Source organism: Bubalus kerabau, chromosome 7, assembly GCF_029407905.1.
Source record: "Bubalus kerabau isolate K-KA32 ecotype Philippines breed swamp buffalo chromosome 7, PCC_UOA_SB_1v2, whole genome shotgun sequence".
Taxonomy (NCBI): domain Eukaryota; kingdom Metazoa; phylum Chordata; class Mammalia; order Artiodactyla; family Bovidae; genus Bubalus; species Bubalus kerabau.
The window spans coordinates 35,108,017-35,176,906 of NC_073630.1; the positions used below are offsets into that span (position 1 = coordinate 35,108,017).

At 39.6% G+C, this 68,890-nt stretch overlaps 1 long non-coding RNA gene across 1 annotated transcript; it reads left to right on the forward strand.

Moving 5' to 3' along the window:
• The first annotated feature begins 18,708 nt into the window (after positions 1-18,708).
• LOC129657181 (uncharacterized) lies at positions 18,709-45,452 on the forward strand. Its single transcript, XR_008716587.1, has 3 exons — positions 18,709-18,837; positions 25,205-25,356; positions 45,393-45,452. It is a non-coding gene; the product is annotated as an uncharacterized LOC129657181 (long non-coding RNA).
• Positions 45,453-68,890: the final 23,438 nt, after the last annotated feature.

Consider the following 68,890-nt stretch of genomic DNA (forward strand, 5'->3'; position numbering starts at 1 on the left):
AAGCAGAAATAGATGTTTTTCTGGAACTCTCTTGCTTTTTCCATGATCCAGCGGATGTTGGCAATTTGATCTCTGGTTCCTCTGCTTTTTCTAAAACCAGCTTGAACATCAGGAAGGTCATGGTTCACACATTGCTGAAGCTTGGCTTGGAGAATTTTGAGCATTACTTTACTAGTGTGTGAGATGAGTGCAATTGTGTGGTAGTTTGAGCATTCTTTGGCATTGCCTTTCTTTAGGATTGGAATGAAAACTGACCTTTTCCAGTGCTGTGGCCACTGCTGAGTTTTCCAAATTTGCTGGCATATTGAGTGCAGCACTTTCATAGCATCATCTTTCAGGACTGGAATAGCTCAACTGGAATTCCATCACCTCCACTAGCTGTGTTCATAGTGATGCTTTCTAAGGCCCACTTGACTTCACATTCCAGGATGTCTGGCTCTAGCTCAGTGATCACACCATTGTGATTATCTGGGTCATGAAGATCTTTTTTGTACAGTTCTTCTGTGTATTCTTGCCACCTCTTCTTAATATCTTCTGCTTCTGTTAGGTCCATACCATTTCTTTCCTTTATCAAGCTCATCTTTGCATGAAATGTTCCTTTGGTATCTGATTTTCTTGAAGAGATCCCTAGTCTTTCCCATTCTGTTGTTTTCCTCTATTTCTTTGCACTGATCGCTGAAGAAGGCTTTCTTATCTCTTCTTGTTATTCTTTGGAACTCTGCATCCAGATGTTTATATCTTTCCTTTTCTCCTTTGCTTTTCACTTCTCTTCTTTTCACAGCTATTTGTAAGGCCTCTCTGGTCAGCCATTTTGCTTTTTTGCATTTCTTTTCTATGGGAATGGTCTTGATCCCTGTCTCCTGTACAATGTCAAAAACCTCATTCCATAGTTCATCAGGCACTCTATCTATCAGATCTAGGCCCTTAAATCTATTTCTCACTTCCACTGTATAATCATAAGGGATTTGATTTAGGTCATACCTGAATGGTCTAGTGGTTTTCCCTACTTTCTTCAATTTCAGTCTGAATTTGGCAATAAGGAGTTCATGGTCTGAGCCACAGTCAGCTCTTGGTCTTGTTTTTGCTGACTGTATAGAGCTTGTCCATCTTTGGCTGCAAAGAATATAATCAATCTGATTTCGGTGTTGACCATCTGGTGATGTCCATGTACTGGATGTGAGAGTTGGACTGTGAAGAAGGCTGAGCGCCGAAGAATTGATGCTTTTGAACTGTGGTGTTGGAGAAGACTCTTGAGAGTCCCTTGGACTTCAAGGAGCTCCAATCAGTCCATTCTGAAAGAGATCAGCCCTGGGATTTCTTTGGAAGGAATGATGCTAAAGCTGAAACTCCAGTACTTTGGCCACCTCATGCGAAGAGTTGACTCATTGGAAAAGACTCTGATGCTGGGAGGGATTGGGGGCAAGAGGAGAAGGGGACGACAGAGGATGAAATGGCCGGATGGCATCACTGACTCAATGGACGTGAGTCTGAGTGAACTCCGGGAGTTGGTGATGGACAGGGAGGCCTGGCGTGCTGTGATTCATGGGGTCTCAAAGAGTCGGACACGACTGAGTGACTGATCTGATCTGATCTGATCTGATTGTTTTTGAAACACTCTGATAATTTCTGTATTTTACTGGTATATTTACACCACTTTTATACTTTTGACATTTGAAATGATTGCTGATATAGTGCCTTAGTATCTGCCATATTTGGTTTGTTTTCTATTTCTTTCTCTTGTTTTTGTTCCTATTTTTGCCTTCCACTGTTTTTTCGCCTTTGTTGTTTTAACGGAGAATTTTGTATGATTCTATTTTTCTTCTTTTTTAGAACATTGGTCATACTTCATATTTTATATTTTTAGTGGTTTCTCTAGAGTTCACAATATACATTTATACCTGATTCAAGTCTACTTTCAAATAATCATATACTGCTGCTGCTGCTGCTGCTAAGTCACTTCAGTCGTGTCCAACTCTGTGCCACCCCATAGACGGCAGCCCACCAGGCTCCCCCGTCCCTGTGATTCTCCAGGCAAGAACACTGGGGTGGGTTGCCATTTCCTTCTCCAATGCAGGAAAATGAAAAATGAAAGTGAAGTCACTCAGTCGTGTCCGACTCTTTGCGACCTCATGGACTTCAGCCTACCAGGCTCTTTCGTCCATGGGATTTTCCAGCCAAGAGTACTGGAGTGGCGTGCCAGTACTATATAGGCAATGTGAGAATATTTTAATAAAATGATCCTAATTCTGCCCTTTTATCTTTTATATCATCTCTCATTCATTTCAAGGAACAAGAAAAATCTCAAATAAAGAATCTAAACTTACACTTATAGAAACCAGGGAAAGAACTAATGAAGCCCAAAGTTAGTAGAAGGAAGTGAATAATAAAGATCAGAGCAGAAATAAATAAAATAGAGATTAAAAAGACAATAGAAAAGGTCATTAAAACTAAGAGCTGTTTTTGAAAAGATAAACTCAATTGACAAACGATTAGGTAAGCTCACAAAGGAAAAAAGAGAAAGTCCTTGATAAATAAAATCAGAAATGAAAGATGAGAAATAACAACAGATACCATTGTTGCCATTTCCTTCTCCAGGGGATCTTCCCAACCCAGGGATCAAACCTGAGTCTCCTGCATTGGAAGCAGACTCTTTACTGTCTGAGTCACCAGGGAAGTTTTTAAACAGATACCACAGAAATACAAAAAATTGTTAGAGAATACAATAAACAACTATTTGTCAACAAATTAGAAAATCCAGAAGAAATGGACAAATTCTTAGAAGCATATAATCCTCCAAGTTTGAATCATGAAGAAAGAAAATCTGAATAGACAGATCACTACAATGATCACTACAGTGGTCACTATAATACAGAGAATGCAATGTAATAAAAAATCTAATAAAAAATGTAATCAAAATCGATGTAATCAAAAAACTCCCTAAAAGTCTAGGACTAGATGGCTTCACAAGTGAAATCTACTAAACATTCAAAGAAGACTTAATTCATATCCCTCTCAAACTATTCCAAAAAATTGAAGAGGAGGAATGTTTTCTATTTCATTTTATGAGGCCAACATCACCCTGGTACCAGAAGCAGATATTTCCAACAAATATAGGTGCAAAAATCATCAGCAAAATATTAGCAAATAGAGTTCAACAGTACAACAAAAGGATCATACACCATGATCAATGGGTTTATGGACAATTAATTTATGACCAACAGTAACGAACATAGGCTGGAGAAACAATAATCTCTTCAAAAAATGGTACACCCATGGCTGATTCATGTGAATGTATGGCAAAAACCACCATGATATTTTAAAGCAATTAGCCTCCAATTAAAAAAAAAAAAAATTGTACTGGGAAAACTGGATGGCCACATGCAAAAATATGAAATTAGACCTCTATCTCACACCATACACAAAAAGTTAACTCAAAATGGATTAAACCTTGAATGCAAGACTTGAAACCATAAAACTCCTAGAAGGAAACGTAGGCAGTATGCTCTTTGACATGGTTTAGCAATATCTTTCTAGATTTGATTCCTTAGGCAAGGGAAACAAAAGCAAAAGAAAAGATATGAGATTACATCAAAGCTTCTGTGCAGTAAAGGAAACAGAGAGACACCCTACTGAATGGGAGAATATAGTTACAAATGATATAACTGCGAAGGGGTTAATATCAAAGTATTATTGAAAACGCATACAACTCAACAATAAAAAGCAAACAACCTGATTTTAAAATGGGCAGAGGGGCTGACTAGACGTTTTCCAAAGAAGAAATACAGATGGCCAACAGACACATCGCTACAGAAGTAGAAATTTGTCATACACATAAAACTTATATAATGTTATAAGTCAATCTTCTCTCAATAATACAACTTTTATAAAAGAAAAAGAAAAATCATTAATTGGATATATTTTTAATGGGTACTTCAAAGGCATCTTTGCTAAATCCAATCTATAGATCACCTCAGAGTTGCTTTTTATTGGCTGCCTTTTAGCCTAACTATGGTAACATTTTCCTATTTCTTTACATGTCTTGTAATATTTTACTGCATAGTGGAAATTTTGAATAACATGCTGTCAAGTCTTTAGACTTTATATTCTTTTGAAGAATGTTTAGCTTTGTATTGGTATCAATTATTAATTGATCATCTCTATCTGTTTACACTTGACTTTTCATCCTCTTCAGGCTAATCTGAAAAAATCCTTTGTGCTGTCTAATCCCCATTTGGCATAGAGTCTTAGCAAGTGGTGGCAGTCTCATCTTTCTTCTATGGAGACAAATGTCGAGCTTGGAGCATCCAAATAAGTTGAGATTTGAAGTGACTCCCAAAGAGAAGGAAACTTGGAAAATGAAGTCCTAAATCTCTTTTCAACCTCTTCTTACACACAACTCTGAACCCTTGGAGTTGTATGTAAGGCAGAGTAAAACTGCCATAAGCCCAGCAGGAGACAGCAGCCCAGAGCCTAAAGATCTGGACCAACATTTTTGCACCCACTCAATGATAAGAGAAACACTGGAGTTCAAATCCTGTGGAGAAAAGCATCTCAGCCTTGCCCTGAATGGCCCAGAGAGGCCTGAAATAGAGCAGCCTAAACAAACCTAAAGAAATACTTAGAAAGATTATAGTGATTTGCTTGCTCCCTATATTCCAAAAGAAAGATTAACCTTCTTAGGATGAAGATAATATCTTCTTATGTTTTTTAATCCAAAATGCTCAACATCTAATAAAATGATGAGTCATGCTAAAATTCAGGACAAAATTATCAAAAACCCAGAGGAAAATAGTGAGCTGTTGAAACAGATGCAACAGCTATTATATTTTCAAACAGAATTTTTTAAAAATATCATTAATATTAATATATATTAGAAATAGGGATTGGGAATTTCAATAGGTTCCTGGAACCCATGAGTAGAAGTTATAAGAACTAAAATTAAGGGCACAATAGTTAGGTTTATACCATATGACCCAGAAATCCCACTCCTAGGCATATATCCTGAGGAAACCAAAATTGAAAAAGACACCTGTGCCCCAATGCTCACTGCAGCACTATTTACAATAGCTAGAACATGGGGAAAACCTAGCTGTCCGTTGATAGATGAAAGAATTAAGAAGCTATGATACATATATTCAATGGATACGACTCAGTCATAAAAGGAACACATTTGAGTCCATTCTAATGAGATGGACAAATCTAGAGCCTATTATACAGAGTGAAGTAAGTCAGAAAGAGAAATATAGATATTGTATACTGATGCATATATATGGAATCTAGAAAGATGCTACTGATGAATTAATTTTCAGGGAAGCAATGGAGAAACACACATAGAGAACACTGGACACTGGAGGAGTGGAGAAGGGAGAAGGTGAGATTATGGTGAGAGTAACATGACAATTTATAGTACCATATGTAAAAGAGATAGGCAGTGGGAATTTGCTATAACTCAAACAGGGGCTCTGTGACAGCCCAAAAGGGTGGGATGGGGAAGGAGATGGGAGGGAGGTCCAAGAGGGATGGGACATGGGTATACCCATGATTGATTCTTGTTGATGTATGACAGAAAACCATGAAATTCTGTAAAGCAATCATCCTTCAACTAAAAAAATAAAGTGGTAAAAAAAAAAAAAAAAGGTTTAGTAGCAGATTCAGTTCAGTTCAGTCACGTCCGACTTCCTGCGACCCCATGAATCGCAGCACGCCAGGCCTCCCTGTTCATCACCATCTCCCGGAGTTCACTCAAACTCACGTCCATCGAGTCGGTGATGCCATCCAGCCATCTCATCCTCTGTCGTCCCCTTCTCCTCCTGCCTCCAATCCCTCCCAGCATCAGAGTCTTTTCCAATGAGTCAACTCTTCACATGAGGTGGCCAAAGTACTGGAGTTTCAGCTTTAGTATCAGTCCTTCCAAAGAAATCCCAGGGCTGATCTCCTTCAGAATGGACTGGTTGGATCTCCTTGCAGTCCAAGGGACTCTCAAGAGTCTTCTCCAACACCACAGTTCAAAAGCATCAATTCTTTGGTGCTCAGCTTTCTTCACAGTCCAACTCTCACATCCATACATGACTACTGGAAAAACCATAGCCTTGACTAGATGGACCTTTGTTGGCAAAGTAATGTCTCTGCTTTTGAATATGCTATCTAGGCTGGTCATAACTTTTCTTCCAAGGAGTAACTATCTTTTAATTTCATGGCTGCAGTCACCTTCTGTGGTGATTTTGGTAGATTAGACTCTTCCAAATAGAGGATTCATGAACTGGAAGACAGGTCAGTAGAAACTATCCATATTAAAATATGCAGAGAAAAAAAAAAAAAGAAAATTACTGAAAAGCATAAAAAAAAATGTGTGAATCATGGTGAAAAGTTCTAGTCTATGTAATCAGTCTCAAAACAAAAGTAGAGAATGACACAAAAGCCATATTTGAAAATATGCTAGTCAAAATTCATCAGAGATCTAAAACCACTAATTGAAGAAGCTCTACAAATCCCATTGTGCCTATGAACAGATGATGTGATAGATATGGGTGAGTGTACAGAAGGGTCCTACAAATATAGTCAAGGGTCTCTAACCTGTCTAGGTTAATGGAACTTTGTAAAGAAGATAAGAATATATAGCCAAAATAAAAATTATTGAAACAATATAATTGAATCAAGCAGAACTTATTGAGTACCAATGCTGTATATATCATTACTGGTTTAAAAAATCTATTTGAGGTTATGATATACACAGCAAACACAATACTGCAGTTTGAAATTAAATTTAAGCTTGCATTATGACTTAATAACTATGCATTGATTTACCAGGAATGAAGACAATGATAGAGATGGTAATAGATATGAATGGACTTAAAAGGATGAACTAGAGTTGCAGTTTATGAAAATAATATGTGTGGTATTGATATATGAGTCACAATAAAGCAAATCTTTAACTTTCCCTGGTTACTCAGATGGTAAATAATCTGCCTGCAATGCAGGAGACCCAGGTTCGATTCCTTGGTCAGGAAGACTCCCTGGAGAAGGGAATGGCTACCCACTCCAGTATTCTTGACTAGAAAACCCCATGGACAGAGAAGCCTGGTGGGCTACAGTCCATGAATAAATTTAAACTAAAAGAAATACCTTTTATCCCATAATAAAAACAAGAATTTTTGGTAGCTATCATACAGTTGATGAGTAAAAAATGTTCTAGGGACAGCAGTAACTCTGGATAAAGAATAATTTGGAAAAGATTTATGATAGAGAGAATATACTCCATCAATATGATAATTGACTGGGTTCAGAGGAAAAAGATGACCACTGAGAAATTACCATACTCTGACCACCCAAGGAATTTTAAGAAAACTAATATATACCATTGAAATATTTTTAATTCTGTACTATTTTGTACTTCGTTGCCCTTTTGCCACAAACCATTACACAAGATTATGTTAGTGATGCTTTGGTAATTAAAGTAGAAATTAAACACAGACACCTTTGGGAGTGAAGTGATATGGAAAGAGTTTAAAAGTTATAAGAAACAATAGGGCAAGTGCAGTTGAGAACTGAGATCTGAGAGCAGGGATTTGAAATAATTATTACTGAATAAAAATGCCATGACCTGTACCCACAAATCTTCAGGAATTTAGGCAACTTCTAAATTTCCCATAAGAAATGGGATGGGGCTATGAAAACATAGTCAGCCAAAAGGATAGATGCTTTTACAAGGCTGTAGAATGAACATTTAGATTATATTTATAATTCTAACATTTAGTAGGTTTGTCAGGGTATAATTTTAAGAGGAAAGAACCATTGTCTTCTAGCATATTATATGATTTTGAAATTTCTGGGCTCTTAAAATGTTAAACTACAATGAAATTGTCTCTTCCTATGGTTTCCCTGGCCTGGTAAAGGAAGTTAGGCAGGGTTTGATTCTGAGTGGATTTTGTGACTCGGGTCATCATTTCTGCAAAATTTAGTACGTTTTTAGAAGTTACAGAAAAGTTTATAAAGGACCACATTTCCTAATCTTTCATGAATTATAATCTATAAAATGCCTTTTATTTTCATCTGAATTCTGAGTTTCTAAAGAGTACTGTTATTATTTAAAAGATGAATCATCTAAACTGAGAAATTGTTGACTTTAAATTTCTTGGAATGCAAGAGTTTGTTTATCGCCAACCTCAGTATCTGGAGCAGAGTCTTCTATGTGTTGAATTTATCATCTAATTAGTATAACAATGATACAAAAGAGAGACAGTGAGGCTGTGTGGAGCCTAAAGTTTACTTAATTTAGGAGACCATCTTTATGGAAAGTAATTAAAAATTGCAGGTACAAAATTAAGGAGAGGGATCTGAGAGTCCCTAAGCTGGAGCTTCACTAACTTAACAAGAAGGTGGGAAAAATAAAATGGAAAGTGTTAGTTTCTCAGTCATGTCCGACTCTTTGCCATCCCATAGTCTGTAGACCACCAGGCTCCTCTGTCTATGGAATTCTCCAGGCAAGAATATTGGAGTCGGTATCCCTTCCCTTCTCCAGGGAATCTTCCTGACCCAGAGGTCGAACCCATGTCTTTTGCATTGCAGGTGGACTGCCTCTGATATAGATACTGATTTTCTCCTTTAATGTGATACATATCTTCCTCTTCAATTTTGCTTTACTATTGCTTGTAAGTTGAGCCTTATGCGTCATAATGCATTTTAGTTTTTAAATGCTGTATTTCTGGGACAGAAGAACAAAAATAAAGAATAATTCTCACACTAAAAGTCATACAAGAGAAACAAGTTTTCAATAAAATGGATTGATTATATTTTCAGAGAAGTAATATCTCTAATCAAAAAACTGAGGTCCTATATTTAAACTTAAGGTCATCTTTAAAATAGATGCCAAATACTATTCTACACTGGATGTCTGTATTTTTAACACATTTCCTCCCTTAAGACCATATGATGGCAATATATCCCCAAAAGACTTAGTTTTGTCTCTAGGTCCCTGTATCCTGGGCGGGGGGCGGGGTGGGGGTGGGGAGCTTTTCAGGTAGCTCAGAGGTAAAGAATCTACCTGCCAATGTAGGAGACATAAGAGAATGGATTGGATCCCTGGGTTAGAAAGATCCCCTGGAGGAGAGCATGGCAACCCATTCCAGTATTCTTGCCTGGAAAATTCCATGGACAGAGGAGCTAGGTGGGCTACAGCCCATGGGGTGACAACAAGTCAGACATGACTGAACATGCCTATCTGGGCTAATTCTAAAAGAAGGGCTAATTTCCTTTCTCTCAGATACCAAGCTTACCTGTCAAATAATGTGTCAGCAAGTTTTCCCAAGGAGATTTCATTTCTTTTTCACTTTATTATCGTTTATCTATAAAAGATCAAATTTTTACTGTGCAGTGCTGGAGCGACTTTGAAGAGATACCCCACATCCAAGGGCAAAGAAGCCCCGGCAAGATGGTAGGCACTGGAGCAGCAGCTGCGAGGGGCTGGAGTGATTTTGAGGAGATACTCCACATCCAAGTGCAAAGGAGAATCCCCAGAAAGATGGTAGGAGGGGCGAAATCACATTTAGAATCAAATGCCATACCCTCCAGAGACACTCAGGGGGCTCAAGCATACCTTGTGTGCACTAGGACCCAGAGACTGAGACAGAACTGTGTTTGAGTGTCTCCTGCAGAGGCACAGGTCAGCACTGGACTGCTGCAGGGACAGAGGCTCTGGGTGCAGTAGACCTGGATGTGGCATAAGCCCTTTTGGAGGAGGTCACCATTAACCTCACCATAGAGCCGCCAGAACTTACACAGGACTGGAAACACAAACAAAACCTTGTGTGTACCAGGACCCAGGAGAAAGGAGCAGTGACCCCACAAGAGACTGACCCAGATTTGCCCAGGAGTGTCCAGCTGAGGTGTGGGTCGGCAGTGGCTGATTGATTGGTTGGCAGTACTGATTGTAGCAGTACATGCATGGGACCTTTTGAAGGAGGTCACCAAATCACTGCAGATGGTGTTTGCAGCCATGAAATTAAAAGATGCTTACTCCTTGGAAGGAAAGTTATGACCAACCTAGATAGCATATTGAAAAGCAGAGACATTACTTTGCCAACAAAAGTCCATCTAGTCAAGGCCATGGTTTTTCCAGTGGTCATGTATGGATGTGAGAGTTGGATTGTGAAGAAAGCTGAGCACCAAAGAATTGATGCTTTTGAACTGTGGTGTTGGAGAAGACTCTTGAGAGTCCCTTGGACTGCAAGCAGATCCAACCAGTCCATTCTAAAGGATATCAGTCCTGGGTTTTCATTGGAAGGACTCATGCTAAAGCTAAAACTCCAGTACTTGGGCCACCTCATGTGAAGAGTTGACTCATTGGAAAAGACTGTGATTCTGGGAGGGATTGGGGGCAGGAGGAGAAGGGGACAACAGAGGATGAGATGGCTGGATGGCATCACTGACTCTATGGACATGAGTTTGAGTGAACTCCGGGAGTTGGTGATGGACAGGGAGGCCTGGTGTGCTGTGATTCATGGGGTCCCAAAGAGTCAGACAGGACTGACCGACTGAACTGAACTGAACTGAACCATTATCTTCATTACCTCCACCATAGTTTGGCCTCAGGTCAAATAACAGGGAGGGAACAGAGCTCTGCCCATCAACAGAAAATTGGATTAAAGATTTACTGAGCTTGGTCCTGCCCATCAGAACAAGACCCAGTTTCCCCTTTAGTCAGTCTCTCCCATCAGGAAGCTTTCATAAGTTTCATATCCTTCAGAGGGTAGACAGACTTAAAACCACAATCACAGAAAACTAACCAATCTGATCACATGGACTACACCCTTGTTTAACAATGACTATAAGCTATGCTGTATAGGGCCACCCAAGATGGATGGGTCACGGTGGAGAGTTCTGACAAAACGTGGTCCACTGGAGAAGGTAATGGCAAACCACTTCAGTATTATTGCCTTTAGAACCCCATGAACAGTATGAAAAGGCAAAAAGGTAGGACACTGAAAGAAGAACTCCGCAGGTTGGTCAGTGTCCAGTATGCTACTGGAGATCAGTGGAAAAATAACTCCGGAAAGAATGAGAAGACAGCCAAAGCAAACACAACACCCAGTTGTGGATTTGACTGGTGATGGAAGTAAAGTATGATCCTGCAAAGGGCAATATTGCATAGGAACCTGGAATGTCAGGTCCATGAATCAAGGCAACTTGGAAGTGGTCAAACAGGAGATGACAAGAGTGAACGTCGACATTTTAGGAATAAGAGAACTAAAATGGACTGAAATGGTTGAATTTAACACAGATGACCATTGTATCTACTAATGGTCAGGAATCCCTCAGAAGAAATGGAGTAGCCATCAAAGTCAACAAAAGAGTCCGAAATGCAGTACTTGGATGCAATCTCAAAAATAACAGAATGATCTCTGTTCGTTTCCAAGGCAAACCATTCAGTATCACAGTAATCCAAGTCTATGCCCCAACCAGTAACGCTGAAGAAGCTGAAGTTGAACGGTTCTATGAAGACCTACAAGACCTTCTAGAACTAACACCCAAAAAAGATGTCCTTTTCATTATAGGGGACTGGAATCCAAAAGTAGGAAATCAAAAAACACCTGGAGTAACAGGCAAATTTGGTCTTGGAGTACAAAAGGAAGCAGGGCAAAGGCTAATAGAGTTTGGCAAAGAGAACACACTGTTTCCACGGTTTCCTCATCTATTTGCCATGAAGTGATGGGACCAGATACCATGTTCTTGGTTTTCTGATGAGTTTTAAGCCAACTTTTTCACTCTCCTCTTTCAAGAGGCTCTTTAGTTCTTCTACGCTTTCCGCCATAAGTGTGGTGTCATCGGCATATCTGAGGTTATTGATATTTCTCCTGGCAATCTTTATGGTATCATCTCAAATAGTAGAATATATCATTTCTGAAAACCAGAGATGAAAGTGATAATGGTCCTGTCACATTATTCACAATTTTTACTTATTATTCCAGCATATAGGCTCTGTAGGTCTAGTGATCTTGATTTTGAAAGGGGAATGCCTCCACCAAGAAATATAGCATGAGTCATTTTCATATCCTCATGCCAGTAGAGCAGTGGGTGAAAAAGGGGGATCACTATTCTGGTGAGGGTGATTAGGCTTGATCATCACGAGGCACTAAGACAGAGCCAGGGAGAAATGTATTTGGACTTCAGATTGTTGGGGGAGTGTGTAATTTCCTCGGTTCTGTCTCGCCACAGCAAAAATTTGAAGTGACGGACAAATCTGTGCCACAGCTCTGTCCCATTAGGAAAAACAAAGTATAGTACACCCTTAAGGAGCGAGGGCTGCTGCTGCTAAGTCACTTCAGTCGTGTCCGACTCTGTGCGACCCCATAGACAGCAGCCCACCAGGCTCCCCCATCCCTGGGATTCTCCAGGCAAGAACACTGGAGTGAGTTGCTATTGCCTTCTCCAGGAAATGGGAGCGAGGGCAGGCCGACCCAAAAAAGAGAAGAGAAACTTCACTCCTTCTAGGCTTCCTGCTTTTTATACACTTGTCTCTTGCACCCAGGCCTGCCCTATATAAACTGGACTACTAGGAGGGCTGTTTGTTTTACCTGAGATTCTCACTCAGGTCCTTGGACCTTCGTTTGTTCTATTTACATGGGCTTTCCCCCTCTTTGTCTTCTAGCTACCACCATTTTGGACTCCTTTTTCCTATTCTAACTACTTAACAAGATGATCCACTTGCATGATTTTCAAAATTCCCATGTTCAGTTGTAACTATAATTGGGTATGTACAGCAACCACATCCTCCTAAGGCCAGGTAATCAGGAACTCAGAACCCTTGGGTTGAATGTCAGTTGAAGCCACCATCTGAGTCACTGTAGGGGAGGAAAAATAATTTTCCCCTGACCCTTCTAGGTTCTTGACTGAAACTTGCCCCTGTCCACAGTAACAAAAGACAGATTAATGGGAGGAATATAAAAACAATTTTAATTATGCACATCTCTATAGGAGCCCCACAAAGATATGAGACTCAAAGGCACCCAGATGATTGAGACCTGTATATCATCCTGAGCTAAGAAAAGGACTTCTATAGGGGACTGGAATGGAAAAGTAGGAAGTCAAGAAACACCTGGAGTAACAGGCAAATTTGGCCTTGGAATATGGAATGAAGCAGGGCAAATACTAATAGAGTTTTGCCAAGAGAACACACTGGTCATAACAAACGCCCTCTTCCAACAACACAAGAGAAGACTCTACAGATGGACATCACCAGATGGTCAACACCAAAATCAGATTGGTTATATTTTTGCAGCCAAAGATGGAGAAGCTCTATACAGTCAGCAAAACAAGACTGAGAGCTGACTGTGGCTCAGATCACGAATTCTTTATTGTCAAATTCAGACTTAAACTGAAGAAAGTAGGGAAAACCACTAGACCATTCAGGTATGACCTAAATCAAATCCCTTATGATGATACAGTGGAAGTGAGAAATAGATTTAAGGGCCTAGATCTGATAGATAGAGTGCCTGATGAGCTATGGACGGAGGTTCGTGACATTTTACAGGAGACAGGGATCAAGACCATCCCCATGGAAAAGAAATGCAAAAAAACAAAATGGCTGACTGGGGAGGCCTTACAAATAGCTGTGAAAAGAAGAGAAGCAAAAAACAAAGGAGAAAAGGAAAGATACAAGCATCTGAATGCAGAGTTCCAAAGAATAGCAAGAAGAGATAAGAAAGTCTTCCTCAGCGATCACTGCAAAGAAATAGGGGAAAACCACAGAATGGGAAAGACTAGAGATCTCTTCAAGAAAATTAGAGATACCAAGGGAATATTTCAGGCAAAGATGGGCTTGATAAAGGACAGAAATGGTATGGACCTAACAGAAGCAGAAGATATTAAGAAGAGGTGGCAAGAATACACAGGAGAACTGTACGAAAAAGATCTTCATGACCAAGATAATCACAATGGTGTGATCACTGACCTAGAGCCAGACATCCTGGAATGTGAAGTCAAGTGGGCCTTAGAAAGCATCACTACGAACAAAGCTAGTGGAGGTGATGAAATTCCAGTTAAGCTATTCCAAATACTGAAAGATGATGCTGTGAAAGTGCTGCACTCAATATGCCAGCAAATTTGGAAAACTTAGCAGTGGCCACAGGACTGGAAAAGGTCAGTTTTTATTCCAATCCCAAAGAAAGGCAATGCCAAAGAATGCTCAAACTACCGCACAATTGCACTCATCTCACACGCTAGTAAAGTAATGCTCAAAATTCTCCAAGCCAGGCTTCAGCAATATGTGAACTGTGAACTTCCAGATGTTCAAGCTGGTTTTAGAAAAGGCAGAGGAATCAGAGACCAAATTGCCAACATCTGCTGGATCATGGAAAAAGCAAGAGAGTTCCAGAAAAACATCTATTTCTGCTTTATTGACTATGCCAAAGCCTTTGACTGTGTGGATCACAAGAAACTGCAAAATTCTGAAAGAGATGGGAATACTAGGCCACCTGACCTGCCTCTTGAGAAACCAATATGCAGGTCAAGAAGCAACCATTAGAACTGGACATGGAACAACAGACTGCTTCCAAATAGGAAAGGGAGTACATTGAGGTTGTATATTGTCACCCTGTTTATTTAACTTCTATGCAGAGTACATCATGAGAAACGCTGGGCTGGAAGAAGCACGAGCTGGAATCAAGATTGCCAGAAGAAATATCAATAACCTCAGATATGCAGATGACACCACCCTTATGGCAGAAAGTGAAGAGGAACTAAAAAGCCTCTTGATGAAAGTGAAAGAGGAGAGTGAAAAAGTTGGCTTAAAGCTCAACATTCAGAAAACGAAGATCATGGCATCTGGTCCCATCACTTCATGGCAAATAGATGTGGAAACAGTGTCAGACTTTATTTTTTGGGGCTCCAAAATCTCTGCAGATGGTGATTGCAGCCATGAAATTAAAAGATGCTTACTCCTTGGAAGGAAAGTTATGCCCAACCTATATAGCATATTCAAAAGCAGAGACATTACTTTGCCAACAAAGGTCTGTCTAGTCAAGGCTATGGTTTTTCCAGTGATCATGTATGGATGTGAGAGTTGGACTGTGAAGAAATCTTAATGCCAAAGAATTGATGCTTTTGAACTGTGATGTTGGAGAAGACTCTTGAGAGTCCTTTGGACCACAAGAAGATCCAACCAGTCCAATCTAAAGGCATCAGTCCTAGTGTTCTTTGGAAGGAATGATGCTAAAGCTGAAACTCCAATACTTTGGCCCCCTCATGGGAAGAGCTGACTCATTGGAAAAGACTCTGATGCTGGGAGGGATTGGGGGCAGGAGGAGAAGGGCACAACAGAGGATGAGACGGCTGGATAGCATCACCGACTCGATGGACATGAGTTTGAGTGAACTCCGGGAGTTGGTGATGAACAGGGAGGCCTGGCATGCTGCAATTCATGGGGTCGCAAAGAGTTGCACGTGACTGAGTGACTGAACTGAACTGAACTTCGAGCTTCAAAGGGGAGAAGGCAGTTCATGGGAAAGTGAGAAAGGAAATGCTCCACTCTGACTCTGGCTGGGCTGCATAAGCAGAGATGGTCCTGCCTAGCAGGTAAATCTCATTTAAGGTAGATACTCTGGTAATAGCTCTCTCCCAGCTTTTCTATTGTAAATTTCCTTTTAAAAGTAGATTTCCATTACAAAAAGATAACTTCTGCTCTGTTTCAGAGCTTCTGTATTTCTAGTTTCTTTAAAAAAAAAAAATTAATCCTTTCAAGAGAATCCTTGCTGGGAGCCGGCATATTGCATATTGAGTGCATATTGCATATTGAGTGCAGCACTTTCCACAGCATCATCTTTCAGGATCTGGAATAGCTCAACTGGAATTCTATCACTGCCGGGAGCCAGCGTGAGGCACTCCGCCCATGACAAAGGTCATGAGGAAGGAGGCTCGGCATACGCAAAGGCGGGATCGAGCCTCAGGAGTCCCCCTGGAAATTCTCGAGCATCTACCCCCAAAACCAGAGTCTGCCTACTTTCTGCTTTGTGCTTTCACCTACACCTCTGACTTTACGGGGGGCTGTCTCCCACTACCTCTCTCTGGAAAAAGAGTTAGCTTACAGCTCCAGTTAATAATTCCTGGGTGTGACAGTGTTTAACCTACAAACGCCTTTGGAAATCCTCTAGCCTGCCTGAATGGGTTTTTCCGGCCACATGTGATTGTTCAGAGCCTCCCAACTGTGAGAGGCAGGAGATGTTCTAAACTGCCTAAACACAGATTCCTTTGAGTAGTTAAAAGATTGATTAGAAAATGTATTGGTGAAGGGTTTTTCACTTGTTGGGCCAATGTTTGCTGCTAAGTCTCCATACTCCTTACCTACTGTGTCTTTGGCAGTGTATTGATTGATATAATGGGTGTATAGAAATGTAAAATGCAGCTTTGTCCAATGCTTTTTGGAAGGCTGGTGCCTGACTTTGGAATAATCACCTTTAGAGAAAAATAAGTTTCTTAAAATGTTAACAGGCCTCCGGGCCAGAAGATGATGTCAATCACCTGAACTTTTGCATATGATAAGTTTGAAAGCCTGGCTTAGATTAGAACCAGGAACTGCTGTCCTTGCATGACTCCACCCCTTCCCCCATTATCCTCTATGCATACCTTAAGGTATAAAAACTACTTTGGAAAATAAAGTGCGGGCCTTGTTCACTGAAACTTGGTCTCCCCATGTCACTCTCTCTCCCAAATTCCAGCTGAGTGTCCATCTGGAGCGCGGATGTCCTCTGCGACCATTTATTTGCCTGGGCTTCTAAGACCCACTCGAGAAGGTGTCTAAGGTGGGGCACCTTCCGCTATTCGAGAGGGCGCCTGCGGCCTCCGTGGTCAGAGCTAACCTGGTGTCACGGGTTATATTGATTTTCCGCGTAAACCAAGCCACTCAGCTTCTTTTCTCCACTGAATTTTCCTACTGAGCTATCCTTATTTCAGCCGCTTTTCTCCACTGAATTTCCTCACTGAGCTATCCTTATTCTATTACTCTTTGTATCCTTAATTAAAGTGTAATTAAGCAGTTATTCCCTGACCCTCGCCTAGCCGTCTCTCCTTCGAATACCCTGGATCAGCCGGGGCTGGTCCCCGGCAAATCCTTATGCCAAAGAAGCATATTTACCCTTTACTAAACTAGCAGATCTTCCAGTCAAAGGGAAGGGACACTCTACAGGAGTGACCATAAAGTATAAAATCATGGAAAATATAAGTGATTTATTGCTAATACAATACATGGTGTGTTGACTGACATCACAGGGTATGCTCCATGAATATTTATTTGTTGTGCTGTGTGCTGTGGGTAGTCGCTCAGTCATGTCGGACTCTTTGCGACCCCATGGACTGCAGCATGCCATGCTCCTGTGTCTATGGGGATTCTACAGGCAAGAATACTGGAGTGGGTTGCCATGCCCTCTTCCAGGGGATTCTCCCAATCCAGAAATTGAACCTAGACCTCCTGTACTGCAGGCAGATTCTTTATCAACTGAGCCACCAGAGAACCCCCAGGCAAAATTTCCATCAACCCCTGCAAGTGTAGCTGTAATGTGTTGCTTTTCTGATTTTCACTCAAAAAACAAAAACAAAAACCAAACTTGTTCTTTTCACATCCCACTGAAGAAGTAAACAAGGTCATTCAGTCTGTTTAAGGAGAGACAGGGAGGGAAAGATTCCAGTTTTCATGGCTGCTATATAGCATGGGCAGGAAAGAAAAGGGTTATCAATATCCCTTGCAGCCTTAGGACCAGTTGCTATCAGTGCTATAGCTTGGCCAACTAATCTTTTTTTGTAAATTTCCCTAGAAACATGCACAGGCAGGATCCCAGAGAAACTGCTCTGATGGAGTATACTTAACACAGGAAACAAGTAGGTCTGGGTGGCACAGGAGATGGCTTGTGGTGGATACTCTTGATACCCCACTTAGGTGCCCATTCTCCAACTGCCTTGATTGTTGGCTATTAATGTTTCTCAGCTGCCACTTTGGAGAAGGCAATGGCAACCCACTCCAGTACAACCCACTCCAGTATGATTGCCTGGAAAATCCCATGGACAGAGAAGCCTGGTGGGCTGCAGTCCATGGGGTCGCTAAGAGTCGGACATGACTGAGCGACTTCACTTTCCCTTTTCACGTTCATGCATTGGAGAAGGAAATGGCAACCCACCTCAGTGTTACTTGCCTGAAGAATCCCAGGGATGGGGGAGCCTGGTGGGCTGCCGTCTATGGGGTCACACAGAGTCAGACACACAGCTACCACTTTCTCTGAAGCTAGGAATGACCACCACTTCCCCGTGTCCTCATGAGGAGGTAGACCTAAGTCAATGACTGTCTGACAACAAAATATAAAAGGTTAGCCCCTTGGACCCAAGTGAAAGTGGTGTCCAACTCTTTGCCACCCTATAGATTATGGAAATTCCATGGAATACCCCAGGCCAGAATACTGGAGTGGGTAGCCTTTCCCTTCTCCAGGGGATATTCCTGACCCAGGAATCAAACCCAGGCCTCCTGCATTACAGGCAGGTATTTTGCCAACTGAGATATCAGGGAAACCTGGTCTCAAAGGAGAACTAATTACCCTTTGAAGGTGAGGATTAAAACCTAATCCTTTCATGCATTGTCATGAAATGCATGCAACAGAGACAACTGTGAGTTTTGGTTCCAAAATTTTCCTGTGGAAATAAACTGATATTAGTCTCTGATGCGATGAAGGATTAGGTTTTAATCCTCATCTTCCCCTGCTTCCCTCACTCCTCCTGAGGCACTGTCTTCTAATGAACTGCTTGAATTTCTCTGACTCTGCTTAATTAGTGAGTCTGGTGCATCACATACATTGAGAGAAAAAGGTATGCTTGTTCTTAGTTCCATCATCATATTTTATTTATGCTCTATGGTTTCTTTTTGTTTTTATATATTTTCACTATATTGTCCATTTGCTTTACTCTGATGTGTGTGCTCTAATAATCTGGAAGACTGGGTTTTTGTTGTGATGGATAATCATTGTGGGTGTTTACACTTAATCCTGCATTTTGTTAAACAGAATCCATAAGCAGTGACAAAATTAGAATATTTCTTCTTTCTCACATCCTTTCAATTTTCTTATTCCATAGTCATCATTTTTCTTTCTTATGGTTAGTCCTGTAGTTAATTAAATCTGTGTTTATAGCCAGCGTTATTCCTATATTTTCTGGCTGACTTCAGTTCTTTCACAAGTAGTTTCTTCATGAAGGGCTTATGGAAATTAGATATCTTGAGTTTTTGCAGATTACAGGTGTTTTATTTTTTTTCTTGTCATTATATTTGAATAAGTGAATATAAAATTGAGTGTTTGTTTTGCAATAAACATTTTTATTCCACTTGTTTTGAATTTATCTCTTTGTCATTGATATTAGACCTTTTCAAAATATAAACATTTAAAGTGCTCATCTTTCCTTATATTTTAAAAAGGTCAGCCATATTTCACAAATTTCAATATATTGTATTGTTATTTCTATTCAGTTTGAAATATTTTATTTTCATTTTAATTTCTTTTCTGCCTCACATTATTTAGAAGTATTTTGCATTGTTTCTAAATATGGGGGAGGAGGTGGGTTCAAGATATATGCTACTGTTTTCCAATGTAATTCCACTATAGTCAGAAAAACCCTGTATGGTTTCCATGATTACTTATTGAAATAAGAATTGGGTCTTTTTTTTATGGCCTACATGGGCCATCTTGGTGAATTTACTATATATGCACTCAAAAAATCAATTTTGTAGTTACCAGGTGTGGTATTTTATAACCATTGGTTAGCTTGCAGTACCTAGCAGAGTGCCCAAAGAAGTAAACACCATCCCTAGAATCTCTTCTCATGTGTGGAAAATGGGAACTGCAGGCACGATTATGTTAAGGACTTTTCAATGGGGAAATAATGTGGATTTCCTATAGGACCCAACGGAATTCCAAGGGCCTTCATAGGAGGGAAGGAGTAAGGTCAAACAGGAAAAAAAGGCAATCTGATGACCAAGTTAGAGAGGAGTCTAAGCTTCTGACTTTGAAGATGCTGGGAGGGACCACAAACTAAGGCTAGAGAAGCCTCGAGAAACCTTAAAGGTTTGTAAGAAAATGGATTCTCTCCTAGAGCCTCTAGAGGAATGCAGCCTTGCCAACACCCTGGTTTTGACCCAGTAAAGCCCATTTTGGACTTTTGATCTCTGAAATGGTAAGATAACAAATTGTTTTAAGCCATTAAATAATTTGGAAAGTTGCTACAGAAGTAATAGGAAACTAACATATAGATCAGGGTGATTCATGATACTGTTCAGATCATCTGTGTTATACTTAGTTTTTGTCTAGTTGTCTTTCCAGTTGCTCAGAGAGGAATCGGGTTCTAGAATTGTCTTCATTCCTTTAATCCTGATTTTTTTGCTTTGTCTAAATTGAAGTCCTCTTTTTAGATGTATACATGTTTGTGGCTGGATTTCCACTACAGCCTAAGTCTAGAGAAGCAGCTCACCTCTCAGTTAAGTTCTTTTATGTATAATTGGATCTCTCCGTTTCAGTGTATGTTTCTGGGATCAGCCAGAGATTTGTAGAGAGTTTATCAACAGAATCTGGGGCTTCTACCCACTGGCTATCTCCTTTCCAGGATTCCCACCTTTATGTCTAACACCAGTGGTTGCTCTGAAAGCTATCCTCTTTTTCACCATATGGACTAGAAACTTCATATTAAGGTAATTCACTTGTGCTGCCTTCTGCCTGCCTGTGCACACATGCTCAGCTGTTCAGTCGTGTCTGACTCTTTGGGACCCCATGGACTCAGCCTGCCAGGCACTTCTGTCCATGGAATTTTCCATGCAAGAATACTGGAGTGGGTTGCTGAGGATTTCCTGAGGATTTGCATAAAAAAAAATTTGTCTATTTTACAAGCATTAACTCCCCTCCAGAATCTATTAATGAAATCTAATCTCAGGAGTGACAGCCCACCACATAACACACTCAAGGGGAGATTGTAGGGGGTGTGTACACCAGGGGGTGGAAATATCACGTAGGGGCATCTCAGATTTCTGCCTGCCACTAATTGCTATACAAAAAGTGAAATCAACCTCTTGAATTTTATTATATGAATACCACTCCATTATCAAGAACAAGTCACAGGCTTCATTTCTCTTTCTCCATGTTATCTAAGATAATGTGACATTTATATGTTCCTATTCTTAGGAGCCAGGCGGGCTACAGTCCGTAGAGTTGCATAGAATCAGACATGACTGAAGCGACTTAGCAAGCATGCACTCTTAGAAGAGAAAAAAAAAAACTGTGCTGTGACTATTATATTCATTTCATAGGTATCTCACATTTTAGGGGCCATGGTATTTTATTCTTGAGTTTTCTACAGTTTTTGCTTCTTTCTCTCCCCTGCCTCAACCCCAGCCACAGACCACTCACTGCCTTTCTGTTTTATTGCCCTTTTCTCTTGTTTTCTTCTCTTGTGAATATTTATAATACTTAGACCTGTAAAGGAAACTTAAGGGTTTAGTGTTCTTCAAAGTTAAATTGAGTTCATTTTGTACAACTGCAAGCATAAATTTGACTCCATCGATTTCCATGGATTTCTAAGTTCTTTGGAAAAAATTTACTGTGATCTCTAGCTGGAGGCATTCTAAAATTATTTACAACTATTTCCATAATTATCCTTAAGCTCTGAGAAAGCTGCCTACAATTTATACTGTTCTTCTTAGGAATGTTTTTCAAAAGACTTAGCACACTGTAGCTTTCATGTAGCTTTGGGGGTGTTTACAATGCCGTATTATTGCTCAGGGATCAGCTTGGTGGTGCCCAAGCGCACAGGACACAAATCCTCTTTAAAACTGTTTGCTTGTCTATTTAGAAGCCTTTAAAGCTATTGTTCCAAACTAATGCCAGAAGATTAAAATACCTGATAAAGTTTTTAAACCTTAGTCAATTTACAATTCCATCACCAGGAAATAAGATTTGAAATAATTTGTGTTTTTTTAACATAAAAATTCTTATACTATACCTACTAAAGCATTTGATAAGGAAGAACAATCCAAATTAGTACAGGAATGGAAGCCCTGAGTTTTACAGCTGTGAACATTGCTTTTGTCAACTGACAAGACTAAAACAATTTAGTAAGGATTCTGATATCCTTTATTCAATGTAAAATCCATGAACTGGGATGTACACTGCCTTACATGCAATGGAGCACCCTTCCTGAAGGGTCTGAAGCAAGAGCAAGTTTTACACTGTTACAAGAGGCAACTTAGGGCACAGATGACTAGAAGGTCAGGGATTTACTTATAAGGCTAATAGATCTTACTGTCTAAGGTCAGGTAAGCTAGCTAAAGCTGAATTGGAGGATTGTGCATGTTAGGTTTTCTTGACAAGTGCTTTCTGTAGTAAGTGGAGACTGACCGGTTTAGATTTCTGACCTGGGCTAACCTCCATTTGGTGGATTCTGATATGTAAATTAAGTTCCTCACTGATACAGGTGACGATTTTTGGATGAGAAAACAGGTTGTGAAACAAAGTAGAGAACTGCAGATTCAGAATTAAGCAGAGGCAAAGTGTTCCCCAATGTCTCAGCAGGTAAATAATCCACCTGCTACCCAGGAGATTCAGGTTCAATCCCTGGGTCGGGAAGATCCCCTGGAGGAGGGCATGGCAACCCACTCCAGTATTCTTGCTGGGAAAATCTCAGGGACAGAGGAGCCTGGTGGGCTACAGACTATGGGGTCACAAAGAGTAGGGCATGACTGAAACGACTGAGCACAGCACAAGGGATCTACTCCCAATTCAACTCCTTTCCTCAAAATATATCTATGGTTATATAGAAATAACTTTTTATAAACTGAATTGCTAAAAACCACAAGGCTTTTAAAAAACTCATCCTGTTGTAAATTAAATAACCACTTTAATTCATAATTAGATTTATTGAAAGTGGAACATAACAATTGCATACTACCTTCGTTTCTTCAGATGTTTCTATTTGGAAAATATGAGCTGCAAAATTAAGTAGACAAATGTACTTTACTTCTGTTTGAGCTGTAACCTTTCTACCCTCTAGGATTTCCCCCCAATATCAGTTCCTTTACATTCTGATGCAGTTAGCCTTTCTTGGAAGCACTGGTTGATTTGTACTCTTTCTGACATGATTTATAAACAACTGATGTTTAATTGCTTTCCAAGAGCATTCAGTTGGGGGTCACTTAAAACTGACCTTTCTAATAGGGTGCTGAGGTGGAGACATGAAGGGGTGATCCTTATTGCTACTCTCCTAAGACATGACTTAAATTCCTACCTAGGTTTTTGCCTTGTTTCTTTCTCACTTTGCCTAGACTAATTTTGAGACATCTGTAAAATGGTGGCCAAATACCCTAAGAAATGCACAAAATGTTTGAATAGTCTCAAAAACATTTAAGCTCTTCAGAGATTTGATTATTTTCTTACCACAATGAGCACTCAGAACATGTGTTGAAAATCATATGTATGTAGTTGAACTATTTCTGTAAAATTAATTTTTGAGGGTGTGGTATCTTGGGTAAAGGGAAGTATATGACCTCAGAGCAACCATTCAAATTTCTACTTGGCTCCTTACCAGTTCTTTGTGTCCTTGGATAAATTATACTGAGTTTGACATTTTTCCTTAAATAAAAAGAGATGATAAATGTAATTACCGAATTTGCTTGTATTAACAAGGAAAGTATGTAAAATATCTAAAATATAGATTATTTTTAAAAAATTATAGGTGATTTTATAAACAGTATTCCATTTTGGACATCATATATTCTAAATTTTTAAAATAATTGTGGATTAATGATTCTATTAAATTGTTTTATTTAATTTTTTATTTTCTTCCATACTTAAATATGACAAACGAATTTCTAATTAATAGTAGTCATGCGTTTGCCCAAAATAGCTGGAGAGTACAGCACTTTGAATATAGTTTTCTGTCTATAACAATAAATCTACTTGTCCAATTTTCAAGTTAAGATCTTTGTCATAATTCTTATTTTCTATTCTTTCCCATCTATAAGTGATATCTTATATCAAGAGTGAAATTTTAAAGACTGAATGTGGTGAGGACAATTACAGATATTTGACAAAGATATAACCAAAGAATCAATAGCCTCTTTTATTAATATAAACACAGATATTCCACAAAAGAATTCCTTTGCTTGGAGGAACAATAATGCATCTGAGAAGTATGAAGAGGGTATTTTTTTCTTAATCCAGAATGTTTTGATGGAGACATTGTATCCATTGGAATAAAAACAGCAGACAGGGATGAAAGTTTGAAGGTCAAAAAGAATTTTAAACTAAAGAATTAGACCTAGGCATCATTACCATTGAGTTTGAAAGATGAATATAAATTTCGTCTCAATAAAAAGAAATTGAATGAACATAAATGTTTTAAATGGGTATGATCCTAAACTTCAAGTGTGTTTATTTTTAAATTATAGTTTGGTTAAACTATAAGGACATATTTTCAAGTCTTCTCTTCCGGCTCTATCAAAATAACAGAGTGGGTGACTTAAACAACAGATTTTTATTTCTCAGTTCTAAAAGCAGGGAAGTCCAAGAATATGATGGCTGCAGATTTGGTTCTTGTTGAGGAACCTCTTCCTGGCATACAGACTACCACTCCTGTATGTGTCCTCATATGGCAAAAGACCTCGTCTAAGGATATTCTTCCTCATGACCTCATATAAAGCTAATTAATTCCCAAAGGCCCCCCCTTCAAATACCATCATGTTGGGAGTTGGGGCTTCAATATGAATTTTGGGAGAACATGAAAATTTCATCCACAGTGTGTATAAAAGCATGGTAGACTCGTTATCTGTGTAACTTGACAGGTACCATATTATGTAGACAAAGTGATATTTGTACACAGTTATACAACAAAAGGCAGAGGAACCAGAGATCAAATTGCCAACATCTGCTGGATCATGGAAAAAGCAAGAGAGTTCCAGAAAAGCATCTATTTCTGCTTTATTGACTATGCCAAAGCCTTTGACTGTGTGGATCACAATCAACTGTGGAAAATTCTGAAAGAGATGGGAACACCAGACCACCTGATCTGCCTCTTGAGAAATTTGTATGCAGGTCAGGAAACAACAGTTAGAACTGGACATGGAACAATAGACTGGTTCCAAATAGGAAAAGGAGTTCGTCAGGCTGTATATTGTCACCCTGTTTATTTAACTTCTATGCAGATTACATCATGAGAAACGCTGGACTGGAAGAAACACAAGCTGGAATCAAGATTGCTGGGAGAAATATCAATAACCTCAGATATGCAGATGACACCACCCTTATGGCAGAAAGTGAAGAGGAATTCAAAAGCCTCTTGATGAAAGTAAAAGAGGTAAGTGAAAAAGTTGGCTTAAAGCTCAACATTCATAAAACTTAGATCATGGCATCTGGTCCCATCACTTCATGGGAAATAGATGGGGAAACAGTGGAAACAGGGTCAGACTTTATTTTTCTGGGCTCCAAAATCACTACAGATGGTGACTGCAGCCATGAAATTCAAAGATGCTTACTCCTTAGAAGGAAAGTTATGACCAACCTAGATAGCATATTCAAAAGCAGAGACATTACTTTGCCAACAAAGGTTCGTCTAGTCAAGGCTGTGGTTTTTCCTGTGGTCATGTATGGATGTGAGAGTTGGACTGTGAAGAAGGCTGAGCACCGAAGAATTGGTGCTTTTGAACCGTGGTGTTGGAGAAGACTCTTGAGAGTCCCTTGGACTGCAAGGAGATCCAACCAGTCCATTCTGAAGGAGATCAGCCCTGGGATTTCTTTGGAAGGAATGATGCTAAAGCTGAAACTCCAGTACTTTGGCCACCTCAAGTGAAGAGTTGACTCATTGGAAAAGACTCTGATGCTGGGAGGGATTGGGGGCAGGAGGAGAAGGGGATGACAGAGGAGGAGATGGCTGGATGGCATCACTGACTCGATGGACGTGAGTCTGAGTGAACTCCGGGAGTTGGTGATGGACAGGGAGGCCTGGCGTGCTGCGATTCATGGGGTCGCAAAGAGTCGGACACGACTGAGCGACTGATCTTATCTGATCTGATCTGATACATGGATGAAGAAGAATCAAAGGTTTGTAGTGTAAGATAAATTTTATCAGGTATGAGATAAATTGTGAATTTTGAGGCAAGAGATAATAACCAAAAATATCTGAAGTTTTAGTTGCAATTCTATAATCCCTGCTGTTAATGGAACTTCTGTAATATTTTTCCTACCAAAAAATTGTTGTTGTGGTTGTTGTTCAGCTGCTAGGTCGTGTCCGACTCCTTGTGACCCCATGGACTGCAACATACCAGGGTCCTCTGTGCTCCATATCTCCTGGAGTTTGCTAAAATTCATAGCTATTGAGTCAGTGATGCTATCTAACCTCTTCCTCCCCCTGCTCCTGCTTCAATATTTCTCAGCATCAGGGTCTTTTCCAATGTATTGGTTCATCACATTAGGCGGCCTAAGTATTGGAGCTTCAGCTTCAGCATCAGTCCTTCCAATGACTATTCAGAGTTTATTTCCTGTAGGATTGACTGGTTTGATATCTTTGCTGTCCAAGGGACTCTTAAGAGTCTTCTCCAGCACCACAGTTTGAAAGCATCAATTCTTCAGTGGTTCAACCTTCTTTATGGTCCAACTCTCACATCTGTACATGACTACTGGGAAAACTGTAGCTTTGACTAGACAGACCTTTGTTGGCAAAGTGATGTTTGTGCTTTTTAATACACTGTCTAGGTTTGTCAAAGCTTTCCGTCCAAGAAGCAAGTGCCTTTTAATTTCATGGCAGCAATACACTGTTTGCAGTGATTTTGGAGTACAAGAAAATAAAACCTGTCACTGTTTATACTTTTTTCCCTTCTATTTGCTATGAAGTATGAGACCAAATGCCTTGATCTTAGTTTTCTGAATGTTAAGTTTTAAGCACTTTCCTCTTTGTTCTCATCAAGAAACTCTGTAGTTCTTCACTTTCTGCCATTAGAGTCATTCCTCTGCCTTTTCTAAACCCAGTTTGTACATCTGGAAGTTCTCAGTTCACATATTTGTATTACGTTGTTGCCTCTGAGCTTACTCCAGGAAGTGCTGTGGACCAGCAGTTCAGCAGGGGCCTATACCCTGGTGGGGGTGAAGGCAACTCTTCAACCACCTCATATCAAGCAGACTTAGTGAGGTCTCAAATGATCATCCCCTGTTTAGTGGCCTGAGGTTAGTGTCCTCAGTGGGGCCTGGCTTAGGGAAGAAGTGGTAAAATACACAACATCCAAGGACATACAGATTACAAATGTGTAACAGTTAGGACTAACCCCGATTCATTCATTTCTTTTACTGGTTTCAGAATACTTGAGTATTTTTTTCATTTACATTTTCTAATCAGGGTAAGGAGAGAATTAGGATAAATATACAAATATGAAAAACTATGGCTTTAAAAATTGGTTTCTCTGTTTCTGAATAATTTTACTCAAAAAGAGAATTTCTTCTAATGTGACACACATAGTTCCTTAAAAAAAAATAGTGGGATACCTGTCAAACCGCAAACCTTTCTTTCTTGGTTGGAATGTAGTGTAGAGTGCTATGCCCTTTTTTATCTCCACCAAGGAAAAATATATTTAAATGAGTACTTTTTTCTCTTAACTTTGAACTTAATGAAATGTGTCTTTAAAATAAAAACCCGAAAAACATTCCTAGAGTGTAGTAAAAATCAGTGTGTGCTAGAAAGTAGATTTTGGGAAGCGTACAATGTATTCTGTGGTAATATTCACTATTCTGTAAATCTTGCCCATTTACTTAGGCAATGTTATGAATGCTATCTACTGTGGGTTTCTGAAGAATGTTCTGTGCTATATGCCAAATAATCTCATTTTGATTCCACTTAAGTTATTCTTGGGATTACCCTAAACCAGTAGAAGAACATAGAATTGTAAGGATAATCCTAGAAATATTTAATAAGGATTGTAAGAAATATATATCCTCAAGTTTATAAAGAAACATCATAGTATCTTGGATATTTGAAACATAACAGGTCATGGGATGAAACCAGTAAAATATGTCCTTGTGTGCTCTGCAATGTCCTCACCTCTGCATTTTCTAGAAGTACATCTTAGACTAAGGCCATCTTATATTAAATGAGCTAAATTATAGTAAGTACTTAGCTCAGTAATTGACTATGGTTGGCAGTCAATAAATGTCATTTTTCTTCTCTGAGATTTATGTAATGTATAATATAAATATATTTTATAAATATAAATATGTATATAAATATATAATATATAAAACTATAAATATATTTATATATAAATATATATATAAATATAAATGTATTTTTGCAACTTTGAAGACATGGAGTAAATTTTAAAGTAACAATTTCAACAAATAACAATAAATAGCTCTAAGAACATAAATGTTAAAATATAAGACATCAAAATGAGGCAGCCAATCAGTTAAAAAGAAAAGCTCAACAGCAATTAAATATGAGGATATTCTTTAAAGATTCAAACAGTAACAATTTCCAAAGAAAATTTAATGTGATTTTAAAGAAAATACTAATATTGGGCCCAGAATTCCCTCATATGAAGGGAAAGCTCTACAGATGATGATTCAAGTGGCTAGCTTCAAAACTGCTGCTGAAACATGGTTCCTGACGGACTTCTGAAAATAAAGGCAAGTCACTTTTCACACAAGCAGGAAACTACAGAGGTAGCTGGTGAATCATATGATAATAAACATATTCTTGTTAATGGTTGTCCCATGCAAGAGAGCAACACAGGCCTAATTGTTTCTTTCTATTTCCTATGCTTTTCACAACAATCTGAGAGGTGAGTTCAGCTTACCCATGTATAGATATTTTCCTATCTATTCATTATTTGAACACTAATGCCACAAATTACACTTTAAATTTGTAAAACATTACCTACCAATTCTATTTTTTAAGACAATAAAATTACTTTTTAATATCTAATGCTTTCAAAAACAGCTTGCAACAACCATCAAAAACTAGTTTCAAGCTCAACATTCACTTTATGAAACCATGCATCCTTCATAGCATGATGTGTTCACTCATCCCAAAACACCCCCAAAATGGTAGAGAGGGAAGCATGTATTTGAAGGGGGAAACAAAATGCATCCATCACAATTCTCTTCTGTGGATGACAGGAGACACTGGGAGCCTCCAGGCCTCATGTGTGGTGACTATTGCTCCCTTAAAAAGGAATTTTTAAGCAAGGTTTCAGGGCAAAAAACAAACATGCAAAAAAATCCGTTCCATTTCTTTATACCATCAGTAGTTAAAATGAAATATTCTTTTAAAAGATGAAATTGCCATTATCTCAACAAACATCAAGCATCTAAGAATAAATCAATCGCACAAAAAATATGCAAAATCTTTCTGAGGAATACATACTGGATATAACAATGTATTAGAGAATATATCTGGATTTTTATGTAATCTCAATCATAATCTGTGAAAAAATAGTTTTATTTTAGGCTTTATAATTTTAAAAAGAGGTGGAGTACTTTTTACAGTGGCCCAGGAATCCTAAAGCTTCTGTCAAATAAAAGCTCTTGCTCTGTATCACAAAAGGGATTTTTAGGGTAACAACTGTATCACAAAAGGGATTTTCAGGATAACAAGCTTGGCTTCTGAGTAGTCATCAGTTGCCAGGGAAAATCTGGGGAGGAAGTCTGCAGGGTGTGTAAACTTTTTCTGATTGGTTGGTGTGAGGCAGCAGGGTGGTGTTCCAGAAAGCTCAATTGTCAGCCTTCTGCTTTTAACCAGTCTAGAGTCCACATGCTTCACAGCCTGAAGCTACCATATTCCCCCTGAGTGGGGGCGTTAGTTCCTGGAGAAGAGCTCAGAGCTACCTATATCCGTTCAGGGTGTCCACTTCATAAAGATGTATAATGTGTAAGTGGCAAGTTAAGTTTTATTTGGGGTAAAATGAGCACTGCAGCTGGGGAGACAGCACCTCAGACAGCTCTGAGAAACTGCTCCAAAGAGGTAGTTAGGGGAAGGTCAATATATATAATTTTGGTGAAAGGGGAATTCAGTGCAATCAAGTGTTTATTTTACAAAAGGTTCTCAATTAGTCATGAGGAGCTGATGTCACCATGAAGAGATTTAGTGCTTTTCTAGATATGAGGAGATGCAACAATTGTGATAGCATCACCAACTTAATGGACATGAATTCACACAAACTCCGGGAGATAGTGAAGGACGGGGAGGCCTGGCATGCTGCAGTCCCTGGGGTCACAAAGAGTCAGACATGACTTAGCGACTGAACAGCAGCGAGAAGAGATCATGAAATCAGTTCCTGAAAGTATCTGTCTAAAGACCTGTTTCACCAGTTTCCCTGGAGCAGAGTGTCTCACTGTCTACCTTGAGCTCCCTTCAGGGTGTGTCAAAGGTCAACAGCTGCAGCGGCAGAGAGGCAGATGGCAAATGCCCTTGGCAAGCACCAATTTGTAATTAGCAAGGGGGGACCGGGACCCAGCCCCACTGACTGACTTTCATTTGTTTTTGCATTTCTTCACTCCTCAAACTAGTTAACTATTTGATTCTGCCCTTTAGAACTCAGGGAAGGTCTAGGAGGCTGAAACCTTACCCCACAAGCAAGAAATGGGAGACAGGAAAAGGCTTTACACCTGGGAGGGTCCCACAGGGTTCTGCTCAGTTTCCACTTCCCCTTTTCTTTGTTACTTCTCAATCTTGAGGGGAACAGGTGTTGGACAAGAAAGGGGCTAACATTTTGGATAGAAAAGTTAATTGTAAACTTAACAGAGGAAGTAAGTTTTGGGGGGACTTGGTTTCAGAGGAAATTGTAATTGAAAGGAGTGAAGAATTATAGACCAATGGTGGACCATTCCTCAGCATTAACAGTAGCATCTCTGAGGGAAAAAGAAGGAAGAATGCGATATAGAAACAACTGAGGTAGGTAGTGAGATATATTAACTTGGCAATAAAAAATGATGATAGAGAATATTCTGCTCTCATTTCTCCACCTCTCCAGCTGGAAACATCTTTTATGTAAGAGCATATGGGTAATTTTCATCCTTAAATGCATAGAAGTGCTTGAAAACAAATACTCTGTTCTTAATAGTATGTTTAATATCTTGGAAAAAGAAAACTCAACCTAATAGCCCATTTGTTAGTCTAATATTCTAAAATGACTCAGTTGATAGATGTTTTGAACTTTAAGCAAAATTAGCTCTCTGGCAATAAAGTAGAACTGGTTAAGTCATAAGCGAGATATGTCTTAATAAAATTTTGATTTAGGAAATTTGAGATTGTTTAAAAACAATTATAATTTACACAAGTTTTTCATTCAATTAGTAACTTACATTATTTTATTCAACATTATTTTCACTAATACAGTGAAATGGAGTGTGTGTATATATATATATATAAAATTGATTCTCATTATTCATGGTTATGTTTTATAGCATTACAAGAAACACTGAATTAGTGAAATACTGCTCCAAGGAGAAATATAGGGTTAAGTTCCTACAAATTTCTGAATACATTTTTGCAAGTAATTATTATATAACTCTATTTTAAGGTGTCTTTAAATAGAAATACACATTTTATTTATATTTATATATCTATAAATATATATGCATATTATATATATATGTATATATAGTTGATTCATTAACTTTAAAATCATGGCCAACGGCACTTTAACTCATACGTGAATGAAACTTAACTGACACATGTATTTTGTCAATGAAACATATTATAATTATAGCCTTCTTGCACAGAGGAATGCTATATAGCACTTTATCACTACACCCAGGGACCATTTTTAACAAGATTACCAACAAAAGCACAAAAATGAAGAAAGCATGGCACTGTATAGATGCAAAAGGGACACTTGAGAGCTGAGGCAGGAAGGCCATCACCTTGTTTGATCTCAGTTAGGAGCAGACATATTGGATGACTCAAATTTTCTTGGTGCTCTGTGTATGTCCCTGAATATGTGAGTAAATGTTGGGAGTATTGATTTTGGAGTTACAAATTCTAGTGAGCAGACTAAATTACAAATATGAAATCCATGAATAAGGGTTGACTGTGTATGTATATATGTGTATATATATACATATATATGTGTGTATGAATACACACACACACACACACATATATATATTCCACTGGAGAAGGCAATGGCAACCCATTCCAGTACTCTTGCCTGGAAAAGCCCATGGATGGAGGAGCCTGGTAGGCTGCAGTCCATGGGGTCACAAAGAGTCGGACACGACTGAGCGACTTCACTTTTCACTTTCATTCATTGGAGAAGGAAATGGCAACCTACTCCAGTGTTCTTGCCTGGAGAATCCCAGGGATGGGGGAGCCTGGTGGGCTGCCAGAACCTGTTTAAGATTCTTTGGCTTAGCAAGTCCTTCTCTGTTTTTCTTTTTTCCACCAAATATTTCAGTGAATTGCCTCTACATCTACCCAAAGCAATGACTGGTAGTAATCCTAGATTTTATCCACAGCTTTGAATGTAATTATTCATCAAATGTTTGTTGGAATACTTTTAGTCGTTTGTCACAAAATCAATAAGTTATTTTGAGCATGACTGTAATTTATTAGAAGGATTCTGGCATCACTTATGAAACCCAAGGCAAGAATCAATGTGAGCTTGCATATGGAACTGTCACCAGACTTGAGTGTCTTCAGGTTCTTTCTCTCCTTCTTTTGTTTCTACTTCTCTCTACCTATTCATATCATTCTTGTCCATCATTAGCTTCCTCTCCTACAAAATATCAAGAGAATATAACCACCCATATTTGTTGAATGGACAAAACTTGTGGGAAAATATAGATAGCATTTCCTCTCCTAGGTCAATATTCACAAATCCATGAATCATACATTTTGATTACTGGAAAGGGTCAAACAACTGCTAAATAAACTTTCTGGAATTGAGTATATTTAATTACACAGGATAAATTTTATTCTATTGACATTTCCATGGATTTTTTTTTTTTTTGCAAATGGCAATAATGACCATTTGTACCCAACTGTTGCCCTAAAAAAAATAATTTATGGCGCAGTAGTCATACAAAGCAGTAGTTAAATGTGCTGTAACATACAGGGATACTTTTGCTGCACATACCTACCAGCCACACTCTTACATGTCTACGCATCACTAAGATGACAGCTTCATTTTTCAAATTATAAGATGTATTACTACACTGCCGAGGTCCAGCCCCGGCTGATACAGGGTATTCGAAGGAGAGACGGCTAGGCGACCTATTCAAATGTTAATTAGAGATAATAAAGAGTAATAGAATGAGGATAGCTCAGTAGGAAAATTCAGTGGAGAAAAGAAGCTGAGTGGCTTGGTTTACGCGGAAAATCAATATAACCCGTGACACCAGGTTAGCTCTGACCACGGAGGCCGCAGGCACCCTCTCGAATAGCGGAAGGTGCCCCACCTTAGACACCTTCTCGAGTGGGTCTTAGAAGCCCAGGCAAAGAAATGGTCGCAGAGGACATCCGCGCTCCAGATGGACACTCAGCTGGAAGTTAAAGGGAAGAATGACATGGGGAGACCAAGCGTTGGTGAGCAAGGCCCATAGCTTTATTTTCAACAGGGGCTTTTATACCCTAAGTTACACATAGAGGATAATAGGGGATGCAAAATCAGCAGTCTTTGATGCTTATCAAAAACCAGGGTTTCTTTCCTGCAGATTTATTGTATACAAATGGTTTAGGTGATTTACATCATCTTCTGGCCAGAGGCCTATTAACATTTTATGACTCTTGACAAGGACTTATCAACAAAGACTTATTTTCTCTAAGAGTAATTATTTTAAGGTTTGGCGCCATCTTCCGAAGATAAAATTGCATTCCTATAGGGCGGATGTGTAATGGGTTTACAAAGGAAAGAATTTATTACCTTAAGGGTCTAAAGTTACTAACACCAAGGCCACTACTTATTTTTTCTACATACCAACTATATTAATTAATGCACATTCAAGGATACAATTCAGGGGATGTGAAAACTTGGCAACAAACATTGGCTCATCAATGAAATCTTTTACTAGTTTTATTCTGACAGTTTCTAATTCTCTGAGAGGCTCTAAGCTATTTGAATATCTTAAGCTTCCCGTGCCTCTGGAGGCTGGGAGACTGTAAACAATCGTATGCATAGCTGTAGGTGTCCGGGTAAACTTGTCAGGCGAGTTAGAGAGCCATCTGAGGGGTTTGGATTTAAACACTCCTAATTGCCCAGGAACTTTATTAATTGGAGCTGTAAGTTAACTCTTTGACAGAGAGAGTGAGATGGTGGTGGGGGACAGCCCCCAGTAAAGTCAGAGGTGAGAGCACAAAGCAATAAAGTAGGCAGACTCTGGTTTTTGGGGGGTAGATGCTCGAGAATATCCGGGGGCACTCCCGAGGCTCGATCCCGCCTTTGCGTATGCCGAGCCTCCTTCCTCATGACCTTTGTCACGAGTGGAATGTCTCTCGCCGGCTCCCGGCATCTCCCCCTTTTTTATTTCTTAAAACAGCCAGATGTAGCTCAGTCGCGAGCCTCTGAATGCTCTGCCGAAGAATCCTGACAATACAAGGAAGAATGATTATGAGAAGCAGAATTAAAACAGCCACTGTAGCATAGCTAAGGAAGGTAGACAGCATATTTTTTCCTGAAATGTAGTTAGAGAAAGTATGGAAGAAATCATTTGCTGTTCCAGCGGCAGTAAAATCTAATCGGGAGTGTTCCATGGTTGCTATTTGATTGTGAAGTTTCCCTAAGTCTAGACCAATGTCAGAGCTGTTCCAGATATCTGAAATATGGTTTTTAATCTTTTCCCATTCAAAATCTGTCTCATTTACTTTCAGGGGTGTTACACATATCCACCGATAGTCAGCATGACAGGACAATGCCATTTTCACCTTTAAAGCCTGCAATTCAGTCCCAATATGTATTACTGTTTCCTCTAGGGCGTCTACCCTCATTTCTAACTTCCTGTCTATAGCTTCCTGTGTTGCCAATGCTAAAGAAACATTTTTGGACATAGAATCAACATATTGAGCAGTATGTACTTGTTGAGTCAATGATATTGCTGCCACAGTAACAGAAGTGATTGCACTTATCAAAGCTGCTATTCCCAAAATAAGTAAGCCCACAAACCGTCGTGAAACCGTCATGTTCGCATTAAATCCTGCAGTTGTTGTAATACAGCCAAACCGTAATTATCATACCAATAAGAATGCACAGACACAGGTATCATGAGATAGGGTGGGCGTTTCAACACAACAAAAGAACAAACATTATATTGGGGGGTCAAACAAGATGAAAGCATACATTGTTCACAACACCACTACCACAAAGGAGCAAACATTATATTGAGGGTTTAAACAAGATGAGCCAGGGAGCAGCTGTAGGCGCCGGCCCGGGGGAGCAGTGTCCCCAGCATCAGGAGGCAGAACGCGAGCGGCAGGCTGTGGGCCTCGGCGCTTACGGCGGGCGGAGGGGCGGGGTTTGCGGCCTTGGGCTAGCCGCAGCGGCTTGGGCTCCCAGCGTTCTCCTCTCGCCGGCGGGAGCGCGCTGGTCTGGACTGCATTCCGCGGGCGCGCTTTCCTCTCTGGCCCTCACTCGCCGCACAGATTTCTTTGCTCTAGGTCGCGGGGTGCAGCGAGAAGGGTACCGGGCGCTGCTGGCGGCGCGGAGGCGAGAGCTGGCTGGGGGAGGGGGAGCGAGCGAGTGCGCGCTGCGAACCTGGTCTTTGGGGAACGTGACATGACGAATTTGTCTGAAATCCAAATCGAAGAATCTGCATTCTGTAGAAATATACAAGCATACCCTCTCCCACAAGTTAGCAACACATCTGGCCTTTTCACTCTCCAGTATGGAGGTCTTTTTACTTGACCAGGGGCCGAGTCGTAGCCTGTAATTCAGGCATCTAGTGTCTCATCATTGTAGTCTGCCCCTGTGTGTTTACGTTTAAGTGATTAATTACAATTTGGACATAACTATTTGTCTAGCTGTTTTTCTAGATATGAAATTTATACCTTGAACCAGCTGCATTTTGATGGTGAATTTTGTGAGAATTTTTGGCCTTATCAATCTTTTTATTTAAGTTTAAAACAATTACTTTAGTCAATGCATCTGCCAAAGCATTTCCTTCATGTAAAGGGCCGGGCAAGCTGGAATGGGCTCTATGTCCCACAAAATATTTTTTATCTCTGTGTTTAATCTTTCTGTAAATCAGATAACAAGGAGAAGATAGTAGTTTTATTTTTTGGAATATTAGCAGTTTCAATATGAGGAAACAACCCAACAATATATCAGGAGTCAGTCAAAAGATTAAAGGTGTGGTCTCCTAAATGTTGAAAGGCCTAAATAACTGTTTGTAACTCAGTCTTGACATTTTATTCCCTTGAATTAAAAGATCTTTTAAAGGCCTTGGAGCTGTAATTTCCTGCACCCAAAAGGCTAGATCACTAGATTCAAATGTTTTGTGGCTCTTAGCTTGAGAAGTCAAGTTTTTTCTTTTCTGATAATAAGGTAAAAGTAAAAGCTATGTTACTCTTTGACCTTTATTAATTTATACAGTTTTGGTAGGCAGTGAGATCAAGACTTTAATTTCTCAATATAATCAGAATCTACTACACCATGTACCACCGAAATTTCTTTTTTTTTTTTTTTTTTTTATTTGAAAAGAAAGCGAGCTACGCCCCAGGACAAATCTTCCAAAGTCCTCGGGTAGGGGGCCAGCCACTCCCGTTGGAATTGGAGTAAGCGGCACGTCAGGGGTTAATATTGTTGCTCAATCCTCTTGCCTTTTCTCCTAGCCTGGGTGAGACCCCCCTGAGGGGGTTTTCTCCAAGGAGCACGCTCTGCATATTGTGTACTAAAAGCTCCTTTGTTTAAAAAACTTTTTATCTTCCTCAGGCTTAGGCAACTCTTTGAGAGGCTTTGGGGGCAAAGTGGGGAACTCCTGGGTCCTGGGAGGCACAAACAGAGGCGGTGGCAATCGCCTTAAATCAGAAAGTGGTGGATAAGTTTTTTAAAGGTTTGCGCAGAGGGGGAGGGAGCTCGCCAGGGCGCTCAGCCGCAGCGTCCTGTAAGCCCTCTCCTTCCTCGGGAGGTAAAGCACTTTCTCCCTCTTTTTTTTTTTTTTTCCAATAGCAGAAATTATGATCTGTGCAGAAAGTGGAGACTCACCACCATCCACCGCTATAGCCTCTCTCATAGGCTATTTAACAGCCTCATGACGGAGGTCCAGGACATGTCTAATCATAATACACAGAGCCAATAAATATTTGTCTATTCTTAGATGTAGAGAAACCCATATTTTCTTTTTTGAGAATATTTTTATTTATTTTGTACCCTCTTTACCCTATCTAAACTGCAGAGGGGACTAGAAAAGAAGCCTCAAGGTGAGGATCAAATTTATCCTCGGGACTAGAGAAAACCCTTTTCCGGGAAACTCCTAGCGGAGGCCCTTCCCCCCCCACCCCCCATGGAGGAGGAGGAGGGGGGATGGGAGCGTCCCGTATTTGTCCTCTCTTGTTCTGGAGATCTTTTAACTGTTTGGTGACTAAATCTTACAGACTGTCTGATAAGGGATGTTTCCCTCAAGCTCCTAGGAGCAGATGGTCTGACAGGGGAAGTTTCTCTTAGGCCTTTTGGGGCATCATTGTTTAAGAGATGCCGATCTCCATCAGAGTGATATTTAGCTATTATCTCGCCTAAATTTTCTTTTTCTTTTGGGGAAGGCTGATCTTGTTTTTCATCCCTAACTTTAAGTTGTTCCTGAGTAGTCATGGCTGCTAACATTTTTTTTAGTTGTCGATAGTCAGGTGGGTCTTAATTTTTTCATTTTTCTGAGGTTTAACTACAGTTTCGACCTCATTTTCCTCTTTAAAGGTTACTTTTTTAGATTTAGGGGCAGGTTTAGCTACAGCATTTTCTTCACTATGCCCTTTAAGATGTACTTTTTCTGAATCGGGGGCAGGGTCTAAGACATCTCTAATGATGTTCTATAAGGAAAAAGCGTCATTAGGGACATTTTCTGAGCCATGTTCGGCATGGTAAGTTTTTAGCTGTTTTCCTACTTTTTCTCAGACATCTAAGTTAACAGAGCCTTCGTCTGGGAACCAGGGACAGTGGTCTTGTACAAATGAAAAAAATGATTGAATGGCAGATTTTTTAACTTTGATTCCTCTTTTATTTAATAACTGTAAGATTACTCCTATAAAGAGCTGTCTTTCATTTGATTCAGTGTTACCCATGTCAGAATATTAAGTATAGTAAAAGATTTTGGTTTTAGCTATCAAAAGATCAGGCTTTTCTTTGGCCTTTTAACTTCAGAAACTGTTTTCTCTCTCTAAGTCTAACACTTTAACACTTTCAACACTTCCCACTCCTCTCGCCCTGTCTATCCTACAGGGGGGTCCGCGGCACCCTTGAGTGGGGTCCTAGCTGTCCCGAACACTGGAAGAACAATAGGGCTGATGACCCAGATTGTCCCAGGGGAGGAACAGTAGGCTGATGACCCAAACTGTTCCGAGGGAGGAGCAGTAGGGCTGATGACCCAAACTGTTCCGTGGGGGAACAAGAGAGCTGATGACCCAGTTGTTCCGAGAACGGGGGAGCAATAGGGCTGATGACCCTAATTGTTTTGGGGAGCTTACCTTCGAAAAACCTGTCTCGGGCGCCACCTGCCGAGGTCCAGCCCCGGCTGATCCAGGGTATTCGAAGGAGAGACGGCTAGGCGACCTATTCAAATGTTAATTAGAGATAATAAAGAGTAATAGAATGAGGATAGCTCAGTAGGAAAATTCAGTGGAGAAAAGAAGCTGAGTGGCTTGGTTTACGCGGAAAATCAATATAACCCGTGACACCAGGTTAGCTCTGACCACGGAGGCCGCAGGCGCCCTCTCGAATAGCAGAAGGTGCCCCACCTTAGACACCTTCTCGAGTGGGTCTTAAGAAGCCCAGGCAAATAAATGGTCGCAGAGGACATCCGCGCTCCAGATGGACACTCAGCTGGAAGTTAAAGGGAAGAATGACATGGGGAGACCAAGCGTTGGTGAGCAAGGCCCATAGCTTTATTTTCAACAGGGGCTTTTATACCCTAAGTTACACATAGAGGATAATAGGGGATGCAAAATCAGCAGTCTTTGATGCTTATCAAAAACCAGGGTTTCTTTCCTGCAGATTTATTGTATACAAATGGTTTAGGTGATTTACATCATCTTCTGGCCAGAGGCCTATTAACATTTTATGACTCTTGACAAGGACTTATCAACAAAGACTTATTTTCTCTAAGAGTAATTATTTTAAGGTTTGGCGCCATCTTCCGAAGATAAAATTGCATTCCTATAGGGCGGATGTGTAATGGGTTTACAAAGGAAAGAATTTATTACCTTAAGGGTCTAAAGTTACTAACACCAAGGCCACTACTTATTTTTTCTGCATACCAACTATATTAATTAATGCACATTCAAGGATACAATTCAGGGGATGTGAAAACTTGGCAACAAACATTGGCTCATCAATGAAATCTTTTACTAGTTTTATTCTGACAGTTTCTAATTCTCTGAGAGGCTCTAAGCTATTTGAATATCTTAAGCTTCCCGTGCCTCTGGAGGCTGGGAGACTGTAAACAATCATATGCATAGCTGTAGGTGTCCGGGTAAACTTGTCAGGCGAGTTAGAGAGCCATCTGAGGGGTTTGGATTTAAACACTCCTAATTGCCCAGGAACTTTATTAATTGGAGCTGTAAGTTAACTCTTTGACAGAGAGAGTGAGATGGTGGTAGGGGACAGCCCCCAGTAAAGTCAGAGGTGAGAGCACAAAGCAATAAAGTAGGCAGACTCTGGTTTTTGGGGGGTAGATGCTCGAGAATATCCGGGGGCACTCCCGAGGCTCGATCCTGCCTTTGCGTATGCCGAGCCTCCTTCCTCATGACCTTTGTCACGAGTGGAATGTCTCTTGCCGGCTCCCGGCACTACACCTTTAAAATTTAAATAGCAACACAACTTTATTGGCTTGGGTGATTTCCGATGATTAAAATATAACTCATTTAGAAGCATATTTTTTCCTAATATAACCTAATTACCCAAGTTTTTTATTTCAAAAAGATTATTATTACAGTCACCTTAGATTAAAATATACTTGAAGACTAAAGCCTAAAATAATATATGGGTAAGTTCTGAAGTTAAATTTAGGTATGATCTTAATATTTATTAATATATCAAAAATAGAATATATTTCTTATAGAGCATTTTGCATATAAATGGCTGGAATTGCACATTTTCTCAAGTTAAATTACCTGTTGAAAAGCCACATATATTGTTCAGTTTTGCTCTATGTCCAATTTTATATATATATACATATATATAGTGAAAGTGAAATTTGCTCAGTCGTGTCCAACTCTTTGCAACCCCACGGACTATACAGTCTATGGAATTCTCCAGGCCAGAATACTGGAGTGGGTAACTTTTCTCTTCTCCAAGGGTCTTCCCCACCCAGGAATCGAACCCAGGTCTCCCACCTTGCAGGTGGATTCTTTACCAGCTGAGCCACAACTACATATATAAATATAATCTCCCAGGTTAGCTGCTATTATCACAGGATCCCCTCTCATAGCTTATGCTCTCAGACCATTGTAGGTTATGTGTTAAAAGAAACAAACTAATGTAAATATTAAGATATGATCATATTTCCAATAAACATACATATAAACCAAGTACCACTTAGTAAATTATTTTAGGAATAACCATACAACTGACTACTTATACTACTTATTTACATAAATTACTGATTATTAAAAAGTTCAAATCAATAGTTATTCACATGTAAAATTTACCACACCCTTCTTCCCCATTCTGAGCTACTCATCTTAATACCTAAAATTCAGTTAATTATAGTTGAGTTTTATGAGTCATAATGGCTAGCCTTTTGTTACCACCCATAAAGACAAACAAAATCAAGAATTTATACATTATCTTTCTAGTACTCTGAGGTCTTCACACCAACATTTATGCCTTAGGGGCACATGGTTTGAAATTCATCTTCCTCATGGATAATTCACTCAAGTCATTTTAAGTACAAGTGCCAAATTTTGATGGAATTAGGAAGACATTTCTACCACATGAGAACTTAAGCACTGCTTGTGACTTCCAGAGATGTTTGCACTTTCCCAGAAATATCTTTGTTGTGAATTGAAATTCTGCAGCCAAAGACTAGATTTCAAATGCAAGGAAAAACAGATAACAGAAGAAGGGCAAATAATTCTCCCTGACAAGTACTTAATTAGTATCTTAATGGGGTATCTACACTCCTGAGAAGATGTTGTGCTGATATATGCACTATGTTATAAGGGCAAGTAGTCTAGAGTTTCTTTTTCCCCTTTGTAAGATGCTCTAGGTTCTTTTTCTGCAGTAAGGACTGAATGCACAAGCAGTACATAGATAATATCCTGACAGATGAATCCCCTTTACTGCTCAAAACCCACATCATGGGATCATTTAAAATAACTGTCAGTTCTAATGAGGTGGATGAAACTGGAGCCTATTATACAGACTTAAGTAAGCCAGAAAGAAAAACACCAATACAGTATACTAACACATATATATGGAATTTAGAAAGATGGTAACAATAACCCTGTATATGAGACAGCAAAAGAGACACTGATGTATAGAACAGTCTTTTGGACTCTGTGGGAGAGGGAGAGGGTGGGATGATTTGGGAGAATGGCATTAAAACATGTATAATAGCATATAAGAAACGAATTGCCAGTCCAGGTTCGATGCACGATACTGGATACTTGGGGCTGGTGCACTGGGACAACCCAGAGGGATGGTATGGGGAGGGAGGAGGGAGGAGGGTTCAGGATGGGGAACACATGTATACCTGTGGAAGATTCATTTTGATATATGGCAAAACCAATACAATATTGTAAAGTTAAATAAAATAAAATTTAAAAATAAAATAAAATAAAATAACTGTCAGGCTAAGTAGAGAATTAAGTGAAGTGGACCTACTGGGAAGGGCTTGTTGTTATTGTTTTAGATCTATATATTTTTTGTCTTTCCAGTTACACATTACTTTAGATGAATAGAACTTCACTGAGAAAATCAAGGCAAGGAGACTCAACAGTTTTCCACCACTCTTTCCACCTTCCCTTGTGGCTCAGCTGGTAAAGAATCCACCTGCAATGCAGGAGACCTGGGTTTGATCCCTGTTTTGGGAAGATCCCCTGGAGAATTACCCACTCCAGTATTCTGGCCTGGAGAATTCCATGTGCTACAGTCCATGGTGTTGCAGAGTCAGACTGAGCGACTTTCACTTTCATCCACCTATCTACTGTGTCCGCATTCCTTAGGTCAAACTTCTCTCCTGGTTCTGTGAAAGAATTCCCCGTGCATCTAGCTGGCATTCCATTCGCCATCTCCCACTTAAGGTCATTGCTTCAGCAATTATCCCCACCCCCCCCCCCACCTTTTTTTCTAGCACTGTTTTTTGCTTGTTTGTTTTTTCCCCCTCTCTAAAGCGCAATACCATCAGTGTACAGACATACTGTTATTTCTCTCATCTTAAAAAGCAAAGAGACCCCCTAAGAACTTTTCTTGTCTCCACTCTATCTTCCAGCTCCTGCACCATTTCCCTCCTCATAACTGGAGTGCAACTCTTTGAAAGGATTCTCCATATTCCTTGCATCTCCAAATGATTTCTGCCTATTCTTTCTTGGACGTATTTTGTTGAAGTCTGTTTTCCATACTGCTACCTCGGAACTGTTATCCAAGTGGAAATATTATTCTTCTCAACATCTTAGTTCTCAGCTGATGATCTATGATAATAATAAAAATACAATTAACAAGATAAAAAGTTTATTAATGTGTGTATCATGCCTGTATCACAAGGGCACACCCAGAAATGAGTAACTCAAAGGAGTGGCTTAGAATTCAGGCTATTCAGGCTACACAGACAATAACTTTGTAAGAAATGATAGCACAAAGGAAAGTCACTTTAGGCTTCCAGGGATAGCAAAATGTGGGAAAGCAGATTCATGGGAAACTGTTGGCAGATAAAGGCTAGTTAATAAAATTTGTCACATAAAGTCCTCTGGCAGTCTCCAGGATAAGGGTGTCTAAAGTTATCTCTGGTGCCTAACTTTTATCCTTCTTGGTAGAGGGAGGAGGGACACCTTTGAAAATTTATGTCCTGCTTCCCTGGTAGCTCAGACAGACCTGCAATGCAGGAGACCTGGGTTCGATCCCCGAGTCGAGAAGATCCCCTAGAGAAGGGAATGGCAACCCATTCCAGTATGCTTGCCTGGAGAATTCCATGGACAGAGGAGCCTGGTGGACTACAGTCCAGTTCATTCAGTCGAGTCAGACATGACTGAGTGACTGTCACTTTCTTTCACTTTTGGTAAATAAGCTGGGGGCAGAGAACTTTTCTTGTATTTGCTTCTTATTTGCTTTCAGCTCAAAATAATCCTTATGTCAAAGTGGCATATTGTGTGGTGGCATCCTGATTTCCTTCAACCTCCACGTTGCTAATCCTTTAATCATTTCTCAATATTCAACTTTCTTGACCTGTCAGTAGCAACTTATCTCTCCCTCCTCCCTTTAATACTTTCTTCACTTTGCCTCCAGGACGCCACAGTCCTGCTTTTGCCTTCTCAGCCCCTTTGCCAGCTTCTGTTTCTCTCTCAGACATCTTGATGTTCGAGCCTCTTGTCTCTATCTTCACTTATCCAGTCTCATGGTTTAAAATACCATCTATAAATTCCAAATTAATAAGCTCTACCTTAAACCTCTCCTTGAATTTCAGACTATTTTCCTACTTGACATTTCTATTTGAAGATTCAATAAGCATCTTGAACTTACCATGTTTGCCCTTAGTTCCTAATATTTCCCCCAAATCTTGCTCTTCCTGCAGTTCTTGCTATTAGACTTTACAGTAACCTCAACACTTTAGCTGCAAAAGCCAAAAAGCTTGATATTAAGCCATTTGTCCTTTCATCCCAAATTTGAGGCAAGTTCTGTTGACTCTACTATCAAAATATATCTGTAAATCACCAATTTCTCTCTACCACTACCATGATCTAACTACCCGCTTCTCATCTGTATTCCAACAGCCTCCTAAATGTCCTTGCTTCTAACATTGGCTCATCTTACCTTAAGTCTTCTAGTTAATTCTCAAGAAAGTAGCCAGGGATCTTGTCAATAAAAAGGAAAAGTCCAGCTGTGTTATTTCAATGCTGAAAAACCTGTAAGGGCTGGTCATTTCCCTTGAAGTAAATGCCAATGTCTTTAATATGACCTACAAGCCCTCATCTGACTCTCCCTGACTTTCCTCTGTCTCGTGCTGGTGTTTAGTCACTAAGTTGTGTCTGACTCTGTGCAACCCCATGGATGTAGCTGGCCAGGTTCGTCCGTCCATGGTATTTCCCAGGCAAGAATACTGGAGTAAGTTGCCATTCCTTTCTCCTGGTGATCTTCCCAACCCAGGGACTGAACCCTTGTCTCCTGCATTGGCAGGTGGATGCTTTACCCCTAAACCAATTGGGAAGCCTGCCTTTCCTCTATAATCTCTTCTCTTTCATCCCAACTTCACTCTGCTCAGTTCTGCTGGTTCCTTCAGTGATGTTTTAAGTATCCACATGCAACACAGCCTTTGCTTTTAACAGTCTTTCTACCCACAATGCCCTTCACTGAGTGATCCACGTGGTCCATTGACTTATTTCATTCAGGTCTCAAGTACTGTCTTGAGTTGCTGCTCCGGAAAACCTTGCTTGCCAAATCCAAGTAGTAATATTCCTCAAGCCCATCTCCATTCCCCAATTTTTCTCCCTGTTTTTTTTTTTCCTCCTCCATGTTTACCATTATATTTATCTTGCTCATTGTCCAATTTCTCTACTACAATGTAATAGGGAGAAGAATTTATTCTCCTACAGAATTTTGTCTCCTACAATGCCTGGCATGTTATAGTCAATAAAACTTTAATTTTATCATAATTATGATATGTCATTCATATTAATTTTTAGACAACGTGGTGAATGGATGGTTGCTGCCACTGCTCTGTGCACATGGTGTGGAGAATGACAGCTTGTCTATCATAACGTAGTGGAATCAGGGAGGCCTCTCACATCCCCTAATTCAGAACCCTGCATCAAGTACATGAGAATGTTACATTCACATAGCAGTGTTAGGATATAATGAAGAAATGGTGGTAATTGATAATAGTTTTTGTTAAACAAAGAGGCCTTTAGACTGATGTGTGGCTTTAATGCCATCATGGCCTAAATAAGCGAACCCAAATCAAAGCCTGTAAACCCCTCCAGGTCATGGAATCAAAATGCCAGCCAACTTTGCTTTAAGCCATAGCCAATCAAATCTCCTTTCTTTGCTTCCCCAGTTTCTCTCTGTGAGTCCTTTCCTGGGCTTCTACCCGTGGAGTGCTCCCAGCCACTTCCAGTTTGGTGCTGCCGGAGTCAAATCGATTTTTGCTCAAATAAACTCTTAAAATTTGTAACATGCCTTAATTTATCTCTTAATTCTTGGTTACATATAATTGGAATCAATCAGTCACCAGAATCAATCTTGATTGCATTTTGGGAAAATTTTTTTTACACTTTTACATTTTTTTTTTTACATTACAGTACATAACATGTCGGAGAAGGCAATGGCACCCCACTCCAGTACTCTTTCCTGGAAAACCCAATGGACAGAGGAGCCTGGTAGGCTGCAGTCCATGGGGTCGCTAGGAGTCGGACACGACTGAGCGACTTCACTTTCACTTTTCACTTTCATGCATTGGAGAAGGAAATGGCAACCCACTCCAGTGTTCTTGCCTGGAGAATCCCAGGGACAGGGGAGCCTGGTGGGCTGCCGTCTCTGGGGTCACACAGAGTCGGACATGACTGAAACGACTTAGCAGCAGCAGCACATAACATGTACATATTTGTATTACATTATATTACGTTACATTTTTACATTTAAAATGTATAAATTTTAAGTTTAAAAACATTACATTTTTACATTTAAAATGTAATGCATGAATGTTATAATCCTGATTCAGTTAGCCTGTGTAGGGAGGGAAAAATAATCTTCCCTGAGGAATCTCACTGTAATAAAAGATTAAAAAGAGAATAATAAATAGAAGATTACTAACATGTATACCTCATGTCTGCATGGGATATACCCAGGCAAAATGAGTACATTCCCTGAATTAGGCCCAGGCCACTACCTTAAATACCATCTTCAGCTAAAGACAAAGGAAAGATGTTTGGATACATTCTGTAGGGAGCCAATTAAGGGAGCTTATAAGGAAAAGCATAGTCAACAAGGGTAAGGTTGTTATGTAGATTTAAGTGGGGGCCTACTTACTGATAGAAGTTTCTTGTGATTTAGTCATCCTTCTCTTCCTGGTACAGAGAGGGAGTCCTTGCAAGCCCATAGCCCACCAGGCTCCTCTGTCCATGGGATTCTCCAGGCAAGAATGCTGGAGTGAGTAGCCACCATTCCCTTCTCCAGGGGATCTTCCCAACCCAGGGATTGAAACTGGGTCTCCTGCATTGCAGGCAGATTCTTTATAGTCTGAGTCACCAGGGAGGCCCATAGAGAGAGAGACAGATTTACAAATACTGTTTTCCCTTAGAAATGTAAATTTATAAGCATAAAAGCATAACTAGTTCTATTTTCAGAGTTCTCCTATATCTATTTTTTCTCAAAAAAATAATCTCAAAGTAATCATTATGCCAATGAGGCATCTTTGGGGCTGGCATCTTCTACTTCCCTTCACCTAAGTGTCCAAGAGGGGAACATACTGAAAATAATTCAATTCTGTTAAACTCTTGGGATGTAGTTTTTTATGTGTGCGTGATAAGTCACTTCAGTTGTGTCCAACTCTTTGCGACCCTATGGACTGTAGCCCACCAGGCTCCTCTGTCCATGGGATTCTCCAGGCAAAAATACTGGAGTGGGTTGCTGTGCCCTCCTCCAGGGGATCTGCCCAATGCAGGGATTGAACCCATATCTCTTATGTCTCCTGCATTGGCAGGCAGGTTCTTTACCACTAGCATCACCTGGGAAGCCCAGTTGTTTTATAGGGGGAACTTAAACTAATGTTATTGCCTAGGACTGGCTGCATTTAGCCCATTTGAATCTTGGTCCAGTGTTGTCTGGCTACCTGCTTAGCACCTTACTTTCTGTCTTCTCTCTTCTGCTCATGTAAATATGCCAGAGGGGAACAATCTCCCCTAGTCCTTTTACTAGCTTATCCCATTTCCCTCTGGAGATCCTCTCTATATCTGCAAAGTAGCCAATGGCCTACTTAGCTTTTACAGTGTTCACATTTGTCTCAGTACCATACCTTCTCATATCTCTATCATTACATGGTACTGGGGTCTAGTTGAAAGTTCTGTTCTTCTTGAACAGATAAAACACACTACATTTTCTTTCTTTGGAGATTAAAATTATAAGTATTATTTTATTTATAGCTTGGAGTGTTTGATAATGCATACCCTCACTGAAGAATAACCAATAGAGCAATTACAGTAATTATAATTTTAATTACTATAAATGTTACAAGTATTAATCACTCAGTCATGTCCAACCCTTTGCGATCCCATAGACTGTAACCCACCAGGCTCTTTTATCCATGGAATTCTCCAGGCAAGAATACTGGAGTGGGTTGCTATTCCCTTCCCAACTCAGGGATTGAACCCAGCTCTCCTATATTACGAGCAGATTCTTTACAGTCTGAGCCACCAATAATTAATGCTAAAACCCTCAGGCTATAATTCAGAGCAGGAAGCTGGAAACTGGTATTTTGTTATTATTTTTTGTTTTTCAGTTGCTAGGTCTTCTCCGACTTTTCTGTTACCCCAGGTACTGCAGCACGACAGGCTTCCCTATCCTTTGCTGTCTCCTGGAGTTTGCTCAAACTCATGTCCACTGAGTCAATGATGCCATCCGACCATCTTATCCTCTTTCATCCTCTTCTCCTGCCCTCAATCTTTCCCCATCAGAGTCTTATCCAATGAGTTGGCTCTTCCCATCAGGTGGCCAATGTATTTTTGATTCAGCATCAGTCCCCATACTCTTAGCTTCTATCTCAGCAATGGAATATTCACTTTAAGTTTTATTCTCTTTAATGCTCCCTTGTAACATTTAGTAAAGTGGCCTTTACTCAATTCACTTTTAAAATACAGTATAAGGGATTTATTTTTCATCTTTAATAATTGACACATAATAGTCTATATTTGCTTTACATTTAATCTTTCTATATGAAGCTGTGTACATTACAAATCCAGTGTAGACACTGCTGAAATATAAGTGAATGTGTAACTGTAAAGTGTATGAAATACAATTGTAAATAAAGATACTTGAACAGTTTCAGAAAGTTGATTTTTAAAATATAATGTTATAAATTTTAATTTATAAGCCTAGTTTGTTGAGAAAAACTGTCAAATTCTTATCTACAATGCTGGCTTAGTTTAAAAGACAATTTCAAATTTCCATCATTGTATTAGCTTTTTTTTTAATTTTTTTATTGAAGGATAATTGCTTTAAAGAATTTTGTTGTTTCCTGTTAAATCTCAACATGAATCAGCTATAGATGTACATATATCCTCTCCCTTTTGAAACTTCCTCCCATCTCCCTCCCCATCCCACCCCTCTAGGTTGATAAGGGGCCCCTGTTTGAGTTTCCTGAGCCATACAGCAAATTCCTGTTGGCTATCTATTTTACATAAGGTAATGTAAGTTTCCATAGTACTCTTACCATATATCTCACCCTCTCCTACCCTCTCCCCATGTCCATAAGTCTATTCTCTATGTCTGTTTCCCCATTGCTACCCTGTAAATAAATTCTTTGGAACCATTTTTCTAGATTCTGTATATGTGCATTAGAATATAATATTTATCTTTCTCTTTCCAACTCACTTCACTCGGTGTAATAGGTTCTAGGTTCATCCACCTCATCAGAACTGACTCAAATATGTTGCTTTTTATGGCTGAGTAATATTTCATTGTGTATACGTACCACAACTTCTTCATCCATTCATCTATCAGTGGGCATCTAGGTTGCTTCCATGTTCTCAGTTCAGTTCAGTTCAGTTCAGTCGCTCAGTCGTGTCTGACTCTTTGTGACCCCATGAATTGCAGCACGCCAGGCCTTCCTGTCCATCACGATCTCCTGGAGTTCACTCAAACTCACGTCCATCGAGTTGGAGATGCCATCCAGTCACCTCATCCTCTGTTTTCCCCTTCTCCTCCTGCCCCCAATCCCTCCAAGCATCAGAGTCTTTTCCAATGAGTCAACTCTTCACATGAGGTGGCCAAAGTACTGGAGTTTCAGCTTTAGCATCATTCCTTCCAAAGAAATCCCAGGGCTGATCTCCTTCAGAATGGACTGGTTGGATCTCCTTGCAGTCCAAGGGACTCCCAAGAGTCTTCTCCAACACCACAGTTCAAAAGCATCAATTCTTTGGTGCTCAGCTTTCTTCACAGTACAACTCTCACATCCATACATGACCACTGGAAAAACCATAGCCTTGACTAGACGGACCTTTGTTGGCAAAGTAATGTCTCTGCTTTTGGATATGCTATCTAGGTTGGTCATAACTTTCCTTCCAAGGAATAAGTGTCTTTTAATTTCATGGCTGCAATCACCATCTACAGTGATTTTGGAGCCCCCCAAAATAAAATCTGACACTGTTTCCACTGTTTCCCATCTATTTCCCATGAAGTGATGGGACCAGATGCCATAAACTTCGTTTTCTGAATGTTGAGCTTTAAGCCAATATTTTCACTCTCCACTTTCACTTTCATCAAGAGGCTTTTGAGTTCCTCTTCACTTTCTGCCATAAGGGTGGTGTCATCTGCATATCTGAGGTTATTGATATTTCTCCCAGCAATCTGGATTCCAGCTTGTGCTTCTTCCAGCCCAGCGTTTCTCATGATGTACTCTGCATAGAAGTTAAATAAGCAGGGTGACAATATACAGCCTTGATGTACTCCTTTTTCTATTTGGAACCAGTCTGTTGTTCCATGTCCAGTTCTAACTGTTGCTTCCTGACCTGCATACAGGTTTCTCAAGAGGCAGGTCAGGTGGTCTGGTATTCCCATCTCTTTCAGAATTTCCCACAGTTTATTGTGATCCACACAGTCAAAGGCTTTGGCATAGTCAAGAAAGCAGAAATAGATGTTTTTCTGGAACTTTCTTGCTTTTTCCATGATCCAGCAGATGTTGGCAATTTGATCTCTTGTTCCTCTGCCTTATCTAAGTCCAGCTTGAACATCTGGAAGTTCATGGTTCACTTATTGGTGAAGCCTGGCTTGGGGAATTTTGAGCATTACTTTACTAGCATTGTGAGATGAGTGCAATTGTGTGGTAGTTTGAGCATTCTTTGGCATTGCCTTTCTTTGGGATTGGAATGAAAACTGACCTTTTCCAGTCCTGTGGCCACTGCTGAGTTTTCCGAATTTGCTGGCATATTGAGTGCAGCACTTTCACAGCATCATCTTCCAGGATTTGAAATAACTCAACTGGAATTCCATCACCTCCACTAGCTTTATTCATAGTGATGCTTTCTAAGGCCCACTTGACTTCACATTCCAGGATGTCTGGCACTAGGTGAGTGATCACACCATCATGATTATCTGGGTCATGAAGATCTTTTTTGTACAGTTCTTCTGTATATTCTTGCCACCTCTTCTTAATATCTTCTGCTTCTGTTAGGTCCATACCATTTCTGTCCTTTATCGAGCCCATCTTTGCATGAAATGTTCCTTTGGTATCTCTAATTTTCTTGAAAAGATCTCTAGTCTTTCCCATTGTGTTGTTTTCATCTATTTCTTTGCATTGATCGCTGAGGAAGGCTTTCTTATCTCTCCTTGCTATTCTTTGGAACTCTGCATTCAAATGGGAATATCTTTCCTTTTCTCCTTTGCTTTTCGCTTCTCCTCATTTCACAGCTATTTCACAGGGTAAGCCCTCCTCAGACAGCCATTTTGCTTTTTTGCATTTCTTTCCCTTGGGGATGGTCTTGATCCCTGTCTCCTGTACAATGTCATGAACCTCCATCCATAGTTCATTAGGCACTTTGTCTATCAGATCTAGTCCCTTAAATCTATTTCTCACTTCCACTGTATCATCATAAGGGATTTGATTTAGGTCATACCTGAATGGTCTAGTGGTTTTCCCTACTTTCTTCAATTTAAGTCTGAATTTGGCAATAAGTGTCTCCTTAGGTAAGTTTATTCCTAGATTATTTAATTATTTTTGTTGCAATGGTGAATGGGATTGATTCCTTAATTTCTCTTTCTGATTTTTCATTGCTAGTATATGGAAATGGAAATGATTTCTGTGTATGTATTTTGTATCCTGCAACTTTTCTAAATTCACAGATTAGCTCTAGTAATTTTCTGATACTATCTTTAGGGTTTTCTATGTACAGTATCATGTCATCTGCAAACAGTGAGAGCTTTACTTCTTTTCTGATCTGGATTCCTTTTATTTCTTTTTCTTTTCTGATTGGTGTACCTAGGACTTCCAGAACTATGTTGAATAACAGTGGGGAAAGTCGACACCCTTGTCTTGTTCCTGATCTTGGGGGAATGCTTTCAATTGTTCACCACTGAGAATAATGTTTGCTGTAGGCTTGCCTTCTATGGCCTTTACGATGTTGAGTTAAGTTCCTTCTGTGCTCATTTTTTGAAGAGTTTTATCATAAATGGGAGCTGAATTTTGTCAAAGGCTTTTTCTACATCTATTGAGATTATCATATGGTTTTTAACCTTTCAATTTGTTAATATGGTGTATCACATTGATTGATTGAAGAATCCTTGCATTCCTGGAATAAACCCAAATTGATCATGGTGTATGAGCTTTTGGATGTGTTGCTGAATTCTGTTTGCTAAAATTTTGCTGAGGATTTTTGAATCTATGTTCATCAGTGATATTGGCCTGTAGTTTCCTTTTTTTATGTTGTCTTTGTCTGATTTTGGTATCAGGGTAATGGTGGCCTCATAGAATGTGTTTGAAAGTGTTCCGTCCTCTGCAATTTTTTGAAAGAGTTTTAGAAAGATAGGCATTAGCTCTTTTTTTTAAAAATATATTTTCTTTTATTTTTTTAACTTTACAATATTGTATTGGTTTTGCCATATAGCATTAGCTCTTATCTAAATGTTTGACAGAATTCTCCTGTGCCTGTGAAGCCATCTGGTGCTGGGCTTTTGTTTTTGGGGAGATTTTTGATCACAGCTTCAATTTCAGTGCCTGTAATTGGGGTGTTCATAATTTCTATTTCTTCCTGGTTCAGTCTTGGAAGATTGAACTTTTCTAAGAATCTATTTCTCCCAGGTTATCCATTTTATTGCCATATAGTTGTTCACAATAGTCTCTTATAATCCTTTGTATTTCTGCATTGTCTGCTTTAATCTCCCCTTTTTCATTTCTCATTTTCTGGATTTGATTCTTCTCTCTCTTTTACTATTGTTTCTTTCATTTCTTTTTCATTTATTTCTGCTTGGATCTTTATGATTTCTTTCCTTCTACTAATTTTGTTTTTTTTTGGTTCTTGTTTTTCCAGTTGTTTTAGTTTTAAAGTTAGGCTGTGTATTTGATGTTTTTTCTTATTTCTTGAGGTAAGATTGTATTGCTATAAACTACCTTCTTAGAACTGCTTTTGCTGCATCCCATAGGTTTTGAGTTGTCATGTTTTCATTGTCATTTGTTCTAGAATTTTTTTGATTTTTTCAGTAACATGTTGGTTATTTAGAAACGTGTTGTTTAATCTCCATATGTTTGGTTTCACACAGTTGTTTTCTTGTAATTGATATCTAGTCTCGTAGTGTTGTGGTCAGAGAAGATGCTTGATACGATCAACTTTCTTAAATGTACTAAGGTTTAATTTGTGACCCAATATGTGGTCTAGATCTGATATACAGAGTGCCTAATGAACTATGGACAGAGGTTCATGACATTGTACAGGAGACGGGGATCAAGACCGTCCGCATGGAAAGGAAATGCAAAAAAGCAAAATGGCTGTCTGAGGAGGCCTTAAAATAGCTGTGAAAAGAAGAGAAGTGAAAAGCAAAGGAGGAAAGGAAAGATATAAGCATCTGAATGCAGAGTTCCAAAGAATAGCAAGAAGAGATAAGAATGCCTTCCTCAGCGATCAATGCAAAGAAATAGAGAAAAACAACAGAATGGGAAAGACTAGACATCTCTTCAAGAAAATTAGAGATACCAAGGGAACATTTCATGGAAATATGGGCGCGATAAGGGACGGAAATTGTATGGGCCTTACAGAAGCAGAAGACATTAAGAAGAGGTGGCAAGAATAAAGGAAGAACTGTACAAAAAAGATCTTCACAACCAAGATAATCACGATGGTGTGATCACTCACCCATCACTTCATGGGAAATAGATGGGGAAACAGTGGAAACAGTGTCAGACTTTATTTTTTTGGGCTCCAAAATCACTGCAGATGGTGATTGTATCCTAAAAGACTCTTATTCCTTGAAAGGAAAGTTATGACCAACCTAGACAGCGTATTCAAAAGCAGAGACATTACTTTGCCAACAAAGGTCCATTTAGTCAAAGCTATGGCTTTTCCAGTAGTCATGTATGGATGTGAGAGTTGGACTGTGAAGAAAACAGCGGTGAAGAATTGATGCTTTTGAACTGTGGTGTTGGAGAAGACTCTTGAGAGTCCCTTGGACTGCAAGGAGATCCAACCAGTCTATTCTGAAGAAGATCAGCCCTGGAATTTCTTTGAAAGGAATGATGCTAAAGCTGAAACTCCAGTACTTTGGCCACCTCATGCGAAGAGTTGACTCATTGGAATAGACTGTGATGCTGGGAGGAATTGGGGGCAGGAGGAGAAGGGGATGACAGAGGATGAGGTGGCTGGATGGCATCACCAACTCAATGCACGTGAGTTTGAGTGAACTCAAGGAGATGGTGATGGACAGGGAGGCCTGGCATGCTGCGATCCATGGGATCACAAAGAGTCGGACACGACTGAGCGACTGAACTGAACTGAACTGAACTGATGTGGTCTATCCATGTGCACTTGAGAAGAAGGTGTATTCTTCTGCATTTGGATGGAATGTCCTAACGATATCAATGAGATCCATCCCATCTATTGTATCATTTAAGACTTGTGTTTCCTTATTAATTTTGTTTTGATCATCTGTCCATTGGTGTGAGTGGGGTGTGAAAGTCTCCTAGTATTATTGTGTTACTGTCAATTTCTCTTTTTATGTCTGTGTTTGTCTTATGTATTGAGGTGCTCCTTTGTTGGATGCATAGGTATTTACAATTGTTGTGTCTTCTTCTTGGATTGATCCCTTGATCATTATGTAATCTTCATTATGTAATCTTCCCCTATCTCTTGTAATCTTCTTTAAGATCTGTTTTGTCTGATATGAGGATTGATACTCCAGCTTTCTTTTGCTTCCCATTTGCATGGAATATATTTTTCCATCCTCTCACTTTCAGTCTACATATGTCTTGAGGTCTGAAGTGGTTTCTTATAGATGACATATATATGGGTCTTGTTTTTTTATCCATTCAGCCAGTCTGAGTCTTTTGGTTGGAGCATTTAATCCATTTACATTTAAAGTAATTATTGATACATATGTTCCTATTGCCATTTTCTTAATTATTTGGGGTTGATTTTGTAGATTTTTTTTTCCTTCTCTTGTATTTCTTGACTTTAACTTGACTTTAAATATAAGTCCCTTTAACATTTGTTGTATAACTGGCTTGGTGGTACTGAATTCTCTTAACTTTTGCTTGTCTGAAAAACTTTTCATTTCTCCATCAGTTTTGAATGAGATACTTGCCAGGTACTGTAATCTTGGTTGTTGCTTTTTCCCTTTTAGTACTTTAAATATATCCTGCCATTCCCTTCTGGCCTAAAGAGTTTCTGCTGAAAGATCAGCTGTTAAGCGCATGGGATTTCCCTCATATGTTACTTGTTGCTTCTCCCTCACTGCTTTTAATTTTCTTTCTTTGTGTTTTAGTCTTGGTTAATTTGATTAGTATGTGTCTTGGCATGTTTCTCCTTGGATTTATGCTGTATCAGACTCTTTGTGCCTCTTGGACTTGATTGACCATTTCCTTTTCCATGTTGGGAATTTTTCAACTATAATCCCTTGAAAAATTTTCTCATACCCTTTCTTTTTCTCTTCTTCTTCTGGGACCCCTATTATTCAATTGTTGGTGCATTTGATACTGTCTCAGTGGTCTCTGAGACTCTCTTCAGTTCTTTTCATTCTTTATACCCTATTGTGCTCTTCAGAAGTTATTTCCATCATTTTATCTTCCAGATCACTGATTTGTTCCTCTGCTTCAGATATTCTGCTATTGATTCCTCCTAGAGTATTTTTAATTTCAGTAGTTGTGTTGTTTGTCTCTGTATGTTTATTCTTTAATTCTTCTAGGTTTTTATTAATTGATTCTTCCATTTTCTCCATTTTGCTTTCAATGTTTTTGATCATCTTACTATCATTATTCTGAATTCTTTTTTAGGTAGTTTGCCTATTTCCTCTTCATTTGTTTGGACTTCTGTGTTTCTCGTTTGTTCCTTCATTTGTGTAGCACTTCTCTGCCTTTTCATTAATTTTTTTTTTAATATTATGTTTTAGGTCTCCTTTTCCAGTGTTCAAGGTTGAATTCTTTCTTCCTTTTGGTTTCTGCCTTCTAAGGTTGGTCCAGTGGTTTGTGTAAGCTTCTTATAGGGTGAGATTTGTGCTGAGTTTTTGTTTGTTTGTTTTTCCTCTGATAGGCAAGGCTGAGTGAGGTGGTAATCCTGTCTGCTGATGACTGGGTTTGAATTTTTTGTTTTGTTTGTTACTTAGATGAGGTGTCCTGCACAGGGTGCTATTGGTCATTGGGTGATGCCTGGTCTTGTATTGCAGTGATTTCCTTTGTGTGAGTTCTCACTATTTGATACCCCCTAGGGTTTGTTCTCGGAGAAGGCAATGGCACCCCACTCCAGTACTCTTGCCTGGAAAATCCCATGGACGGAGGAGCCTGGTAGGCTGCAGTCCATGGGGTCGCTAGGAGTCGGACACGACTGAGCGACTTCACTTTTACTTTTCACTTTCATGCATTGGAGGAGGAAATGGCAACCCACTCCAGTGTTCTTGCATGGGGAATCCCATGGACAGAGGAGCCTGGTGGGCTGCCGTCTATGGGGTCGCACAGAGGTGGACACGACTGAAGTGACTTAGCAGTAGCAGCAGCAGTCTAGGGTCTTGGAGTCAGTTCTCCCACCCCAAAGGCTCAAGCCTTGATCTCTGGTCAGGAATGAAGATTTCACAAGTGGTTTGTTATGGCATTAAGTGAGATTAAAACAAATATCTAAAAATGAGAAACCAAGGATGAACCCAATACAAGTGGCAGTTACAAAATCTGGCAAATAATAATTAAAATAATGGAATATACACATATACATATACACCCATGAGCAAAGTCAAAACAGTTCAACAACAAAAAAAAGTACAATAGTTAGACTCAGTGAACAAAGGAAATAAAAAATTATATTTACCAGTTAAGAACAAAAACTAAAGCACAAACTGGAAAACAAAACTAAAGGAAGGTACCAAGTGGGGAATAAAGCAATGAAACAAAACTAACAAATATGTTGAAAGGAAAGAAAAAAAAGAATAGATATTCAAAGCTAAATAGAGGTAAATGAAGAAGATTTATATACATTGAAAATTAACTGCAAGGGGAAAAGAACAGTAGGAAAAGCAGACAAAGAAATAAATGTAGAAAAATAATAATAGGTTTTAAAATTTAAAATTAAAATTAAAAAAAAGAGAAAAACAAAAACTCCCCAGAACTGCAAAACCCAACATAGAGGCAGAAATTTATAACAATAAAAAATGTGACTGAGGAAAAAAAAGAAAAAAATAAAAAAGCTCAAAAGCTTAGATTTCATAGTGCCAATAAAATTGGCCACTGCAACCGGGTGGAGGTGGGGGAGAGAAAAAAAAAATCCAAAAGAATCTACAGAACAAGTCAAAACATAGGAATAATAAATGTTTTTCTTGAGTCACTGCTGTCAGACTCCTTTCCCTCACTAGGAGTCAAAGTCCATTTCGCCTCCCTGGGATCCCCTATAACACTGTGCTGATCTCTGGACTTGCTGTGAGGGCAGCTCAGATCTAATCTCCTCCTCTGTGTTCTTGCCTCCAATGTCCACAGCCATCAGAACTAGTGTCTTTCTTTTGTGGGAGCCCTCAATGACCTTTTATATATTCCACAGCCACAGAGTCTTCCTTGTTGGTCATGTGGATTTAATCTGCAGCTTGTACAGTTGATGGGAAGGTTTTGGGTCTTCTTCCTTAATCATACTGCCCCTGGGTTTCAATTGTGGCTTTATTTCCACCTCTGGATATGGTTCATCTACTGGGGTTTGCTCCTGAGGCTGCTCTGGAGGGCTTGGGTTTGCCCCTGTGAGGGACAGGTGTGGAGGTGGTGCAGCTGCTTGAGTCGCAGGGGTTATGGCAACATCAGGTTCTCAGGGGAGTTGGCAGCCAGGACAGCAGGAAATTTAGTGCTGTAGAAGGGTATGGCAACCAGTATTTGCCAATACACTCCAGTATTCTTGCCGGGAGAAACCCCCTCCCTGACAGAGAAGCCTGGCAGGCCACCATCCACAGGGTCACAAAGGGTCAGACACTGCCAAAGTGACCCTGCACGTATAGGCACAAGACTTTTTTTGCCTGGGGCAGCTCTGCCCCATTGACAGTTAAGCATGAAGGTAGCACAGTGCTGGGCTTGCAGGTACCCTGGTGGCACCAAGTGTGCAGGGACATGGACTGCCTCCATCCACAGTAGGAGTTATGGCCCTATCAGAGCCTATTATCGAGCCTCTTGTAGCTGGTGATCAGAAAGCTTCTTTGGCCAGTCTTTCTCTGTAATGCTGCCGATTCAGGCACTTAGACGGCTTCCTTGCCTGGGGTCCTTCTCTGTTGCTCGGTGCATCAGGCACATAGAGGGGCCCCTATCCTGGGGTCCTACTCTGTAGATCGACACATCAGGCACTTAACGGGCCACCCTGGGTGGGGTCCTACTCTGTAGTTTGGTTCATCAGGCATTTGATGGGCCAGCCTATCTGTTTTCCTCCACAGGCATTTCCCACCACAGTCTACTCCTTCACATCCCCCCGATCCGTCTCTCTGCAGTCAAGAGCAGCCTTCGCCCTGGGATACCTCCACAATTCCTAAACTCCAGCTCCCAGCCACTGCGCCATCTAGGGTATATATGGCTGTGGCAAGGACTGATTCTCATTCCATTTAGGCTTCCACAGATCAGCTGTTTCACTCTCAGCCTTTAATGTTTCTTCTCTGACTCAGACAATTGCCCTGATGTGGGGATTGGACCCCTACTTCATTTTCCCCACCTGCCGAGGGCTGGTCCTGTCCTACTAACACTCCAATTTCCCCTCCTAGTTCCTTCATCCTACCAAGTTTTGTGTGGGTCTATATATTCTTTTCAGCTGGTCAGGTACTCCTGTCTGCTCTCAGCTGATGGTCTGCATGCACTTCTGTGTCTGAAGGTATATTCCTGATGTCTGTATTAGTTTCTTATTACCAAATGGCAGGAAATAATCCATTTCTTAACTATAAAATAGATAGTGTTATATGCATTTTCCTGGTGAGGCAAGACAATCTCAGAAAGGTAATGTTGTCATTTGCCCAAGCCTTGAAATCCATTTGACTGATATCTGTCCTAGTCTGTGGTCTATGTGAAAGTGTTAGTTGCTCAGTCATGTCCGACTCTGTGATCCCATGGACCTCCAGGCTCCTCTGTCCATGAGATTCTCCAGACGAGAATACTGGAGTGGATTGCCTTTCCCTTCTGCAGGGGGTATTCCTGAACCAGGGATTGAACCGGTGTCTCCTGCATTGTAGGCAGATTCTTTACCATCCGAGTCACCAGTTCAGTTCAGTTCAGTTCAGTCGCTCAGTCGTGTCCGACTCTTTGCGACCCCATGAATCGCAGCACGCCAGGCCTTCCTGTCCATCACCAACTCCCAGAGTTCACTCAGACTCACATCCATCGAGTCAGTGATGCCATCCAGCCATCTCATCCTCTGTCGTCCCCTTCTCCTCCTGCCCCCAATCCCTCCCAGAATCACAGTCTTTTCCAATGAGTCAACTCATGTGAAGACATGAGGTGGCCAAAGTACTGGAGTTTCAGCTTTAGCATCATTCCTTCCAAAGAACACCCAGGGCTGATCTCCTTCAGAATGGACTGGTTGGATCTCCTTGCAGTCCAAGGGACTCTTAAGAGTCTTCTCCAACACCACAGTTCAAAAGCATCAATTCTTTGGTGCTCAGCTTTATTCACAGTCCAACTCTTACATCCATACATGACCACTGGAAAAACCATAGCCTTGACTAGACGAACCTTTGTTGGCAAAGTAATGTGTCTGCTTTTGAATATGCTATCTAGGTTGGTCATAACTTTCCTTCCAAGGAGTAAGCACCTTTTAATTTCATGGCTGCAGTCACCATCTGCAGTGATTTTGGAGACCCCCCCAAAAAACAAACTCTGACATTGTTTCCACTATTTCCCATCTATTTCCCATGAAGTGATGGGACCAGAAGCCATGATCTTCGTTTTCTGAATGTTTAGTTTTAAAAGCCTACTTTTTCACTCTCCTCTTTCACCTTCATCAAGAGGCTTTTTAGGTCCTCTTCACTTTCTGCCATAAGGGTTGTGTCATCTGCATATCTGAGGTTATTGATATTTCTCCCGGCAATCTGGATTCCAGCTTGTGCTTCTTCCAGCCCAGCATTTCTCATGATGTACTCTGCATCATGTGTCACCAGGGATCCTATTAATACTACTCAATAGAATTTTTTGCCTATAGGATGTATTCTGAAGATATAATAACTTCATGATTATTTAAAACTGTCCCTATACATTCATGACTTACATCAGTGCCAATACATGCCTTCTCCTTGGTTAATCTTAATGAGATCAATGGATTTATTTAAGAAGCTTTTTGTTGTGAAACACGGATTCAGTCTTTCAGTCTTTTATCATGGTATACTGAAAACATCTTAATTCTGTCACATTTATAATGGAAAGTTGTATGAAAGAATACAGAACACCCTTGACATTTATCTTGCACTGAGTTAGTGCGCTCTCCTATTTGCATGGGGTTAACTTTAATCAGCACATTAAAGCAGATATTTTGGGGATCTCACATGCTGATAGATAGGAACCAGGTACTTATTTGCATAATGCATCCTGCCAAGTTCAAGGGAATACAATAGCAAAATAGAACACAGTTTAGTGAAATAAGAGAACAGAAATCCAAAAGAATAAACCTTGTCAAGAACAAATTTTGTCAGTACTCAGTACTCAGATATTTTTATATATAATCATCAGAATTGTTTGTGGTAATTAAAAAAATAGATATCATTGATCATTTTATAATAGACCTCTACAGTTTTGTAAACAAATGGCATGTCATTATGTATACATATTGAACTTTTTGTATCTGAAGTCAGTTTAATCCCAATTTCCTAGCAAAAATCTAGCATGTCACTTTTTGCATTGTAGGTACTCTATAAATATTTGATTATTTGAAAATGAATACTCAAACTCAAAATGAGTCTAAGGAAACAAACATTTATATTAGTGGGGCTAATATTTATAAAATTTACATAAAATGAAATCTTTAAAATTCTTTGTGAAGTTAAATGGACACATGTGTTAGATAAAATGGAATAACTTTATATCCTAGTTATGGGGGAATATCCAATAACTAAATTTATCTGTATTATTATGAGCACATGGAAGTAGCAACTGCAAAATGTCTCACATATAACCTAGAATTTAATAGAATTTTCACTGATAATGACACTTCTGGATTTTTAAAGGTTTTTTTTAAAACTTACTTTTGCAGCAGTAATTATGTTCATCTATCAGTACTAACACAAAACAGCTATCAGCATGAGAAAAATATATAAATGTCCACTGTGAGACTGGATAGTAGTTAGGTGTCTACTTAAAGAAGGCTTGAAAAAAAAAGGCAGTTTTCTGACTGGATTTTTTTATCATTAAAATAAAAATCCATGAATTACACCATAATACAAAAAGAAATGGAAGGTTCTCATAGGTAGAAAAATGGCTATCCTTTTCAAACTGGGAGAAAAGATGTCCTGTTTTATAGAATTTAATTATTTAAAGAGAAGATCTCAGACCAGTTTTTTAGATGCACAGGCTGGGAAAAACTCTTCACTTTGGAAGCCATTGTATTCTTCAAAGTGAAGTCACTCAGTCGTGTCCAACTCTTTGTGACCATATGGACTGAAGTCAACCAAGCTCCTCCATCCATGGAGTTTTCTAGGCAAGAGTACTGGAATGGGTTGCCATTTCCTTCTCCAGGGGATCTTCCCAACCCAGGGATCGAACTGGGTCTCCTGCATTGCAGGCAGATGCTTACCGTCTGAGCCACCAGGGAAGCCCTTATTCTTCAAAAGTTAAAACAAACAAGAAGCAAACATGAACAAGACTTTATATACTATGTCCTGGATAACAAAGTCATTCTACAAGTGTATGTGGGTCACCTATAATATGGCAGGCACAAGTATTTATTAAGAGTCTGTTGTTTGCTAAACTGTATATCAGATGAGGATTCAACAAACAGGACACAACAAACAAGTGTACAGATGCCTACTTGGGATAGATAAAGAGATGAACAGGTGCATTTACTCTTCCCCTTAAGAAATCACCTTGAAAGGGCACCAGAAGCTTTTGAAATGGTTCTCTTTAAAACTAAGTACATGTTGTAATATTCCAGATGGAAGCATATGACAAATTCTCTATACATTTCTCCTCTATGCCTCAACTGAAACCTGGATGTCCTCCAAACACCTGACTTCACTTTTGCTCTTTCAAGCACAGTCTTGTTCATTCTCCTACACCCCAAGGTTTCTAACGCAATCATAGCATTTTCCTAGGTTGTTTTTTTTTTTTTTGGGGGGGGGGCAGTTCTAGACCATTATTACATATGCATGTGAGAAAAACCTCTTGTCTTTATAAAGTTTATAGTAATCAAGTTTACCACCTTCTAAAGGTTTCAGGGAAAAGCCAGTTCTGATTCCATCTTGGAATTGTTTCTTTGACTTGCTTTTCATTGCTTTTGTTTTTATTTATTTTATTTTATTTTTTTAAGTTCTTTTTAAAATCTTTATTTATTATTTATTTATTTATTTTACTTTACAATATTGTATTGGTTTTGCCATACATCAGTATGAATCCACCATGGGTGTACACGTGTTCCCAATCCTGAACCCCATTCCCACCTCCCTCCCCATACCATCCCTCTGGGTCATCCCAGTGCACCAGCCCCAAGTTTCCTCTATCCTGCATCGAACATGGACTGGCGATTCAGATTTGGGAGAATGGCATTGAAACATGCTTTTGTTTTTAAAATCATACATAATGTCCTGTTTGAGAGAATCCTGCCCCTCTGCCTGACTGGTAAAGTGCCTTTTTCAGAACCCTGTCCACCTATTGATGGCAGGAAGGAAGAAATGAAAACATCCTCTGGCAGAGGCTTGCCATTCTGAGATATTTGCAAGATTAATGGTCTTTTCACTTTGTTTACTCACCTGCCCCCATCTCTGATCTATAAAAGAACCTGACATCCAGACCTTCATAAGATGGCTATTTTGAGGCATTAGTCTGCCACCTTTTCAGCCAGTTGGCTCTCTGAATAAAGTCATATTCCTTGCCTCAACACCTCATCTCTGATTCATTGATCTGTTGTGTGGAGAGCAGAGTGAGCTTGGGCTCTGTAACATAAACTTCCCCTCTTTTGTCAATTTTCTGGTGAGTCAGTCCTTCTCCATATTCATTGAGGGGTTTGGCTCCCATTTTACAGTCTTCTTTCCATCTCATTTTTCTTCATTCTTCTGGATGGTTTCCTTATGCAAGCTGAGGTCCTATCCAATTCCATGGTTACCCTATTTATTTGATCTTCAAATATAATCACTTGTCTGGAGAATCCCAGGGACGGGGAAGCTTGGTGGGCTGCCATCTATGGGGTCGCACAGGGTCAGACACGACTGAAGCGACTTAGCAGCAGCAGTGGTTCAATATACACTTCAAGATAGCACACAGGAAGTTACCAGCTGAAGGTTCCCCAATTTGGGATTGTTAGTATCCAACAACCCTTTTAGTCATCTAAACCCCCTGGCTTTCTCTATCTCCTCCTCCCATGTTTCTATGCTCTTTTACTATATTGAGACCCTTAGTTTCCCTTTCTTTATCCTGTGTTGACTTCTTTCTCTGTATTTTGGGCATTTTGAGGTTTGGAAGTTCCGATACTTTCTCTGCAGCCTTCCCAAACACTTCATCTGGAGTATTTCTTCTCCACTGTCCTGAAAATGGCCAAACCATCAACTCTTCCTCTCACCTGATCGTTCCTCACCTCTTGCATTCCTGAGCTTTATCGTTGGTACTAAAAGCGAACACTTTCTAATCTCTGCTCGTCTTTCAATACAAAAGAACAAAAATACAAAACATCCTTGGTCAGTTGCTTCTCCCATTTCTTCTCTGTCTTCCAGCTCCCACAAATACAAGGATTGTATTCACCCCTCTCATCTTACTCCTTTCCTGACCTGGCTTTCTTTCTGTGTTAGCTGGCAACCTTGCTTTATATTTGGATGTCAAGTATCTACTCCTTGTCATTATCTTATTTTCCTTGTTAGAAAGTGTAGCCAATAATCTAGATCCAATGCATCTCATTTCCGAAGGTGTTTTGCTCCATTAATTATATCTCTATGTGTTGGATTCTTTCTTATGGTGTATAAATACACTCATCTGTTTAATTTGGGGGGGTGGGGGTGGAGTGGGAGAATCCCTCTTTGATGTCTGTCATTGTAACACAAAGCCTTTCTTTTGCTGTTGTTTGCTTAATCAGATTTCTTGAAAGCAGAATTTATATACAGTTACTTCATTTCCTCACAAATCACTTTTCATTTTCCAAGAATGTGACCCTGTACCCAAAATATCCACAAATTTTCTCTGGGGCCTTTGTGTCTCAAATACTTCTCAGCCAACTTTTTTTCAGTATCATCACTGTATACCAAGGAGCACTTAATCCATTGCGTTGCAACTTCCTGATTATCTGTATCACTTAACATACACAAGCCATGTTTTGTCAAAATTATAGTTTGTCTGTAGCACAAGCCTATTTCATAGAAGGTGTGTGTGTGTGTTAGTTGCTCAGTCATGTCCTACTCTTTTGCGACCCCATGGATTGTAGCCCACCAGGCTCCTCAGTCCATGGGATTCCCCAGACAAGAATACTGGAGTGTGTTGCTATTTCCTTCCCCAGCCATAGTGGGTGCTTGAATAATATTAGAATGAATGACTAGACTACTACAGAAAATGAATCTGAAGTGTCTTATTCCTAGGAATTCATAGAAATCTATCACTGAAAGGGTGTTATGACTCTTTAACTTCCCAATGGGTCTTACCTCTGTTAATTACTTACTAGTAACCTTATAAAGTTATTTTCTTTAATTTTCTCATAGGGAAGGTCAAAAGATTGGAGCTGGCTATAGTCCCAAGCTGTTTTGAAATAAGCTTATCCCAAATATAATCTTCAAACACACAAACTACATGCCACAGGGACAAGTGAATGCTAGAATACTTGCCTGGGGCAGGATCAAGGTGTGGTTATTTACTTAGACTCAATTCCTGTCTTTGGAGTTACTGAGCAGATGTCAATGAATGGACGAATAAGTAGAAGTGGAGAAGGCAATGGCACCCCACTCCACTACTCTTGCCTGGAAAATCCCATGGACGGAGGAGCCTGGTAGGCTGCAGTCCATGGGGTCGCTAAGAGTTGGACACGACTGAGCTACTTCACTTTCACTTTTCACTTTCATGCATTAGAGGAGGAAATGGCAACCCACTCCAGTGTTCTTGCCTGGAGAATCCCATGGACAGAGGAGCCTGGTGGGCTGCCGTCTATGGGGTCACACAGAGTCGGACACGACTGAAGTGACTTAGCAGCAGCAGATTTACTGCCAATTCAGGAGAGTGCCAATTTTCCCCACTTCTTTTCATGTTGTGAGTTGTAGATAGGGAGATAAATTTGTAAACCATCCTGCTTCTATGAGAGAATGATAATGATAAGGAGAGGAGTCAGATATTCTAAAAAAAAAAAAAGTGCTATAAAGTATGCTCCCAAGAATGTTTAATTTTACACAAATATGCCAAAAAAATAAATAAAATAGATAAATTTTTAAAAATGTGCTACACTGTTTTAAGCTAAATCTAACTTATTTTTCCCCCTCTTCTGATTGGACACTGTTCTATTTTTACTGCTCAGGAGATCACTTTCTGAAAGCAGTTGAATAAGCCCCAGAGGACAAAGGTATCACTCTGAAGGGCATGAGCTTTGCAGTAGGGAAGCTATTGGAATTCTATTCTGTTGACTCAGTGTCTCCTTAGATCAGATGACTGAGAAAAACTGCTTGTCAGCAGATTTACTCCCACTGCACACACTCATGCCAAATCAAGCAGGTCAATAGCATCTCCAGAATTTCCTACTTATTTTGGACAATATCTCCACTCTAAGGGTAAAACCAAAGGCCTCAGTCAGTGATCTGCAGCAATTATCTTACTTTTAAATATGAATTTTTACAGAAGACTGTGTAGTATGTGCCCTCAGGCAATGATGCAATATTTAATAAGATTGATACTCGATAATATGGAACACAAAATGTCTCACCCCATCATTTGAATAGAATTAAATATCAATAACCTCAGATATGCAGATGACACCACCCTTATGGCAGAAAGTGAAGAGGAACTAAAAAGCCTCTTGATGAAGGTGAAAGAGGAGAGTGAAAAAGTTGGCTTAAAACTCAACATTCAGAAAATGAAGATCATGGCATCCGGTCCCATCACTTCATGGGAAATAGATGGGGAAACAGTGGAAACAGTGTCAGACTTTATTTTTCTGGGCTCCAAAATCACAGCAGATGGTGACTGCAGCCATGAAATTAAAAGACGCTTACTCCTTATAAGGAAAGTTATGACCAACCTAGATAGCATATTCAAAAGCAGTGACATTACTTTGCCAACAAAGGTTCGTCTAGTCAAGGCTATGGTTTTTCCAGTGGTCATGTATGGATGTGAGAGTTGGACTGTGAAGAAGGCTGAGCACCGAAGAATTGATGCTTTTGAACTGTGGTGTTGGAGAAGACTCTTGAGAGTCCCTTGGACTGCAAGGAGATCCAACCAGTCCATTCTGAAGGAGATCAGCCTTGGGATTTCTTTGGAAGGAATGATGCTAAAGCTGAAACTCCAGTACTTTGGCCACCTCATGCAAAGAGTTGATTCATTGGAAAAGACTCTGATGCTGGGAGGGGTTGGGGGCAAGAGGAGAAGGGGACAACAGAGGATGAGGTGGCTGGATGGCATCACTGACTTGATGGACGTGAGTCTGAGTGAACTGCGGGAGTTGGTGATGGACAGGGAGGCCTGGCATGCTGCGATTCATGGGGTCGCAACGAGTCGGACACGACTGAGCGAATGATCTGATCTGATACCCACTTGCAGATGACACCACCCTTATGGCAGAAAGTGAAGAGGAACTAAAAGGCTTCTTGATGAAGGTGAAAGAAGAGAGTGAAAAAGTTGGCTTAAAACTCAACATTCAGAAAACAAAGATTATGGCATCCGGTCCCATCACTTCATGGGAAATAGATGGGGAAACAGTGGAAACAGTGTCAGACTTTATTTTCCTGGGCTCCAAAATCACTGCAGATGGTGACTGCAGCCATGAAATTAAAAGATGCTTACTCCTTGGAAGGAAAGTTATGACCAACCTAGATAGCATATTCAAAAGCAGTGACATTACTTTGCCAACAAAGGTCCATCTAGTCAAGGCTATGGTTTTTCCAGTGAGGGATTGGGGTCAGGAGGAGAAGGGGACGACAGAGGATGAGATGGCTGGATGGCATCACTGACTCGATGGACGTGAGTCTGAGTGAACTCCGGGAGTTGGTGATGGACAGAGAGGTCTGGCATGCTGCGATTCATGGGATCACAAAGCGTAGGACACGACTGAGCGACTGAACTGAACTGAACTGATACCCACTTGTATAGTGCCTCAAAATACAGGATTTTATCATTAGTGTTAATAAACCTTATGCCCTGAAAGTTCCTGAAGCTTCTGTGAAAATGAAACTGTGTTCAAATGCTATACTCTGTGAAATATAATTGCTCTGGTAAGTTTTGGAAAAAATTTCAACAGTGAAAAAAGGTGACATAACCTTCCATAAGACTTTCTATTTAACCCCTAGTTAATCAAACAAGAAAACTGACACTATTTTCCTAGCTTTCAAATTACATAGGACTTTATTTTACTTTTCAAGTTCAGTATCGGGTCTGAGACTCTGTGTGGAAAGGAGTAATAAAATAAACAATATAAAGTTGATTGTGGTTGCACCTATTAAGTTTGTCTCTTACAAGGTTACTTTTCCTTTTTAGGTAGAATTCATTTAAATATTTCAGAAAAATAAAATTCTCTACTTACTAAAAATTTCTAAAAAGGAATACACCAGTATTTCCCACCATTAATAAAATAATGACTATTTAAAAGACTTAATTCACAGGAAAATTCTTCATTTTTCTACGATCACTGGAATAAAATGAAACATCAGTTTTTGCACAGTAACCTTTAAATCTTAAAAAAAAACAAAAAATCCTTTTACCCTTTTTCCCCTCAAAAGGTCCTAGCTTCTATAATGTGTTTTTTGTTCTTTTTTGAGATGTAACTAATATATGACATTAGATTAGTTTCAAGGATAGTTAGGGAGTTTGGGATTGATATGTACACACCTTTAATTTTAAACAGATAACCAGCAAGGACCTACTGTATAACACAGGGAACTCTGCTCAATATTATGTGACAACCTAAATGGGAAAAGAATCTGAGAAAGAATTGATACATATATATGTAAATGAAACAAAAATAAAATAAGATTGTACACTGCTAAAATAGTTGTTTTAGGTGTACAATATGATTTAATATTTGTTTATATTATGAAATGATCACCACAGTAAGTCTATATAACATCCATCATCACACATAGTAAAAAAAAATTATGAGAACTTTTAAGATCTACTTTTAACAACTTTTAAATATTTAATACAGAATTATTAACTATAGACACCGTGCCATTCATTATTAGGAGATTTTATAACTGGAAGTTTGTACCTTCTGACCTCCTTTATATAATGAGTGTTTCTTAGTCAACTTCTCTGATTATAAGATAAAAAAGTACAACCAGATGTGACAGCCTGGCTATTTTCCATTCATATTCACTATCCCATAATTATTTATTATTATATGTACAATATTCACTTCTTGGGTTTTAGTGGGTTCCCCACCCCATTAAATGGAATACTTTGCATTTCACATGTCGAGTTTTATTTCCAATAGGTTCTTTAGTTTATGAAAGTAATTTTGAGTTCTGAAATGCTAACTACATCATACAACAGAATGAGAGTCATGCCAAAAATACTAATATCAAAGCATTGTGAAAATTCAAAGAAGGGAAAGTTAATTTCTATCTATGTGGATCAGTATATTCACTCAAGAGTAAAATATTAGTGACAGGAGATAGAATTTGATGGGCAGCATAGATGTTGGGAGAAAACATTGTATTAACAATGCAAGCAAATATACAAAGGTATGGGAATGCTGGGTATTTAGATGAAAAAGTAAATTGTTCAGTTAGCCATAAGTATAACATGCATAAGTTAAAGAGGTTGGAATGGAAGACTATTGATATTTTATCATCAAAAATATAAAAGTATATTGCCCCAGTTCTCATCTA